Below are 69,371 nucleotides of genomic sequence, written 5' to 3'. Positions count from 1 at the left end.
CGCAGGGATATCCCCACACTGTGTTTTTAGGATGACACCAGGGTGTCTGGCTTTTTCTTGGGGAAACACTGGCTTGGGGGGCAGGCAGGAGGGGGGAGCATCGACACGGATCTCACCCCTCTCTCTCTCTCTCTCCTCGCAGGGAATCCCGATGCCCACCTTCGGCGGACTCTTCCCCTACCCCTACACCTACATGGCGGCAGCTGCGGCAGCCGCCTCGGCCATGCCGGCCACCAGCGCGGCGGCCGCTGGGCCGCTCTCCCGCAATCCGTTCCTGGGCAGCAGCCGTCCCCGCCTGCGCTTCAGCCCCTACCAGCTCCCGGTCACCATCCCTCCCAGCACCAACCTGCTGACCACCGGCCTGCCCGCCAGCCTCAACCCCGGCTCCGAGGGCTCCAAGGCCGGCAGCAGCCGGGAATCCAGCCCGCTCCCCGAGGTGCCCCTGCACAAGGGGGGCAGCCAGCGCCCCGCCGCCTCCCCCAAGGGCTCCCTGAAGGAGTCCCTCAACGAACTGCAGAACATCCAGAGACTGGTGAGCGGGCTGGAGAGCCAGCGGGAGCTGTCACCCGGCAGGGAGTCCCCCAAGTGACCGACGGGGCGGGCAGCGAGCCCTCCCGGCGGGGCGGAGAAGCACTGGTATTTTGTACAGCACAGGATAAATATTTATTGCGGAGCGAGGGGTGGGAGCGGGGGGCTGGAGCAGAGGGATGGAGCTCCGCCGACCGAGCGGACCCACCGCCCCAGAGCCAGGAGCGAGAGGTGGGAGCGCACGGCTCGCCCGCCCCCCCGGCTGTGGGGCTGGGAGCGGCTCCCCCCCGCTCCAGCGCGGCTGCGGAGCCCCCCGGACCCTCCGCTCCCCCGCTCCGGGCACTGGGCAGCTCGGGGAGGGGGGGGCAACGAGCCGGCGCGGAGGCACCCGACGGAGGGGGCGGCCCCGGTCCCGGCCCCGGCCCCGGGGAGGTGAGCGGGGCCGAAACCTCAGCTGTGCAAGGGGAGGGGGGAGGAAAAAATAATTAAAAAAAAAAAAAAGAACCGAAACATGGGAAACAAACCGCCTCGGCAGCCGCCGCCGCGCAGAGCTGGTACGGCGGGGGGAGCCCCGCGGGTACCCGGGCAGATATTTATGAAATAAATGGTAATTTGTGTAAATAAGCTATAAGGATCCCAGAATATGCAAATTGGTATTAATTTATTCAGAGTTGTACATTGGTGTGTACATAATATTTAGAGTTTAACTCATCGCATTTAAGTTTTTTTGGTTTTGTTTTTTTTTTTTTCCATTTTACATGAACATATATATTGTAAATGAAAACTATTTAGCTCTTTGTGATTGAAGGAGATATCGGTTTCTTTAACGGTGTTTTAAAATATTGTTTATCCCGCCTGTTCTCTAGGACAATCATGTGCCACCGGTAAAACAATTTTTGGAGTCACTGAAACGAAGAGTTCAATTCCTTAATGGACTTTTGCAAGGGAAAAAAAAAAAAAAAAAAGAATCCAAATCGTAACTAAAATATTGCTACAGTGCGGGGTATAGAGAATGCAGGAATAAACCTCAGGTTTTTATTTTTCGCTCCAGAACAAAAAAAAAAAAAAGTATAATAAATTTAAATATCACAGGACTGTGCTCTATATTTGTTTTAAAATAAAAAGATACATGATTTGCAACGTGCTGGTTACTCGGGTATCTGTCTGTTCAGTTTTGATGAATTCTCACATCTTTCAATAAAAAAACTACTCGGAGAAGTCCTGCCGGCTCCCGCCTGTTTCATTCCCGCCGCCTTCCCGGGGCCGCATCGCCCCGTCGGGGCCGCCGTTCCTCCGCAGGTGCGCAGCGCTGCGCGGGCGGCCCGGCCCACGCCAGGGCTCGGTTCTCCGCGGCGGCGGAAGGGACCGCGCATCCCCGGCGGCTTCCCCGGCCCCAGCGCGGGCTGCCGGGCCCCGGGTTTGATGGGGAAGGGTGAAAGTGCCCCGAGGTGCACGGCCACCCGCCCCGGCGCAGCGCTCCGCGGGGGCTCCCGGGGACGGGGAACCTCCGCCGGCTCTGCCCGTCGGGGGATTTCTGCCTTCAGGGCCTTTGCCCGCCCCACAAGCCGCCCCGCCGCCGGGGAGGTGTCGGCGCACCTGCGCAGGGTGGGGCGCGGAGGCGTCCGCGGGTGCGCTAGCGGGCCCACACGGGGATCTCCCGGGGGAGGATGCAGCGCCGGGACCCTCCGCGGGTGCGGGTCTGCCCGCAACGCCCTCGGGGCGCAGCGGGACGGCCCGGGGGTGTGCGCCGGTGCCGCCCGGGGAGGGCAGGGCCCGGGCACCCCGGTACCGCCTCGCCGTGCTGCGGGGGTGCGCACCGGTACCGGCGGGGACGGGAGGCGCTCAGGTACAGCGGTGCCGGCCGGGATTGGGGTGCGCCGGTCACACCGGCACCGACGGGGAAGGAATGAGCCGGGCAGAGCGGCACCGTCGGGGATGGGGAAGGGGTGACCCGGGGACGCCGGTACCGTCGGGGATGGGGCTGCCCCGGGGCGGGGGCTGTGGGTCCCCACGCCTCCCCCCGCGCTCGGAGCCGCTCGGGGCGTTGCGGGGCGCGGCCGAGGAGGACGCAAACAGCCCTTTTCCTCACCAATTACCCTTCTCCCGTTCCGGGGAAGATTTATGAACCCAATTGCGGGAGGGGCGGGGGGCGCGTCCCCCTCGGGCGCTGAGGCGCAGCGCCGGGCGCAGGGCGCCCTCTGCTGGTGTCGCCGCGCACCCGCCGCCGCCCGGCCCCGACGGGGCGGGTCGTGCGCGGCCGCGGCTCCTCCCCGGCCTCCCCCGACCCCCCGCCCCAGCGCTGCGGGGGCCTGCAGGCAGGGAAGGGGCTGCGGACCCCGCTCCCTCCCGCCCCGTCGCGGCAGCGTCTGAGGGGAGATGCTGGGGCTGGGTTCCCCGACGGCGGGAGAGGAGCCGCTGCGCCTCACCGAGAGGGGCGGGGCCGTTTCTGCCGGCGGGGGGGACCGGCAGGGTGGGAACCGCTTGAACAGGAGGAGGGAAGTGTAGTTACTAAAATTAGGCTTGCGGGATTATTTCTGAATAAACATCACTCAGGATGAGTAAAATTTTGATGGGCTCTGTTTTCAGTGAGGGGGAGTACAGCGTGTGCCTGTGCGGGGGCTCCCCCGGCCCTTTCCACCACCCGTCCAACAACGCTGTGTTTAGGCTAAGCTGGCTGGGGCAAGCATAGCGGGGAGATGGTGACGGTGCTGCTGAACACAGCCAGCGCCGGGGGAGCCTCATGCCGGGTTCCTGCTGTCCTGGTGGGTCGGGGACAGCCGCGTCGTCCGGCCTGGGCTGGGGGGCAGAGAAGGTTTAAGTGTCACGTCCTCCTCGGGGGCTGAGCGCTGGTGCTGGTGAGGCATCCCAACCTGTCCACTGAGCACGAAGCCGCTCTTCACTGCGGAGGGAAAAATGTTCCCTGCAAAGGGTGGGTTCATGACGGTGACCTCGAGGGACACTGCCCGAGGGCAGGGAGCAGGGCCTGGCCCTCCCAGCCAGGGGGTGTGGGCAGCAGCGTGTTTTGGCAGGAGCAGAGCTACTGCAGGCCCGCCATGGCCAAACCCAGGTTCCGAGAAACCCTATTCAAACAGCTCGACCAGCAGCTAGTCACGCACTGGGCTGGGATTATTTTCCTCAGCTATGAAAAAGGGCAAGGAGGTCCTGTGGTGGCACAGCCCCCCCCCCCCTCGCCACTCTGCACCCCACAATGCACCCAACAAAACCTGGCTCAGCTGCTCCATGTGCTGTGGTCACTGTGTGCTGTGGTCACTGTCGAGTCACAAAAATAAAGCGCTGGGTGCTCTGCGGGCCTCCGTCTGGCAGAAGGTGCTGGTGTTTAACTAGTGGGTAACGCTGGCACTGTCTCACCAAATGCGGCGAGATAACCAAACACGGAGGGTTTCACTAGGGCTTGTGGTGGCTGCTGAATTTCTTCAGCTAAATGCCCAAGGTGCTTGGCTAGACACTAAAAAGAGCATTCCTGCCCTGAGAGTTTCGTGGGCCCGGTGGACAAACCCCGGCTAACGTGGCCGCCGAGCCGCCGTGCAGCACGACAGCGCTGCCGGAATGGCTCCACGGGTGGGTTTGTGAACAGGACCACGGGCTCGCGCCACAGCATCTCGCAGTCCTGTGGAGGGGAACGCTGCCACAACTCCTGTCCCCACACAGGCCCAGCGGTGGCTTCGTAGGACAAGCCAGCCCTCACCCGAGCTGCGGGGCTGTGCTGCTGGCCCGCGTGTGCGCATTATCCCGGTGCCACCGCACGCTCCCTGAGCACGTCGGGTCACTGGTGCGTGGCAGAAGGGGCGAGGGAGGTGGTGGCACCTTGCTGGGTGCACTCAGGCCCTGACTGCTGGGGAGGGTGGGGAAATACTGCTTTTCGTCACGTCTGTGCGGGGTTTATAGGAGCTGAGCGCTGTACACCCCAGGGGAAACGCAGGCGGGGCCGCACCCCGAGAATGATGCCATGAAGCCGGGCACACCGCGGTGCCAGGGTCCTGCCCTGCACCGGGAGCTCCCCCAGCCCCGGGGGGCTCCCAGGGCCCGCCGGTGCCACATGCAGGTTCAAATCCCCGCTTTGAGCATCTCAACGAGCACCTGCCAGCCCCGGCTGGAGCACCCCGGGCGCGGCCGTCGGGGAAGGGCAGCCCCGGCCCGGCGGCAGCGGGGCGGGCAGCTCTTTGTGCCGCGCTGCCTCCGCGCCCCGGACAAAGCGGGGCGGGCCGAGCCCCCGGCTGCGGCTCCCAATTAGGGCCTCGCCGGCGCTGCCCCCCGCGGAGCGCGGAGAGGGGGGGGCGGGCGCGGTCACGGCCTCGGAGCCCCAATTATCCGCGGGGCCGCCGCTCTGTCTGCCGCCCCCGATCGCGGATCAATAGGCAAAGCGCAGCGCCGGGGGCCTCCGCGGAGCGCTGCCTCCCCCCACGGTTGGGCATCCGTGTAGCGCTGCGCACCCGCGGCCCCGGCCCCGGCCGCGCAGGGCACCTGCGCATCCCGCCGCACCTGCGTCCATCGGGGCGGGATGCGCAGCCGCGGTGGCAGCTCCGCACCTGTGGCCGACGTGATTTATGGGGTTGCGCGGGGCGCGTACTCACTTTGTGCTGCTGCCGCTGGTCCCGGCGAGGTCAGTGGGTCGTTGCGGGGCTGCTGTGCCCCCCCCCCACCCCTTCCCTCCCGCCCCGTTAGTGGGGTTGGGAACAGGGGGCTGAGCCCCGACGGGGCGCCCTCAGAGCCCTGGTGTGGAGTACAGTTTGTCTCTGCAGCAGCCTGCTCGGGTAAGCCCCCCCCCGCCTGCTCCAGGGCTTTTTCCCTCCGGGAAAGCCCCGGACCCTCTGCCCAGGTTTTTCCTCCGGGCACTGGTGTCCCAAAGGCCTCGTTGTGTCTCCCCAAGTCCCGCAAGTCGGTTCTGGCCCGTTAACCCCGTGGGGCACAGTCCTCGCCCCGGGCCGGGCACGGTCTGGGGGGAAGGAAGAACGAAGCAGCCGTCCAGGCTGTTCCCTGCCACAAGGTTCCCAGAGGCGCTTTGATCTGTGCGGGTGTCTGGGGGGGGGTTAAAAACATTTTCAGGAAAAAAGCAACTGTTTATTTTGATGCAAAGCTGGTTCTTAGCCGCAGGCACCGTTTGCCCCGTCTTTGCTCCAAGGCAGGGTGGGAAAGGGGAAAGGGGAGTCTCTCGGTTTATTCCTGTTGTTTACAGCGGCGGGTGACGGCGAGGGAGAGCCGGGCCCGTCGCCCCGCGGTGCCCGCCCGAGCCCTTTCCCAGGCCTTCCTCCGGGAAGGGAGGAGGCGCGGCCGCGCCCCGGCGGGCCTCTGCTCGGGACATCCGACGGGCCGGGCCGGAGACTCGCGGGAGGCACCCAACTGCCCCCTCCGCCGCTCTTTTCGGGGGCCAAACCGCTCCCAGCACCCTGCCGAAGGGGAGCGGCGCAGCAACGGCCCGCGCAGCACCGCTTTGCTCTGGGGCCGCAGGAAAAAAACCCGGGGTTTTTCCTTCCCCGGGGTGTGCTGCGGCTCCGAAACGTCCCGTCGGGTCCGTCCCAGCCGTGCCCGTCCCGTCCCGGCTGGGCCCGCCGCCGCCCCACGATCGGCCGCCAGGTGGCGCAGTCGCGCCGTGGGGGCGGCCCCGGGGGGGCGGCCGGTGGAGGGGCTCCTCGGGGGGATTCCCCGGGGGGGCGGCCCCGGGAGGGGGCGGCCGGTGGAGGGGCTGGTCAGGGGGGTTTTCTGGAGGGGCGGCTGCGCAGCAGCCCGTACCGGCTGCACCGGTGTGAGCTCCGGGGTTTGGGTTCTCACATCGCGCGGGGCTGGGGGGGTCTGCGGCAGTGACCCTCCCGCACCCCCGCGTTGTGCCCAGCCTCCAGTCCGTCTGTTCCCTGCTGTCCCAGCCTGGGCCCTGCCACCTGCACCGCCGTGGTGCACCTTGTGAGGGCCGTTGCATGGGTATATGTTCACTTTTTCTATATGTGTGTCCTGTGTGTGCAAACATATACGTGTGAGCAGCTGTCCCACGGATCGACAAGGGCCCGGCGCTGTTCCCCAGCTTTGTGGCTTCTGCCAAAAATGTACATGTTACATCTATAGACCCCCTCAGAAAGCAACACACGCTTGCTCCAAGGCACCTAAGCACGAAGAAGCAGCCAGAAGTGGTGATGGTCTGTCTTCTGCACGCTGGGTTTTATATTGCCTGAAGTATTAATGGACGAAATCGTGCGAGAAAGTCTGCTTCTTTCCCTTGTCAAGTTGGCATCGCTGTAACTGGTGACATAAGCACAGGTACATCTGTCCTTCGCCTCCCATTGATTTCTGTAAATGGTCCTTGCCTTCAGCCTTGGGCCTGGCATGCTCGGTAATTCTTTGGAAATAAGATCTAATTAAAATGAGACAGCGCTGTCGAGGGACTACCTAATTGTCTTTGCAAAATGACCTTGTGGAGATCTTGGCTTGGTTCCCAGCAGAAAGGTGTTGTCAGTGCAAAATCCTGTGCAGTTGGGGGGAATCGGTTAAAGACTTTTGGGAAATAATTCCCCAGGCTGGGAAATAATGAGCTGGTGGAGACACTGCGATGCTGTCGTCCCTGTGCTGCTCCAGCTCAAGAGCTGTCCTCCCCGCCTGGGCCATGTCAGGGCTGTGGGCACCCTCAAAATGGCTTTAAAAGAGACAAATCAGGGTTCAGCCAAGGTAAATACCAACAGGTATCTCCAGCGTTTCCCTCATCTACATCAGGCGCTAAAGATATGCGCTTTCTCCCCGTCACTGGGAAGGGAAGGTGCTTTGGCTGTTAAAGTATCAGAAGCGCCTGAGATCCCGGAGAGATGGGCATGGCTGCGCAGCCAGCCCCGAGCTCGCCCCATCCCACACCCGCTCTCCCCTGCTCACGCCGAAGGTCCCCACTGGTGCTCAGTGCCGTGGGCGGAGCGTGTCACCAGCTCCCACAGACCCCTCGTTCCTGCAGAGCCCCTCGTCCTTGGGATGGTTTTTGGAACAAGACCTTTCCCGCTCTCCCAGGCAGCGGGAGAGACTGCCTCCACGAGAGGGAGTGTTTGGGATTTTTATCCCAGCTGGACTGGTTTTTTTCCCAGTTGTTGTTTTCAAGTGGAGATGCATCCCTCAGCCTCGGCTGACAGACCGGGTGGCCGGAGCCCTTTGTCTGCCTGAAGCCCTGCATGAAATGCCCGTTTTCCTGGGATGGGGGGAGAACTGGGCAGAAATCTCAGCTTTTCTGAGAAAATTGTCATGCTGCCACGTGCTGTGCTTTGGTGACGTGAGGGGGAAATCCTGCTCTTCCCCGGGGTGGGTAGTGGGGTCCTGTCCCTGTGCCCCACCGTGGGAACAGGAGGATGTTTTCCTCCTTTTGGCCCATTTGTCAAAGTGGGGAAGAAGTCGCTCTTACTGGAGTGACTGGCGGGCGTTGTGACTGGTCTTGGCCAAGCGTGGGCTGGGGCACAAGGCTGCCCTGGCTGCGAGAGAGGGGCCGAGTGAGCCCCCCACCGTCGGCAGCAGCGATGGGGAGCGCTGGAAGGTGCTTCACTGCTGGTCCCCCAGGCGGGGATGGTCGGAGGGACCCTGACCCTGGGATACCCCAGCGTGGCTCCTTGTGGCGAAAGAAGTGGTTTTTGCAGCTCATGTACTTGCCCTGTGAGCCGGGGTGGTTTGCTGCGACCCTATTTCAGGACTGGGGGGGGGTCCCACTACTCCCCTCTGTGAGATCCAGCTGCTTTGCGACCCCACCGATGCCTGTGATGCCTCCAGAACGGGAGAGGGCTGATTACGATTTCCCAAGTGACTGCCACAAATCCAAAGCCAGAACTCCCACTCCTGGGGGTGCAGGATCAGGCCCTGGCTCGTTGGTGGCCGCGTGTGCTGTGGGTGGTTTGCAAGGAAGATGCACAAACAGCCCGAGCCCTCGGAGCGGACCTGGGTCCTGCCTCCCCCTGCCCTCCCCGCGCATCCCTGGAGCCTGCGAGCGCTCAGACTACCCTATCTGCAAATTGCAGAGCAGATTATCAGCGAGCGCGTCTGAGATTAGAGACCCATATTTATGTCTGCTTCCCCCAGAGCCGGGGAGGCCGGAGCTGAATTTGGTGCAGACTCTTTGGCACCACGGGGCTGATTACTGGGGTAACCTTTTCCTTTGCTGGGAGCGTCGCGAGGAGGGCTCAGACAATTTTCAATTAAGAAAAGAAAAAAAAAAAAAGAGAAAAGGAAACACACAACAACAACAACAGTTTCTTCCATCAGGGTAGTGGGAGGAAAAGTCAGGCACATCTGAGACGGGTGCAAGCTGTGACCCACAGGGTGGGGAGCGAGTTACTGGGGGGGTTTGACCTCAAGTGCTTCCTCAGCCGCCCGTTGGTGCTGTAAATTCTCGATCGAGAACCCAGTGAGAAGGCCAGAGATGGTGGGTTTGCAGCTGTGGGATGCAGAAAAGCCCCAGGGCTACTTCTGCTTTGCTGTCCCGGCTGCATGTGCCCTGCAGAGCATGCATGGGTTCAACGCTTGCTTTCGCTGGGACACAGAGCCCGGCACTGCACGAGGAGGGCATCCTCATCAAAGTGAGGTTTTTTTCGGAGGGCTCTGGTTAGGAGAAACAGGAACGATTTCTCTCTGCATGCTGTGTTCTAGGCACAATGCGTGCCCGGCTTCCCGGAGCAAACCTCAGGCTTTGGAGGGTGCACTGGCCGGCTTTGCCAGGCCAGCCCAATGCTGCGACCAGCGGGAGCGGATAGCCCTGGCCAGCCAGAATGGCTTAACAGGCTTAGTGTGGCGTTGTTCTTATAAAGAATCACGTGAATTAGTACAAATCTCATTAGATCCGTGCCTCTCCCGGCCTCCTGCGTTGCTAATGCCAGGAGCAGCCCCTCGCAGGGGTCCTGTGCGGTCTCTGGGTGAAGAAACTCTTTTCAACAAGCTGTAAGCTGCTGCGGCGGGTGCTCAGCCCTCGCGGCTGCGTCCCTGCGGAGCCGTGGCATTTTGGGTTTGCTTTCCTCAGAACCATTTCCGTTAAGCTTAATGGGAGGGAGAGCAGAAATCTAATAGGTAAAAAGCCATTCAAGGTCCTCGGCTATTTTAAACCTGATTTAAAGCTTTGGTCGCTCTGTTAGCGCAGTGATTCAGCTGATGTTGCCCAGGGGTGCTCCTCATGTCTCCCCTCGTTAAGCAGCGGGTGCGCAGCGATGTGCTCTGCTCCGGTTCAGCACCAGCCCCGTGGGGCCGCGGTGCTCGTCCCCGGCACCTCTGCTCTCCATCGGCTCTTGCTCTTGGCTGGCTGGCGGCCTGCCGCCGTGAGGAACGGGGCTGTCTTGGCAGGGTTTTATAGTGTGTTCAGTTAAGAGTTTAGCAGCAGAGGTGGTCAGTGCCCAGAAAACACGGGAACCGCAGGTTTAGCCTGGAGGGCTTTGGGGAAGGGAATGGTTTTTCTCCCATCAGTGCCGTGCCGTGCACGCCTGCTGAATGCTGCTAGCTCCCAGGCAGCAACAGGCCCCCGTGTCTCCCATTTCTCCTCCCGAATCGCTCTGAGAAGCGATGCAGGAGTCTCTCCTGTTCCAGAACCACAGCTGCTCATGGTGCAAAGCACCTCGGCTGGCGCTTCAGAGCCTGGTGTAGGCTCCTGGGAGCTGGGGCAGGAAACGCCGTGGGAGCTTTAATGACAAAAAATGGTTTTTTACATCTCTGCTGAAAGTCCGTTGTTGCTTCGCCTCTCGGCAGAGGAGGGATGCGAGCAGCAAAGGACCGGGGCAGGCAGCAGAGCTTGAGAAAGCTGCTCCCGGGGGACCTGGGCTCTGGCAGAGCAGCCCGGGATAAGCGAGCATGAGAAAAGCAGGCTTAGCCCTCCAGTCACCCGTTAGATGTGTTTCCGGCTGCTTTTCATCTCACTCCGAGTTTAAAAGCCATCTTATTCCAGCACCGACGCTGCCGCCAGCCCCGGCACGGCTTCAAAGCGGGGCTGTCTTGGGGCGGCCCGGAGGGAGAGGCGCAGGCAGGAGAGGGAAGGCTGTGGCCCAGCAGCACCTGCCAGCCCCGTGGGAGCCGCGTCGCCGGGCGCTGGGAGGGTCTGGCCTCCAACAAGCCCCCGTGCACCCGGAGTCTGCCCCCGCAACGGGTCTGTGGCTTCCCAGGAAAGCATGGTGGTACGGGGCTGCCCATGGGGACGTGCTTAAGGCATGTCACTTGTCCCACTGTCCTTAGCCCTGGAGAGTGGCTGCAGACGCTGCTGAGGATGCTCTTTCTCCAGACTCTTTTTGTCCCGCTAGCACAAAGCTCAGCCTTGCAGCGGGGAGCGGGGTCACCTCTAAGCCAGGGACTGGTGACCTCTCAGAATTTTGCATCCCCTTTTTACATTCCCACTTACCTAAATTTCTTCTTCTCCGCGGTAGCGCTCTGTGGTGTGGCCGGAGGCAAGCACCACGAGCGGTTGGTGACACCTGCTGTCATGTACCCAATTCTGGGGGGACATCGGGGATCCCACAGTGCTACAGAATGTCCTTGTGTGGCTAGACGTTTAGACCATCTGGAAATGAATGGATGGCGAGTGACTCGGTGCCCGTCAGAGCCGTGACGGTGTTGGCCGTCAGGGTGGTTGTTTTGCACGTCGCAGCTCAGGTCACGCTGGTGGATCCCCGCTCTCACAGAGGGACTGTGGCCCGAAGCTGGGGCTCTCCCGCAGCCCGAGCAAAGGCTGGGGACGGGGTCTGCTCCATCCCAGGTCATGCGCGACTGCTTTTACCCCAACAGTGCTGCTTTGGGTAGAAGTTTGAGGATCTGAACTTTGCGTTTTAGGCTGGAGGCAAGACCTGAATTCAGCTGATGGTGATTTCCGTGGATTTACTGGGAAGACTCTTGGAGTCAGCAGTCCTATTTGTACTTCCTTTTTGGCTCTTCCTCAAGCGAGAAATACCAGATATGCAGCACACTCTGGTACAGTGTCTGCCCTCTGGGAATAAGCTCCCCAAAAGCCAAACACCCTTCTGGGCATCATGGGGTGTCTTCGCCACCCCGAAAGGAGCAGCACGAGCAGTGCTGGGGGAGGCGTGGGGAAGTTGGGAACCCGGGCTGCCTAAGGATGGATGGACTATTTTTTTCCCCCAAGTGAAAAGGTAGAGGAACACTTAGAGGATGAGCAGCAAACCTCCCCGGATGGAAACGTGCTGCCCAGGATCTTCTCTTCTTGGCCTTTATTTGTTTGCCGAGCACCCGGGTGCAATTCTCCGGTTTTTCCAAGAGCTCTTGCTTCACAAATCCATCGGGAGAAGCGCACTTACTGCTCAGTGACAAAACACGTTCTTGAGATGGAAAAAGATCTTTTCAAGGAAAACATGACATTTCAATGGAAAAGTAACTTTGCGTGCTGTTTCTAATTTTAAAGCTCTGCCTTGGAATGCTCCCATGGACTTTGAAATCAGAGCTGGCTCTTATGCTTTCCAGGTTTTATCCACCTTTCCCATATAATTTCAACTTGCTCCCTCTGTTAACGAGACAGTATTAATTCTGCCTTGGTGGATTTTGCGTAGATCAGTTCCAAAGCGCAGTTTCCCTTATCCCATCCCTTTTTTCTGTCTTTTTTTTTTTCTCCAGCTCTAGGCTATAAATACCTTTAGGCCAGACTCCGGGAACTGCACAAAGCCCTGTACCTGGCTGATGCCTCCTGAATGGATGAATGAATGAATGCGCTTCCCGGTATCGCTCCATACTAAGATTAACTCTTACAGCCACATGCTTCAAATTAATGCATCTGCTCATTCGTAAAGCATTTCACCTCCATTAAACGTGCTAGCATTAATTTCCCCCTGTTAATCTGACCTCTGTCATGAGGGAGAAATGCTGATGGGTTTTTCCCTCTGTATTTTGCTTAGTCTCTGTTTGGCCTCACTCTGCTTAACTCTTTTATTAAAGCGGAGGAGCAAACCTGGGCTGAGTCAAGTGCTGCAGCTGGCCGGAGCCAGCAGAGGGGAGGCGAGAGCAGAGATTCTGCTTTTCCCCACTCCAATAAATTTCAGGAGCGGGGGAAAAATGGCTACTGGCTTATTTTTATTATCACTTCCCAAAATGAGAGCAATCTGGTCAAGCTGATACTAACAGTGGTGTCAATAGCGATCAATCCAACAGCAAGCCAGCAGTGTCCGGTGAAGCAGTGGGGCAGGCAGAGGCTGGAGGGTTTTCCCCATCCCTCATCCCCCTGATTCGGAGGTCAGGCACAGGGCTGCCCAGAGCTGCATTTCTCCTCCGACACCCAGTGTCATCCCGACTGCGGCCCCTGAACCCTTGCAGCCAACCGCTCTTGGTGGGTGAGCGGGGCAGATGTGGCATCAAACCATCGCACAGGCGGCCGAACCTTCCCGGCTTACGCGGGGCCCACGGCCGCATCCTTCCCATCCCCTGTGGGGACCGCTGACCCAGGCACCTCTCTCCTTGGCAGAGCTTCTGCCGGCGAGGTCCCGCGCTCCGGGAGAGCGGGGGAATATTTACACTGGAAGATGGTATCGTTGTGCTGCTCGAGCTGTCCTCTGAGGTGAAGCACAAACAGGTTCGTTTAAACAAGGTCACCCCTTTAACGGTTTTAAGTGGGTTTCACTGTAAAATGAATTTATTTCAACAAAACCTTTTTTGATAAATTAAACCAGCACCACTCTGTATATAATTTCTATAAACAATCTTCTCTAATGTTTACCTAACCTGGGCATGCAGAAACTCTCGCACATTAAATATTAGATGAAAAGAGGCTATGAAAGCTTTAAATTTTTTTTTAAAGCAAGAAAGCCGGCATGCCATGGGAAAATACTTTGCTGCTTTTGAGCTGGGGCTCTTCCAGCTCCAGTTGAAGGTGAAGGGATGGAGGCAGCCCCTCATGCTGCCACGGCTTCGTGTTGGGGTTTTTTATTTCCAGGGCTGTGGCCTTGGCAGGGCTGTAGCACAAGGCTCGGCAGGGTTTGCTGGGTGCATGGTGCTGGGTGCCGGCACCCATCCATGCGCACTTCTGTGTAGCTGGAGGTTGGTGATGTGATGGCTTATCTCCTCCTGTGTCAGGTACGCGGAGTCCCGCAAAGCCTGGGACTCTCATTAATTTGTGAATTAATGGTAGAGCGTTCATTAATTCATTAATTAAACAGCTGCAGCCCAGCCCCGCTCCAGGTGCTGGACTGGGAGAGCTGAGAACTGTTTGTGATTTGAAGTGCTGCGGCGTTTCGGGCTGTGCTGGGTCATTCGCCGAGTGATTTGGATGCTTTCCCTTGATCACCCTGATTGTAGAGCACCACTGGAAAAGATGGACATGACTTCAGGGAGGACAAACTGCCCAGCCTGTAAAAGGTAGCTGTGGTGAGTGAGAGATCTTCTGCCTGTAATGAGACTAAAATGTGCCTGAGAGGGGACATGTAGGTTTGAATGAGTTCAGTGAATTTGTGCTGTTTGCGTCCAGAAAGAAGGAAGGGGTGAGTGGGTCGGATCCGTTCCAGCAGAAAGCCCCAGCCTGGACAAAGCGTCTCCCTTCCAGCTTTGCTCCTCGAGGGCAGAACACTCCATTGCCTCAACTCCTTCTTGGGCTGGACTCTTGGACTTGTAGGAAAAGTCTTAATCTTAAGTGAAGTCCTTGCTGAAGCTGACTTCTCCCTAAGACATCACCGAACCAAGTCCCAGGTCCCACTGTTATGTGAAAATAAGGGGAGCATGCTTTGCAGTTAAGCATATAGCTTAACTGGTTTGGAGGGAGGACAACAGAAACATTTCTGCTGAATAATTCAGTATTTAGAGAGGCTCTCACAGCACATGTCCTGCTCAGCTGTTCAGATCCTTATCTGGAGCCTGCTAAGCAAATGATTTCATCATGAGTTAAATTATTCAGTAATATATAGACTAAATTTGGCCCCTTTAGGGTTGCCAGAGTATTAACCCAGTCAGCTGCACTATGGGGCTGTTTGCAGATCAATCAGCCGCTGCAGCCGCAGTGGCTCCTGTGGAGACCTGATGCCATCAGGGGAGCACAGACCCCGAAACCAGCCCCTCTGCTCCCCTGGCACCCGAGAGCCAGTGACCCCCCCAGCTGGGATGCCCACGGTTCCATAGTGTTTTCTATTGCCTGTCGGTAAAAGTTTCCAAAAAAGTTTTTTGGGGGCTATTGGGCTATTGCCCGCAGGAGAGAAGCGATATAAAATGACAGAGGAGATAGGAACGATATAAAGCAGGTCCCGGCCGCGGGACTTGTGAGCTGGGTGAGTCCCCACCTGCCGGGGACGGGGTGGGACCCCGCAGCCCCCAGCCAGCGCTGGGACTTGGACGGGCTCAGAGTGGCTTTTGTCACTGTCTTCAGTGCAAGCGCATAGAAATGCGTTCTCCAGCACGCAGGGAGAGCCCGCAATGAGCTTGTGTGATTCTTCAGGGCTTTGTGAGTACTGGGATTGCAGGATCTGTCTAAAACGTGTGTTAAAAATCAGCTTATCTTCCAAATAAACTCTCAGAAATTCCAGTATCTCCAAGATGTGCTTGGAAGCGATTTATTCTTTCTGCTTTTGGTGTTTCCCTGACACTTTTCAGCATTATTTTTAATGACACTGTGTTACCAGAGATCACTTTTGGTGGATAACACAATATTTATGGAGAAACCAACAGCTAAATCTGGTTATCATTCACGTTGCTTATAAAATATACATAGCAATCAGGATACTGACCATGGCAGTAAATTGAAAATATATTGAAAACATAAAGCATTTTTTCAATTTATTAGTAATACAAAAAATATTTGGGCGTTTTTTTCCCTCTTGTTAAAAAGAAAGCTATAGAAGCTGTTGTAAGGGAATCCGTGGTAGTGTTGGTCCAAATGCCGGCGTGGTGCGGAGGGCGAGCGGTGTGCTGGGTTTTGTGGGCTTTCAGATAGCAAACAGCCTGCTCCGGGCACGCTACGGCAGCGCCTGGGGCACGTTCCCATCTGCCGAAGGGCTCCTGGAGGGAGCCCAGCCTGACGCAGACGCTGACTCGGCGTTAATGCCGACCTCCCTGGCCCTAAAGGGTCCTGGGAGCAGGTTTAGGAGCTACTGGAGGGCTGGTGGCTTTGCAGTGGTGGCACTAAAATATGTGACTTTCCCCCGCTGGCTGCAGCCCCCGGTGCTGGGTCAGTCACCCCTCCTGCCCCTGCGGCACGGCATAATTTGGGCATGTTGTTGAAGGGTTAACCCCGGTAACTGCTGGGTAAGTGTAAAAATATTAATAAGGCTGCTGCGGGTCGCCCTAAAATGGGAATTTACGGTGGTAGTCAAAGCTAATGTTTTGGATCAATGCAACATCCCTTCTCAGAATGAAAAAATAAATTAAATAGACCGTCATACGGAGGGTATGTAACCAAATCAATCATATTTATTGCATTTAATCAAAACTTGATTCAGTTAAATTTATTCCATACGATAGCCATGCGCTTTGCGTGATGCGCACCTAGCTGAGGTGGCTGGTGCGGCTCAGCGAGCTCTGCACCACTGACCGGAGGGAGGGCTCAACCCCTGTGTCATTACACGTTAATAAGATTAGGGGTATTAATTTGCGTACGATGCTCTGAGCAGCGGATGGGGTGTGTGTATATATGTGCCCAGGGAAATAATCACAGGGGCTTTACTGTGGATAAATAATATGTATTTAGTAACCAATATAATTCCTGCTCCCTCGGCACTGCTGTGTTTGCTTGCTGCTGGCTGCATCTAGAGGGCGAGACATGCCGCTGCCGTACAGCGTGCCGGCCGCGCGCTGAGCAGCCGTCCGGCACGTGCCGGCACTGTCCAGCGTGGCCTTGCAGGTAGGTGCGATGGGGCAAAACCTGCTGAAAACCCCAGGCAGGGCCCGAGCGGGGCTGAGGGATGCGGCACAGGCACGCCGGTTTATGCTGTGCCGATACCCAGGCAATAGAAACGGCAGCACACGCTGCCGCCCTTCCCGTGCCAACGTGTGGCCGGTCCCGGCTGAGCCCCCTGCCCCGGCACAGCCTGGGCTGCTTTCAGCTCCACCACTAATTGAATCCACCCGTCCCTGGGCAGGGATGTCCGTGCCTTTGGGAAGGCTCTTGCCACTATCCCGGAGGAGCGGGTCTGCAGGAGCGAGGGGTGATCGCGCCTCCCCTTCCCACCCACACCCGCCGGGTGCTGCGTTCCCATCCTGGAAGGAGGATTCAATCACACAAACCTTCCTTCTCCTCCTGGAAGTTAAATATTAGAATTCTTCTTAGCTGCATATATAATTCACTACATTAATCTTCCCTTAAAACATGCTCCTTCCACAAAGCCCCTCTGTATTGATCCAACAAAGACAATTATATATTATGGGGGGAGGGGGAAACAGCTGAAATATTTGAGATTGGCCCTTCAGCGGGATTTATTACGTGTCTGAACTATAGTGTCTGCCTATTTTTTATTCTAAGCCTCTATGACAGGGGTCATGTCTTCCTCTATATACTGTACAGTGCTGTGCACTCCGATGGGGCTATATTAAATACTCAGGATGATTAATCACACTGTATAAATAACACACTTCTGTTGTGTTTGGAGGCATGCACGCGTGTGTACGTCAACGGTACCTCTACACCGCACAGCCAGAGCGCCGTCTCCAGCGACAGGTACTGCTGCCCCACGCACAAGGCAGTTGTAGGGCCCTGAGCATCGTGGTCTGACTCTGAAGTGATCCTCGGTGTGTGCGGAGGGTTGGTCTGGAGACCCCCAAGGTCCTTTCCAACCCAGATTTCTTCTGGTTCCCTGTTTTTTCCCAGCCCAGTCGGTCGCAGTGACCTTTCCGAGTGGGGGAATCTCCCACAGGCGATGCAAAGCATGAGCCCAGGGGCTTCTCTGGTACCCTGCCTCTGCGTGGGAGCCCATCGCCCTGCCTCGGGGCGCGGAGCCCCAGGTTGTGAGGGTGCAGGGTGGATGCCCTTTAGGAAAGGGCTTGTGTACTATCTCCATCCGTACCCCAAAATAAGGAGGCAAAGCAGACAAGCTGGGAGCATCTGCCAGCCTGACTGTGTAAGGAATGAGAAAATAATGAATTACCAGGATCGACTGTTTGTAAATGTGTGTGAGATTAATGAGCAAAGGCTTCTCCATAACACAGAAGGCATGAAATCAATCCCGCGCTCCGAGAATAATGAGGGAATCAATAGGATTACGAGGTTAAGGCCGGAGTAAACCTGAATGACAGCTGCAAAATAAATTTTATTTGGAGGACGTGGCTGGGGTTAAATGAAACGTAATAAATAATGTAAAGCATTTAAGGGGTGGGGAAATGGTCCAGAGATGTAAGGAAGAACAGAAGGCCCCACAGTCGCTAAATCTGTCCAGTTTATATCCACAGCGTGTTTTCGCAGGCGTGTGATGCGTGTGACATACACCATGCCTGCGGCTGGGCTAGTGCCGCTGCGAGGTTGTGCCCTCTCCCCTCGCTGTCCGGGACGGGGACAGGAGCGGGGCGGTGGCAGCGGTGCCGCTGGGACCTCAGGCCGCAGCTGCGGCACCAAGGCAGGACAGCAACATGCATGTGTGAGCGGTGTAACGCAGCCTGGGATGCGTTGACGGTGCGTCGCCTATGAGCTGCAGGTTTGTGCATCCTTTTCCCCATACCCCTGGTGCCCTCACTCTGGGAAACTGCTTTTCCACTGGTGTCCAGAAAAAGGTTATTTCACATTTAAAAAAGCCGGCATTACCATCATCCCATTTCCAACTGGTCACAGACCGGCATGGAGCTGCAGAGCCCACAGTTGCACTCGAGGCTCACATATACCCCTCCCATGCACCCGCCCTCCACGCTTGCGGGGACATGGACCCTCCCGGCCATGAGCACCTGAAAGCCGCTCTGCCTTTGCACCCGCAGTGGGCACGTCCCATTCTGCTCTGTGCTCCTCCAGGCATGGGGCTGCGGCTGGAGGGGTTTGGTGTCCTGCTGACCTGGGCTTTGGGGATAATAGCTGTGCAGGTGGGTGTAGGGCTGGGATTTCAGGGGCTTGGCACTTTCTCCCGTGCGGCTTTGGCGGGACAGTTGTGGAAGACCTCGGCATCGAGTCTGCTGCTCTCTGAGAGCTCAGCGACTTTCAAAGCCTTGGTGAAAATTGAGCTGCTCTGAAAAACTGGCCGCAGGGGTGGGTGCCAAACTGGTCTGAAGCCTGACGCTGTACTGGTTGCACTGATTTTTCTAACATGATTAACTCCTGGTCCCGCTCCTCCCTGCTAGGAGTTCTCAGGGAAGGAGATCGGGAGTTCCCGGGATGTGCTCGATGCTTTAGAGGCAGAGCCCAGCCCAGAGAGACGTCAGCCTCTTCTGCCCCTGAGAAAACACATTTCCCACTCCAGGACAAGCAGCTCTGGGTGGGGATGGGACAGGAGAGATTTTGTTCTTGAATCTCCATGTAAAAAAACCCGCCCGCTTCCTTCTGGAGCCAGTCCCAAGGGAGCCCATGGGGCACTGCTTGCCCCGGATGCTTTTCCATCAGGTTACCCTGTGCCGCGAGGGCTTGTCCTCCCGGAGCGGACCGTGCGTGTGCGGCTCAGCCCTGCTAATAACAGCTGCGTGTGTTTTTCCAGTCATTAAGCGTATGACTAATAGAGCTGTCCTGGCTGCATAATGCACGCTGACAACAAGGAGCCTCAGGGGAGGGGAACAGAAATAGAGAGATGTGAAGAAAATGGCTTAAATTTATCCCCCAGCCAGTAGATGTGTTTTCCCCGTAAGTGTTACATCCCTGCCGTGCTGGGGCGGGAGGCTGAGGAGCAGAGAGTTGCCTTGTGCCGCCCTTCCCGCTGGAGCTGCCTGGAGTCCTGTGAGTCCGTCTGTCTGTCCCAGGCCATTCAGTGCAGCACAGTGGCACTCTGTGCTGTGATCTGCCCCTGTGTGGGGAATGCCATGGGCTTGTCCCTGTGCGTGATGCCCCTGTGCATCCTGACCCCACCACGCGTTCGCTTCGGCTCCGGTGTCACCAGCACAGGCTGCTGATGGCAACGCTGGCTGTTGGTAGTTTATCCCACTGCCGCATGCTGAGTGTGTGCTGAGGAGGGGTTTGCAAAACTCTGCATGCACAGGCGGGTCCCTGCTGCCGGCCTCTGCCTGTGCATCGCTGCGTGCCCCTGCACACGCATGCCTGGTCCAGGGCAACACCTCCCACCAGGGTCCTGCAAACCCACCTGCCTCCCACATGAGACCTCTCTGCAACAGGATGCAGAAAAATGCCTTTAAGTTTCCTTTTAATAGCTCCTGTAAATCTTATTTTATGCTAAAGCTAAAGACACATTTATTATTGTCATAAAGGAGGAAGAACCGGTGAGACCCCGGCTGGCCCCAGACCTGGTGACTCGGGAAGAGCAGAGGCAGCACGTCGAGGGCCACGGTTACCCCTCGCCATTTGGCGCATTTGGGGACACATCAATGACATCAGGTGAAAACCTCCGGCTGCTCGTGGGGCGCAGTCCCCCATGCCCGGGATGGGCTCGAGGAGCTCCGGGTGCAGCACGTGGAGCTGTGGGTCAGGGCTCGGGGACCAGGCTGGGGATGCACGTGTCTAAGCGCCCAGGCGCTGGTTTTGCTCCAGCACCTTCCGTGCCATAAGAAGCCATGCAGGATGCATTTTTTTAAAATGTTTTTATTTAATATTTTTAAACCATTGCACAGGCAATCTGTATCCCAAATCCCAGCCCAGAGGTCAGTGGAGAACTGGCCCTGCACCTGCAACCTGAAACCAGCTCTGCCTGGCTGGCGAGCCTCACGCTGTGCCGCTAATTGAAGGGTTCGGGGGGTTGTTTTTCTATTCTGTTTTATTTTGAAACATTGTTTTGAAGAGTATGGCCAAGAATGGGAATTTCATACGGTAAACAGAAAAGCTGTTCTGAAGTTATTTATTGGTTCTGTTTTCCAGCACGTGGACTAGTATTGATTTATTTTGCAGTGTCTCTAGAGGCTTCTTCAAGGTTAAAATGTAGACATCGCATGTTAGGCTGGACTAAATACTGGCAGGAAAATGCATTTGGCTCTTCTAATTGGAAAAACATACTCCTTTTATCACCCTGAGGCCAAGACTCCACCACGGCAGCGCAGCACATAGAGAGCAGGGGAACGTATACAAGCGCGAGATGCTCTGTTTCACGCCTGCTCAGGGGATTTGGTGGGAGCACAGAGGCCCCCGCAGCCGGCTCTGGGGTCCTGCCGGGCCCCGAGAGCAATTCCCCGGGGGACAGTGGGGACAGCAGCTGTCCCAGGCGGGGAAACTGGGTGTGAGCATCCTGCTGAGCAAACCTGTGCTGGGTTTAGGACCTGTCATGGCCAAGCTTGTTGCCTGCTCTATTTTTGCCGCTGTATGCTCATTCTGGTTGCCTTTGAGGGGACCGGGCTCCCACAGCCCAGTGGGGATGGCTCGGTGCTGGTCCCCTGCAGTTGATGGCAGGGGCTCGTCCCAAGCAGAGATGCTGCACAGAGAGCAGGAGAGACCCACACATGCCCACCTCAGGCCCCCTTACCCCCCGTTTTCAGTCCAAACAGTTGCAACCATCATTCAGCTGGAGAAGCGCTTGACAGCACCTTATATCCTCAAAGTGTTTTCCAGCCGCTGTGCCACTCCTGTACTGCTTGTGCCCCTTTCTTTGGCAAGTTAAGGGACTCACCCCGGGCCATCGATGGAGGCAGTGTCAGAGACGGGATGGCTGCCGCTGCCGCGGGTCCCCCTTCTCCGTTGTTCCTGAGCCGGCGGTGAGTGCATGCAGCCAGGGCGGAGGTGGGGAGCTCTTCTGGGAAGGTACGGGCTGAGGTTTAGAAATCATGATGTGTGAATTGAAATGGGAAGCAATGGATCTCAGGAATCACCGCAACAGCTACAAGGTGTTCCTGAAGCTGTCAGCAAGCCATCTGCCTGCTCGCCCTAGGTAAACACCGTATCGTGCCCGCTGCGGCCAGCCCTCCTTGGAAAGCCGTGAAGCAGAGGGGTCCCGTGGGGTGAACCCCGCCAGGGCGGCAGCGTGGTCCTGGGTGGGAACAGGAGGAAAAGGGCTCTGGCGCGTGCATGCGGAGGGAGCTGCGCCGCCTTGCTTGTGTTGAGGCTCTGGAGCGAAGCCCTGGCTTCGCCGCTCGCTCCTCGTAACTCATCCCAGGGACACCCGCGGTGGGGAGGCAGCAGGCGACCGCGCGTGGACCGCCGGCCCCAACGCGCAATTTATGGCTCCGGGGAAAAAATAGCAGCCGGTTTGGGAGCAGAGCAGCGTGCAGGAGGAGCATGGCCGGTGTCAGGCTGCTGCCCGGTTTCTCTCACTCAGAGCTCGTTATTCAAGCGCTGACTCTGCCCATCTCTCCCCTGTGCACACCGCAGCCACCCCGGCTGCATGGGGGATGCAGCGGGGAAGGTGAGTAGCATGCGTGCAGCAGGGCATGGCTCAGGGCACCGGGGCGGAAAGCCTGCTGTGCTCCAGTCCCACTGCACATCACAGCTCCTGGCACAGTTTGGGCAGTGGGGATGTCACCCTCCCCGCCACGGGGACGTCTGGGTCACAGATGCCCTTTGGTGTCGGGCACCTGCATGCACCGCTGCTCATGGCGAGCAGGCTCGGAGGCCACGTGGAGCGGAGACATGGCCACGGGCTGGCCCTGTCCGCAGCCCCGATACGTCGAGGCAGGCAGGCAGCCCTGAAACGGCTGATTAAAAAAAGCTGGGCGACCCGGGATGACATGGGCGGCTGGTGAGTCAGTATGGCCCCAGAAACGCGCCTGATGGGTCGGGACTGCAGCATCACTGCCAGCCCCAAGGGCGGGAGCGGGAGGAAGGGCCCATGGCTGAGGCAGAACTGGCACGGGAGGGCCAGGGGGGCCACTCGCACTTCCCTGTGGGGTTGGGGTGCGGCCCTGGCCGGTGTGCCCAGCCTCGCACTCGCTGCTTGCTCAGAACTGTTAGTCACATCGTGCCTCAGTTTCCCCACTGTGCAGGGGACAGCGGTGCCCCTGTCCCCGGGTTCCCAGGGCGGCGCGCTGAGCTTTGGTGAGTTCTGGGAGTGAGTGAGCTGGAGAAAAGCAAAATTGGGAAAGAACAAGTGTTTTTTCAAAACTGGGCAAATGCGTGCCAAGGTCCATCTGCGCCTGGCGCAGCCGTGCGGGCAGGAGTGCGGAGGGTCGTGATTTTGGGGCTAAGCCCGCTGACCGAGGACGCCGGGGTCTGTGTTAGCTCGAGGCTCCCCGCAGTGCCAGCCAGTGCTCTCAGCCCTCCCATTCACTTACAATTCAAAATAAATACAGGGGGCGAACATGACCTTGGGTGTATAGTCTAAAGCTTTTAAAACTCTCCTCTAATTCTTTTAACTTCCCGCACATCTATCCTCTGCACCAGCCTCCTCATTTCTCTTTCTCTACAGTAAACTTATACCCTTTCTAAAGTGCCCAGAGAAGACGCCATAGATGAAATGTTGCTTTAGCTTAATTTCCTATTCCTAACATATGCTTTAATTAATGTCATTCGCTTTGATTTGCTGCCAGCATGCCAATGCGGCACTTCCTTCATTTCCCAACCTTTACCGTAACCTTGTGGGAATGAGTATCAGGTGTTCCTGGCCAATTTAATCTGTTTCAGGGCGTTTATCTTGAGCTCCATGGCTTTTCTGCACTGTGTCGGTGGCACCAGCACAGAGGCAAAACCGCAGCATCCTCCTTCGCTGGAAGTGCCGAGTATGTGTGGTACGCAGAGAAGGATGCTTGTACATAGAGCACCAACCAACATTTCTTATCCATGTTTTTTCCACTTTCTAGATTCAATCCAGAGCAATGAGGAACACGGCAAAGCAGGGGAGAGGAGGGATGGGACCCCCGGCTCCTGGTTTCTCTGCGTCAGGATCGGAGAGGTGTCCCTGCCGCCAGCCTGGGCGCATGCTCGTGGTGGTGGAGCGGTGGTTGGGGTCCGGGCCAGAGCCCCCTTCACCCGCTCCAGGAGCTGGCTCCCAGCTAAGTGTGGGGAATGGCAGGGGCAGAAGCCCCTGGTCTCCCTCCGTAGCAGTGGTTGTGCTGAAGCTCGGTGGTGCAAACCTTCTCTGTCCCACTGCACTGAGCAACAGGGCTCCATGGGCGAGAGCAGCGTCACCTGCTGTCCCCACTGCTCCTGCTTCTCCCCAGATTTCATCCTGTTGGTTTATGCCAGGTGCAGATTGGCCAAGAGGACCAAGAAGCTCCTTTGCCATCTCTCTCGCTGTTCCCACTGCATGGTGAGACGCGTGTGCCCACATCATTCAAAACGGCTGCGGACATGCAATGCCCTCCCTCTAGCTGGAGCTGCCTCGGCCTCGCTGCACCGCCAGGTCAGTGCCCCGAGCTGCTGCGTGAGAAGGAAAACTGCTCATTTGGGGGATCTTTTTCCTTCTGTTCTCCTGATGGAGCCAGCTTGCTCTCCTGTCCCAGGCAGAAAAGCACCATTAAGCTCCCCACAACTTTCTGTAACTGGTACGCTTGAGAGCAGCTCTCTGCACAGCGGAGCCCAGAGGAATATTTAGCAACTGTCTATTCTGGCCCCAAATCACTGGCACTTGCGTACAGCAGGCCTGAAATGGCCCCTTTCCCAGACAGCTCCTTAAGCAAGGTCTTCCTGTCTCTTTATTTAATGAATCTCAGCCATCCTTTCTCCCCTCACTGGAGCCAGGGGCAGATGCAGGAGAGGGAGCGCGCTCCGCTCCAGCACTTCATCTCTCCCCTCTCTCCAGTTTCCCTCCTTCTACCTGCAGCATTTGGGGTTCCACAGCAAGTCATGTCCCACAAGGAGGAAATTCCCAGTTTCTGGCCCCATCCCAGTTGGCTATTGTTTCCCTTCCCATTTGCTCCTGTTGAGAACCCCCCCGCCCCGGAATGGGAGTGTGATGTCTTTTTGCAGCTCTTTCCCCCCTTACTATGGGGGCAAAGCCACCCCAAAGGTTGAGCCCTGCTTTCGGAGCAACCCCACTCCCTGGGCGAGGAGGAAAATGCCCAAAATGGAGAACGGCATTTGTCCCAGGCCTCGCCCTGCCCCACTGCAGCCCGAGGAATGTGTTTCATCACAGCGTCCTGGGAGCGGGACGGAGGCGTGGGAGGGATGTGACTGGGCAGGGAGCAAGCCGCCACATCGAGGAGGCCGGCTGGCGATGCGGGGTGGTTTCCTGGTGAGTGGAGTTACTGGGAACCAAACCCGGCCCCAGGGTTTGCCTCTTTATGGGAGATGCTCAGGGGAAATCCCATCGCAGCGTGTCCTGACAGCAGAGGGATGTGGTGGTGAATTTTGATGGGCTTTGCCGACCTGCTTCCTAGGAAGGATCTTTATTCCTCCTTCCCTCCCTCCCCACTGCCAGCTCCCCAGCAGCTCTGCAGCCTCTCAGGGCTGGGGCTGGCCCCACAGCTGCTCCCCCTGCATCTGTGGGGCAGAAACCCGAGGCCATCGCACTGCCTTGCGAAGCAAAACCCCTCCCTGAGGTGGCCCCCTCCCACCGCAGCCTCCTGCTCCCCAGACCCCGGAGCAGCTCCCTTCCTCCCCGCTCTCATCTGCCTCTCACCTCGCCTTCCTCCATCCCGTCTGGCCGCCTCCTCGCCGGCAGCTCCACATCCGGACGCGTGTTTGTGCCTCTCCACTCCAGCCCGTGAGCCGCTATGCTCGGAGGCCGGCAGCTTGCACTGCGCATCGCTCCCCTCCGCCCTTTTAAATCACAGCTGCCTTCCTGCACCCCGAAAGCCTCACACCCCTTAAATCCGCCCTGGGTGATTTAGCAAGGACCTGGGACAGGACTGACCTCCAGGAGTATGATACACAGCTATCGTAGGCATCTGGCAAAGTGTTTAAACCCCCAGGGTCCCCGTTTGCTCCTGGCTTAGTGTTTCCCGTGAGCCTGAAAGAGGGGGTGCCCCCCTGCCTGTAGCTACAGTGCCAAGCCCTGCTTCGACCGCCGCCGTGCCGCCCGGTCTGGGCCCAGCCCAGGGAGAAGGAGGAGGTTTCCCTCGGGGCAGCACCATGGTGGAAAGGGACTGGCCAAGAAGAGCCGCGGGCTCTGGCGGGGAGTGAGGACTTGTGTGCGCCGGCCTGGGAGGTGGTGGCTTTGCCGATGGCTGGGATGATGCTTTTGCCTAAATAGCAACTGGGACACTAAGGTAAACAGCGGGAGCGTGGGCTGCAGCCTCCGTCCCAAAGCACGGCAGTGCTCACCAGGCACTACTGGCACGCGCTTGTGCGTTGCTGTGCTGCCTTGCTCGGGCTGTTCTTCGGTGGGGTCTGTCCCAGAGGCGAGGCTCCGCATTGGGGTGTAACGTTTAGGCATCAGGTTTGACCCAACCGGCCCTGGTTGCCGCTGCAGAGCGGCGTGCTGTGCCATGTCGGGGGCTTGGACTGGGTCTGCACCCAGATCCAGGGCAGAGACAGTACTGGTAGCTGGCTGCCTTCATCCCTCCCGCTGGGAATTTCTCACCCAGACCATCATTTTCCTCTTCACCCTGGAGAACAGTGATTTCCCATAGCAGTAACCTCCTCCTCATCCCCAGCACAAATTAAATAATCACTTTGGGCAGGACTCGCCCCGAGACCCTCATCCCCTGCTCAGCGACGGGTGGATGATGCCAAGTACACCGTACAGAGCCACGACGTGTTGCTCTGAGAGTGCGCTGGTCTGGTTTTGCAATACCTTAAGGCAGTTTCTTGCTCTGATGCAAGGCTTCTGAGACAAGCCTCTCCTCTTTTCTTTCCTGCCTGGTGAGAAGTGACTTGCAGTGTTGTCACTTGGTGGATTTATGTGCATCTCGTTCTTGCTCGTAGCCCATGTGCTCCAGAGCAGCTTACCCAAGAGGTTCCATGCGTCCTCCTCCCGCTCCACCAAGGTCCCCGCAGGACACTGAGCTGCCCGGGAGCTGCTCTCCCCTCTCCGTGCACACGTCAGGCTGCCACCCCGACCCACGCCGCTGCCCGAGTCCCTTCTCTCCCGGGTTGTCCTCCGGGCTTCGGCCAAGGTTACCCGGCGGTGCCGGTGACCGCGGCACATCTAACCGGGACCTTGTGCGACCAGAGGCGCTGACCCGCTGACCTGCCGTAAACGGGGGCTGCCGCGTGCGGAGCGGTGATGGCAGGGCCTGCTCGGACCCCGTCCCGGCAGCACCATTTTGCCTCGGTGCTGGAAGTAGAGTGGAGCTGCGGCCGCTGTGGCGCTTGCAGCCAGGCTGCATAAAAATCACAATGCGCCGAGCGCTGGGCATTGTTCTGCTTTTATTTTTTAAACCACTATTTCCATTTCGGCACGGCCCCCTTTGCCTGCTCCCATGTTCCAGCACGCTGTAGCTTTAGGGCTCCTTTCATTAAAAAACAAAAAAGTAATTGCAAAGCAGATGGAGCAATTTTTTTTGGTGTATATTTGAAGCTAAATCAGACCTTTGGCTAGAGTATCTCAGTCTGACGTTCAGCAGGACGGTGATCTCTGGACTATTCATTCTTACACAAAGCGTTGCCGAGCTTGCAGTGAAGTCTCTTCCGTACAAAATGTGCAATGGATTCTTGAAATGTTATTTTTCTAGATGCTACTTTAAAAAATAGTAAGACAGCATATTCAAAAATAAAAATCCAGAGCGTTTAGACAAAAATAGTGTTAGTTTTAAAAATTAAAACAATTCCACAATTGTTTGCTTTTAAGTGTAAAATACTTAAGCTTTTAAAAAAAGTGGAGATACAAGAATATTCGTTCGTAGTTTAATTATTACTGCTTGCACAGTGAACGTTGCCTGTTTGCATCCTACATAGCTTTGCTTGAAATTACGAGGGGTAAGTACACTTGGTACGCTGGGACAAAATTCTCAAATATCCCCCAAATATTTAAAACCAAACGGGAATATGGTTATTCGTTTGATTTACCCAGTTTCGGTGGAGCTTGGTGCAAGACTGAGTAACACGTTAGTTTACAACGTTTTAAAACATTCGTTAAAATATTTATTTAACGGTCTAAAACAAAGCCTTAGAGCCTACAAACGTGCCCAGGTCAGGCAAATACATGCGGGTAATTCGACTGAAGGATTTCGAAGCAGAGAATCGCTTGCATTTAAAACCGTGCGTATTTTCAATACCCCCTTAGTGCATCTATTTTAGGCAGATGCTTAAGATTAAAGGGCCGCGTGTCAGCCCGTATCTTACCCATGCTTCCTGTCATCGTTTCTTTGCGATTTAATTTTGTGTTTTCCTTTCAGCCTGGAAGTGTTTGGTACCAGTCTCTTGGCAAAAGAGCCTGAGGAATGGAAGGGTAAAGAAATATGACCCAGCTGCTATGCACAATGAGGTTTGTAAGTCCTTGTATGGTATAAATAAGCATATTACACAGTTATTAGAAATTTGGCACTGTCCCTGTTTAGAAGCCCGGGTCTGATGCTGTGTAATTCCTCCCGAGTACATGCATAATTCAGTATTAGCACTCCATTCTTCCAGCCTTATTACTGGCCAAATTCGGCAACTTTTTCTCAGTCCTCATCCATTCAAACCCTCCTCGGCCGTGTAAACCGGTGAGTTTCTGCTCAAGCCAATAAATCTGTGCCAGCCCGTGCAGCCGAGGCTCCGTCCCGACTTCACGGGAGCCGGGAGCGGGGCCGGGGCCGGACCCCGCGGCGTTTCCCCCCGCCGCCCTCCGCCTCGCACGGGCGCTCCGAGCCGCGGCCGCCGTCGGGGCCGCCGGGCCGCAGGGTACCGTCGGGTGCGGGCTCGGGGCTCGCTTCTCCCCTCGTCTCCGTGGCTGGCAGGTTTTCTCGGGGGGGAAGAGAAGCAGGTTTTCTCGGGGGGAAGAGGAGCGAGGCAAAGGCAGCGGCGCGGGCCGCCGCGGCTGGAAAAGCGGTGGAGCATCCCCGCAGGTAACGCGCAGATCTGAGCCCGCTCGGTTTTCCCCCGGCCCGCAGACTGAGTGTAATTATTGGAGAAAAGCGACAGTAAACTTTTATTAATCGCCGGTGTTTAGGGCCAAGGCATGAGCGAGCTCGGTGACAGTGATGAGTGGTTTGGAGCGCCGGTCCCTGAAAGCGGGGCTTATCCCCCCCCTGCCTGCTCCTTTGACTCGGCGATGATGAGCCGTGAATAGGAGCCACCCTGCCGTCGGGGATCCGGCCGTTTATCTGCCGGGTGATGACAGTCGGGCTGGTTTCGAGCCTCGCCGTGAATTGCCGGAGCCTCCGGGAAACGCAGGGCGCTGCCGCAGCCGGGGGGCTCCGTCCGGCGGGGACGCTTCGCCCCTCGGCGCCGGCCCCGTCCCCCCGGCCGGGGGCCGATGAAAGCGGCCGCAGCTTCTCCCAACCGCGGCCGAGCCCCACCGACCCGACCCCGCCGCCTCGGTGCGGGCGGCGGCTGGGGGAGCTCCGGGGCGCCCTGCGGGCAGGTGCCGCGGCTCCCCCGGGCTTACTGCGCGGCGGGGCCGGCCGGGTGCCGCCGAGCGCGGACAGCCTCCGAACGGGCCCGACACGGCCGCTCCAGCATCCCCGTCCGCGCAGACGGGGAGGGCCGGGCGCTGGCGGGAGGAGGGGGAGGCTTTGGCTTTGCTTTAGTTAAATCCTCCCCACCTGGGGATCGCCCCCTCCGCCCTTTTTTTGTTCAAGGGGGAAAAACCAGCATTTTGTAGGGAAGCGCGGGCAGCGTCCGTGATTCCCGCTGTCCCTGTCCGCGGCTGCGGGAGGAAGGGGTGGAGGGAGTCTCACCCAAACAAAGCCGAGCGACCGGCACCAGCCGCGGAGTCAATTCAAAAATCCCCTTTGCCGTGGAGCCCGGCCCTCGGCAGCCGCCCCGGGCCCCGCAGCCCCCGGGGAGAGCCCGGCCCGCAGGTGGGAACCGGCGGCGGGACAGAGCGGCCCAAGCGCGGGGCGGCTGCGGTGCCCGGCTGCGCGCACCCTCCGCAGCTCTGCGTGGGCTCTCCCCTCCCGTGGCGGTGTGGTTGGAGCACACGGGTCCGGCCCGTGGCTCGGAGGCAGCTACGATCCGCGGAAACCACCGCGGCCGCGCACAGCAGGTCAGCGGCGGGGAGGAGCGCTCCGCGTGCCCCCTCGGCCGAGCCGGCCCTCCCCGCTCCCACCGCGGCCCCACCGGGACGGCTCCTCACCCCCGGGCCGCCCTCAGCCCGTGCTCCGTCCGTGCGGGGGCAGGACGGGCGCCGGTCCCCCCCCTCGCCCCGGCCCCGGCAGGCGCACGTCGGGGCCCGCCGCCGGCCCCGTCTCACCTGCCGTCGGCCCCGGCCCCGCCGGCTCCTGCGGGAATTGCTCGCCGCTCTCTCGCTCGCATCCCCCGGCCTGCCCGGGCCTTTTTTTTTTTCTCTCTTTGTTTTTTTTTTTTTTTTTTCTTTTGGTAGGAGTGGGGAAAAGGTTCATTAAGAGGTTGACCCCAGTTTACTTTTTATTCTGCTCCTGTTCCCAATTTCGGCACCACGTGACGGTGGGAGTGAATTTGGGTTTAAATTCACTTTCAAGAAAACCCCGATAAAAATCCTGCCCCGTGAAGCCCCGCCGGCTCATGGCGGTGTCCCTGTGAGCCCGGGCTGCGGGAGGCGAGCGGCACCTCGGCGCCCGCCCGGCACCGGCCGGCTCGGGTAAGCGGCTCCCGCCCCGGGGGCGCGGAGCGGGGCCCGGCCCGGCGGAGTGGGTGCGCGGGGGGCGCGATGCAGAGCAGAGCCAGGCGGGGCTCTGTCGCGATATAGAGCGGGGCGCAGCAGTGGGGCTGTCGCGATAGGGGGTAGCGCGGAACCTGGGCGCGTTTCGGCCGCGGGTGGGAGCGAGGGGCCGCTCAGCACAGGGCGGGCAGCCCCGACAGCAGCGCTGCGGGGGGGGTGGTGGTGTGTGAGTCTTGGTAATCGCGACAGCAGAGCTGAAGTGGCCCGTTCAGTCGCGACAGCGCTCGGGGACTCTCCCGAGGGGGCTCTCCCCATGATTTGGGGGTTTGGCTTGGCCGTGGGGGCCCCGAGCAGGCGGTGCCCGTGGCCGGAGAGTGCGGGGGCTCCTGCGCGGGGCTGTGCGGGGCCGGGAGCTCCTCTGCCCCCCGCCGCGCTCACCTCGGGGCGGCCCCGGCGGCCCGGCCTCGCCGCCGCTCTGTCTGCGGCCGCCCAGCTTCTGCCCGCCCTGGGGCAAGGCTCGGGGCTCTCTCTCGCGACCCGGGGGAGCACCGGGAGCCCTGTCCCCCTCCCCGGGCTCTCGGAGAGACCCGCACGCGAAGACCGGCGGCCCCAGGCCGGCGGGTCACGGGCAGTTTGGCTGCCGGTGCAGCCGGGCCGGGGAGGCCGCCGGAGGCTGCGGACCCCTCCCGAAGCGTGACCCCCCCCCGGGCCCGGGCCTTCCCCATCGCCTCTCCCGGGCGGCCCCGGCTCCTGCCGCGGGGTCCCGCCGCCCTGCACCGTCCGGCCCGCCGGGCCAAGCGCCCTTCCAGCGCGGCCTGTGCTCGCCGCGGCCCTCCTGCCCCCGCTGCAGCCCCCGGCCCGGCCCGGCTCCCCGGCGCGCAGCGGGGAGCGCCGGGACCATCGGGGCTGGGAGGCGGCGGTGGGGCTGGGGGTGTCCCCCCGCCCCGGGCTCCCCCCCGAGCAGCGAGCGGCTCCGCTCGCCTCCAGGCCCGGCGCAGCGCCGAGGCAGGCCGGGCAGGCCGGGGAAGGCCGCGGCCGGGCCCGGTGCGCGGGGGCCGGGCGGTCGCTGCCCCCGGCCGGTACCCCCCGGTGCGGGCCGTCGGGCGGGCGTGGGGCCGGGGCGAGCGGGCCGGGCCGGGCGGAGCGGGCCAGAGCCGGTCTGTGGGGACGTGATTGACAGCGGCAACGTCAGCAACAGGAGGGGAAGGGAAAAGGGAGGGGGGAGACAAAGAGGGAGGGAGTCGAAAGGCCCCAAACTGGATCTTTATGGAACATTTTCCGCCAAGATCAAGGGAAAGTGAATCCGCGCAGCGGGGGATGCCCCGCACGCCGCTGCCATCGGGGGCCGCGGAGCCGCGCCCGGCCTGAGCGCCCCGCGCAGCCGCCGCGCTGCCCCGCGGATGCCCTTCATGCCGCAGCCGTCCCCAGGCGAAGCCCGGAGCCCCCCGCTGCGCCTCCTGCCCCCCGGCCGGCCGTGTGAGTTCCCGGGGTGCGGAGGGAGGGCGGGAGGGAGCGGGGGGTCCGCGGGTGCGGGGCGCCCCGCAGCCTGCCGAGCCCCCGGCCTGTGTCCGGGCGAACGCCGCCAGCCTGCCCCGCCGCTTCCCCGGCTGCGACCCGGCTCCGTCCCCGGGAGCACCGGGGGCCCTGTCCGCGGGCAGGAGCCGGGCCCTCGGGGGTCGCCGCCGCCGCCTCCCACCTGTGCTCCCCCGGGTCACCCGGCCCGGCCGTGCGGGTTGGTCGCCGGGAACAGCCGCGCCTCGCCCGGGCTGGGGCCGCCCCGTCCCGTCCCCCCGAGCGCGGCGGGGGAACCGGCGGTGCGCTCCGAGCCCCGGGCGAGCCGCTGCGGCCGGGGGCTGGGGGGCGCTCCCGGCCCGGGGGGCCGCGGGGCGCGTGTGCCCGCTCGCAGGGAGCCGGGCCGTCCGTCCGTCTGCATGGCTGGAGCGCTCGCTGGAGCTCTGCTGTGGCTGGAGCGGGGGGTCTCAGCCCCGCTCTCCACCTCCGCCGCCCCGGACGGCGGCTCAGCCTTGGCGGCGCGGGGCAGGGAGGGCGCCGGGCAGGGGCCGGGGGCCGCGGGCGGGGGGAGAGGAGCGCTCCGTCGGGGGCCGCGGGTCCGGGTGCCGTCAGCGTTTCCCCGCGGGGACCGCCGGTTTCGGTCCCCGGGGCCGGGACCCCGCAGCCTCCTCGGGGCCGCTCCACCTCCGCGCCGGCGCTGCCCGTCCGTCTGTCCGTCCGTCCGTCGAGCGGGGCGGGCGGCCGCGTCCCTCAGCGCTGTAAAAGTCGGGGTTGATGCGCGGCAGCCCCGGCGGAGCTGTCAGGCCTTATCTTTATTGGCTTTTCCCAGTCTCCGTCCAAGTTTAAGAGGGGTCCTTTTATCTCGGAGCCCAGCACTCCGCCTGTTTACGCCGCCCGGCTCCGCCGCAGCGCTTCGCCGCGGCCCCGAGCGCCGTCGCGGAGCCCCCGCAGCCCCGACGGGACGGGGCAGAGCGACCGGCCGGGCCGGGCTGCCATCCCCGAAGGGTACCGGCCCCGCACGGTGGCAAAAGGCTGGGGGGAGAGGAGAAAGGGTCGGGGCTGGGGGGGCTGCGGCCACATCTGAGATGAGCTGCTCGGGCCTCAAGCGGGAGCGCAGCCACGCGTGGGCGGCTCCCCCGTGGGGGCCCGGCCCGGCTCTCCCGGGCACAGCGGCTTTCCCCCGGGGCCGGGGGTGTCACGTCCCAGTCTCGCCGAGTGCCGCCGCCTGAGGAAGGACCGCGGGCCGGGCCGGGAGGGCCTGACCCCGCAGGTGGCCGTGCCCGGGTTGGGGGGGGCGGGCAGAGGCTGGACGTGGCCCCCGGTGCTGCGAGCTAACGGTGCGCCTCTCTCCCCCCAAGGAAATGCTCCAGGAGAAAAGCCTGTCTGAAACCGAGGAAGGGTTTCCAACAGCCCCCGCGCCCGGCCATGCGGACTCCTCCGCCGGCTCCCCCGTCCTCGGCGTAGCCGGGGGGAGCAGCACGCCGCTCAGCAGCCCGCAGCTCCCCGACCCCGAGCAGGTACGCACCCCCGGCCCCGCGTCCTGCCCGACGCCTTCGCCCCTCGCTCTCCCCGCCAGCCCCGCCGGAGCGCGGGTGGCGGTGCCGGAGCCAGGCCTCCCGCCACCGCGCATCTCCCTCGGCCACGACCGGGGAATTGCGAGGAAATCGCATTTTTCGTTTCTTTTCTTTTTTTTTTCTTTAATGGTATTTTTTCCCCGGGCACAGCCGGCCGCCCCGCGCCCGCCGTCGGGTGCAGCAGGTCGGTAAGGGCGAGCCCGAGCGCCGCAGAGCCGCGGCCATCGGGGCCCGTCGGGCGGCGGAGCCGCGGCCGCTCCTCCCGAGCAGGATCCGGCCCGGCGGTGGGTTTCGTTAGTTTTTTTTCCCCCCGCCCTAAATAAAACGCCGGGTCCGCCCGCGGCCTCTCTGCCTTCGCCCCCCGCGCCCCGCCGGCGCCTCCGCGTTGCCCCGGTGTCCCGCGGAAAGCGGATCCGGGTGTCCCCGCGGATGCTCGTGGCCCCGGTTTTTGGGAGCCCCAGGGCGACAGCGGGGCCCGTCTGCCCCATCGGGGCACGGAAACCCCTACGAAAAAAAAAAATAAAAAGGAAAAAAAAAAATCCATTTGGGCGCAGCGTCCCGCCTGGGTGGGAAAGTTTGCAATTAAACCCGGCCTGGGTTTGTTCCTCTTGTTTTCGGCGAGGGGCGGTGGGGGTTTGGGAGCCCATCCTGCTCCCGCACGGGCAGGGCCGAGGCCGGTGCGGCTTCGCCGGCGCCTGGGCTGCGGTGCTGGTCCCGGGTGCGCAGCCGCCCGGCCCCGCCGCCCTTCCCAGCCCCTCTCCCAGGTTTTCCCAGCCAGTTCTTGCTTTCTCATTATCTTTATTTTTCCAGACGATCGAAAACATCAAAGTCTATCTCCATGAGAAGGAGCTATGGAAGAAATTTCATGAAGCTGGCACCGAAATGATAATAACCAAAGCAGGCAGGTTAGTGAAAATTCCCCGCGAACACGCGTTGCTGCTGAGCCGTACGAAACGTCCCTGTTTGCCGAGGCTGGGTTGTGCAGAGCTACTGCAATCAGTGGCATTTTCAAAAATGATCATTGTGATTGTAGATTTCGGTAAGATCATTTTTTCGGTGTAAACTGTGCATGTGTTTGAGTGTGGCAACGAGATTGTGGATGCAAGAAAGAGTTGCGGAGTCATTTGCTGCATTTAGTCCCAATTCTCTTTGGTAATTCTTCATTTTATTATTCGGGATTGTTAAGATGTTAGCCTGATTGTGGCTCTACTTTTATTTTTTTTTTTTTCCCAAAGCAAACCCCACTCCCCTTTTCTGCGCCGTGCGCTCAGCCCCGTGCTGGGATCCTTTGTACCAAAGTTTTAGCAATACGAAGGCTTAGGCTGTGCTTTTAATCTCAAAACTGAAAGAGAGTCAGGTACCACTTTTAGCCTGTTCGGGTGGAAAAAAATCCTGCCTTCCCTTGGAAACAAACACTGATTTTTCCCAAATGAGAGCCCCCTCGGCGTGCGCAGCCAGGCCCGGGCGGGAGGGAGGCCGGCGGCTCGCAGGGCCTTCGCTTTCCCGGGGAGCCCGTCCCTGCGCCGGCTCCGGGCTCCCTTCCCACCCGGGCTGCTCAGGTGGGAGATGGCAGAATTCATGTCAGAAAAATTAAACCTCAGAATTAAACCTCAGACCACCAGCAGCCCGGGAGCCGGATGGTTCCCAACAAAACTAGCCAGCTCCCACTGCGGGCACCGAAATAGCTGTCCTTGGCTTCTGCGGCAGCGGGCTCGCGTCGCTGCTGCTGGAAAAGAAAAAGCGCCAGGCTTAGGTAGTAAAATCCATTTAATTCTAACACAGCTGTGCGGTTCTGCCATGCCCTGCGATTGCTGATTTTTACACCGTGCTAGAGGTGTGGAGGACAGGCAAATAATGGGGAGCAAGCAGAAAAAAAAAAAAAAATCCCACAATCAATGTCTATGCAGTCCTTTTTCCCTGTGGTCCCTCACCCTTCGTGCAGGGCTGTCGGGGGGGCTGGGGGGGGTCTTTTCTCCCCTGTTTGCGGCTCACACTGCCAGCCCCAGACCCCAACCCCCCCGGCTTTGGATCTGGGGGGTGAGGAGCGGTTTCCCTCTCCTTCCCCCGTTCCCGGCAGTGCTGCTCCGGTGTGCGGGAGCTTTCCTCTAATACCCGAGATATTGCCATTAGTCCCCCTGGAGAGGGGTGTACGTCCCGGGGAGCTTCAATTTGTTTGCTGTTTGGCCTATTTATGAAGTGATTGTGCAGGTAACTCTATCCTTATCACACTACGTTTTGGTGTATAAAATCTTAGCGCTTGTTCTGTAGCGTCTACTGAGGTGAAGAGCCGGATTCATTTTGATAGGTCTGCTACCTAAGTCAGCTAAGACCAGGGGATCAAGACCTCAAATATTTCACCCTTAATTTATAGTATCTGAGTGTGTCTGTGCGGGACGCGTAATATCTTTACCAAATTCTAGACCCTAAGCATCCCAAATGTGCATGTTATCTCTTTGTAAGTCTTAACGTGGATTGTTTAAACAAATCCATATGTATAGGGCTCAGGCCCACATTCTTTGTCCAGTGGAGCTGGCGGTGCACACCAGTCACCCTTCCTGAGCAGGGATGGGATGGAGGGGATGGGCAGACTGACCCCAAGACCTACAAAACTTTCTTTTTTAAGTTACCAAGCCAAATTCTCCATTCGTGAAAATCAGTGCCGCGCCAGCAAGCTAACAGCCGTTTTATTCTTTCCCTAACTAGTTTTTAATTGAAAAAGCAGTGGCCGCAACGCTGATGCCACCGAATTGTCACCTCCCTTCTTTCCTCCGCGTCCAGCTGCAAACGCTGGCAGACTCCAGGGCAGTAATTGTAGCCCCGTTAGCAGCCAGCCCAGGGGCGAGGCAGCCCCGCAGCCCGCGCCGCGGGGCCGCAGCCGGTCGCGCTGCCGGGCCGGGGCCGCGGGAGCCGCCGTCGGGGACCGGGGCTGCGTCGGTGCCGGCACCCCCGGCTCTGGCCCGGGCCGGGCTCGCCAGCAGCACCCAAAGCGAAGAGGCCCAAGTTAAGTAGCGTCAGGACGGCAGGAAAAGCGAGCGACTTAAATCCCGTCGCCGCTTGGGTGTCTCTCGGTCCCCCCGAGTGGAGCCACGCGTGTCCGCGCGGGGCAGCCCGACAGCGGGAATATGCCCTTAATCGTCATGCAAAGGACGAAACGAAAAGGATTACTTTATTTTACCCAAGCTATTTAAACAAAGAGGAGCAATAATAAACCTCCTCTTGACCCAATTAAAAAAATGACGGGTAATGGAGATTTGTTTGCACTTGCATTTAGCGTTGGGGGGGGGCGGGGGGGGGGGGGAAGAGGGAAACTGGCTAATTGCAGGCACTAATTAGGACTCTAATCCCCCTCCCAGCAGGCACAGAGATGCCCCTGAATGCAGTTAGTTGGAATCACTTAAATGTCGGTCTGTCTGACCTCAAGGGGCACAAACGAAAAGAAATTGAAGCCTGATTTTTAAATTTCAAACAACAAAAAGAAAAAAAAAAAGTGACTTTAATGACAAGTTCACTCAATGGAGAGGAAATGTAAAGCTCAGCGGAAGCGTTAATTCCATGGCAATGGTGTAAAATAGCCTTTTTCTATAAACAAGGCAAATATTGATAACTTAGTGGGGGGGAGAGGGGGAGTCATTTGTTTCATTCTTTGTAGAGCTCCACAGAACGAGCCAACTATAAATTATCGAGAATTTAGGGCTGAGAATTACTTTGGGGGATTATTACTCCCTCTTAGGACTGATCTGTAGGAGACATTAGGAGAACACAGCAAGCTCAGCATTGAAATAGAAATCATGTTGTTGCCAAGAAAGCTTGATTTATAAAGTGGAAACATCTTTAAAATGCGCTCGCTATCTTTTTAATGTTCGACTGCTTCATTGTGGGAGGGAAAAAAAAAAAGAGATTATTTTATATTAAAAGGATCATCAAAAGATAAAAAGTTTATGTTAGCGAAGTTCCCTGAACTTTGCATAAAACCGCTCGCCTCCTTCAGACATCAAATCCTGCCCATCGCAGCGCCCAGAGGGTGCGCCATAAATCAGGACCTTTTCTTGTTCCTCCGATTTGAGGTTTGTGCTAATTACGAATTTCTGCTCCAGAGGATTTTCTGTTGACGGTTTTTAAAGGCTGAATTATAAGTAGTGCGAGAAATTGCCCCGTCTTTGCCGTGGCCTGGAGCTGGAGTACCCGAGGGCTGCCCGAGCCGCAGGGAGGGAGAGGAAACGCGGCCACGCGCGGTGCCGGAGGCGCTGCCCCTCGCGAGGGGCCCTTTGCGGAGCGGCCTCTTCGGGGGGCAGCGGGGCTCGGGCGCTGCCGCCCCTTGGCCGGGGGGAGAGCCGCTCACCCCCCGAGCAGCCTCTCGCCGCCGAGCCCCGCCGCGGCCGCTGCACCCGCTCCCGGTCCCGCTCCCCGCTCCCGCTCCCCGCTCCCGCTCCCGGTCCCGCTCCCGCTCCCGGTCCCGGTCCCGCTCCCCGCTCCTGCTCCCGGTCCTACTCCCCGCTCCCGCTCCCCGCTCCTGCTCCCGGTCCTGCTCCCCGCTCCCCGCACCCGCTCCCCACTCTCCGCTCCCGCTCCCGCACTCTCTCCCTGCTCCCGCACCCCGCACCCCGCTCCCGCACTCTCTCCCTGCTCCCGCACTCTCTCCCTGCTCCCGCACCCCGCTCCCGCCCCCTGCTCCTGCTCCCACACCCCACTCCCATGCCCCGCTCCCCACTCCCAGCGTGGCCGGGTCACCATCCCGGGACGGGTGAATGAGCCCAGCACCCACATCGAGCTGTGCATATCTGTGTTTATCAATAAGGCTATAATTGTTCCCAAATCCTCCCGTTTATTAAAAAAAAAGCGCATTTTCCAGGCGGTGAAGTCCTGTTAAACCAAACTAATAAAATCCATTGAGATGGTGATAACGGGGACAGGGTGTATTGGAGGGTGGAGATGCAGATGCACATCTGAATTCCTTCCCACAGCCCTGCTGTGCGGTGCATCGCTCCGGGTGTGCCTGTCCAGCTGTCTGTCCGCAGCCGCGGCCTGTCCCACAAGGCAGACACACACACCTTTCCTGCCGGGCTTTAGGCATCCCGCAGCCATGAACTTGTATGCTAAAGCAGAAAGCAAACGAGAGACTTCGTTATAACTCTTGCCTTCCAATTTCATCTTCTTGCTCTTACGTGCTTTTATTTAACTGAACAATTGTGATTTTTTTTTTTAACCCCACTTTGTCTCTCATAATTCTTTGTGACATCTCATCTTCGAGACCTTGTTTCTGCAGGAAGTTAATCTTCGCTCACACCATCTTCCTGGCTCAGGATTTCTCCCTTTCTGTTAGCCTTTATTTGGCTCTAGCTGTTCACTAGTTTTTCCAGGGTGCCAGTCTTTGCAGCATTGCAGTGTCTATCCAGATATTGCCAGGAACAAACAATTCAATGAAGCTTACGGCTAATCAGTAAAAAAAAAACCCAGTTCACAGGATGTCTGGTCACTTTTTCATGAACAGTTATGGAAGAGAAAATAATGCGTCGTTCCTCTGTGGTAGCACAACCATCCCAGAGATGTGACCAGGAGGAGGCTTGAGATACTGAAATTGGGTTTTGGCCAGAATGCAGGATGTGCACAGGTACAAAGATAGCTTCAGTCTTGATGGTAGCAGGTTTTAAGAGGCGTATGTAGGAAAATACTGCACAGAAAAAAAAAAGATCAATAAAGTAGCTTGCATGTGTGGAAAAGATGCAAACCCCCTTTAGATGTTCACGTTTCATTTTAAAAGTGGCTTATTTCAGTTTAAAAAAATCTGTTCCTAATCAACTTTAGTAAACCAAAATAAAACTAGTTTTTAGGACATCAAGGTCTGAAGAAGTATAAATGCTTTGGCTAAGCTGGTGCAGCTTTCCTCTGTGAATAATCCTTTAAAAGTTAAATTTTCCATGGCTCTGTAGGGCATATGGATGCCCAGTTCTCATTACAATTAAAGGGAAATATTTGTCCAGAATCTTTTGAGGCAGTTACAAGAATCTCTGCGAAAGGTTTTTGATCCAAAAGCAAACCTTAATATCCGAGATCAGCGATGGAATGTGAGCCATCAATTTAAAACTTGGAAATAAAGTAGATATTTAAGGAATGTTTGATCTGCTTAGTCCTAAATTCGGGGTCCTGGAATTACCCTGTTAGGGCAAACTCCTGCTTTTCGAGAAAGGAGCAGGAGCAAACTCCAATGGCTCTTGGCTGTGCTGCTGAAGATGTCGACAGCTTGGGCAAGGAAGACAGAGCTCCTGCACGCTGAGCAGGGCAGGGATGGGATTTTAGTTTTTAATACGCTTCTCTCTTCAAACGGCAATCCTTGCTTTTAGTTTGTTGAGGACATGGGATGCTCGTGGTGAAAGGTGTTCCCAAAGCCTTCCCCGCTGGTCCTTAGGCTGGAGCGGCAGCAGCGCCGGCCAGGGTTGCAGGGGAGGGTTTGGTCAAGCCCAAACCAGCCGGGGAAGATCCCCACCATCTCTCGGGCTCTGCCTTTGCGTCGAAGGCTCATGGGCACAGGGGCTGCGGATCACCTGCTCTGCACCGATGAGCCGGCACGTGGCCTGGCACCGACACCAAGGCTGCCCACGGCTCCTCCGACAGCCCCCGCGGAGCCCGTGCAGCTGGAGGGGCTGCACCGCGGAGGGAGCCGGGCCGGAGAGGGAGCAAACCTGCCCTGAAATGCTGCAGCATCGGGTCGTTGGCCAGGCTCTTGCACAGCTTCTCTCTGAGGTACCTTTGTGCTGTGCTGCTGGTGCCGCCGGAGGCTGCCGGCACCGACCTCTCCCGTCCTCCGGCACGTTGGGACCTTTTCTGCTCAACTTCAGTTAGGGCAAAACGAAAGCACTGGAGAAGCATCCCATGGCAAGAAGCCTGCCCGTGTTTCAAGTTACCGTGGGGCAAAGAGAGGAAATGTTTCTAGACCATGAAAGCAGCCATCCAGCTAACCAAGTTCTCAAGTATGTGAGAAACAATGTTTTATTTAAAAATCAGATGCGCTAGCCAGAAGAAAAAAATACAACCTCGCCATTCCAAAATATAAAAATCCCTTAACCGTCTGACCTTCTCATCACTAGGTCATGGTCCTGCCACCAGATAAATCTCTCCTATCTGTCCATAGACTGAGAGTTCAATGTTGCTTGTGTTAGTGACAGTGAATTTGGGGCTGAAAAATGAACTACTGATGAGAACTCCTGTTGAACCTGTATTGTTTGTTATTCTGAGGCAAGGATCTGGCATGGGCTAATCCAGCACTTCAAAGTTAACTGCTCTTACTTTGTATACAGAGCGTCATAGCGGAGTGGCGTGGGTGATAAGAGAAATAAGGGACTGAGGGTTAGGATACACTGGGAAAATGGGACCCTGTTGAAAAACTCTTTGATCTCTTTAAAGTATTTTCTGAAAGCAAGAATCTATCAAAAAGGAAATGCCATTTAAAAGGCTAAAAGAAACAGCTGACATCCCCAAATTTGTTTTAATCTGTCCCGGAGAATATTGTTTTTAAAGATGCGTTAAGTCAATGGAAGAAATACTTGTCAAAAGAAGGGAAATTAGAAAAAAGAAGAAAGGTCATCAGAATGGAAACATGGTTCTTGAAGCCTCTGCACACCATTCCTTTCCCTCCTAACAATGAAGATGAGGAGACGCATCCTTAAGCAGCCATGGCCAATTCTCAAGAAGAATTTGGGTCCACATTCGTCATTATCAGGGATGTAGGCATCTCATCCGCCTTGGTGCTTTGAAATCATCGCTGGAGCCACCTCTACATGCACAGCAGCTTCTGAGGTGGTCTTTCAGCCATGATATGGCTTCTTAGCCAAGATGTTGAGTGATTTCTTGTTTTCCTGATCCTTTCACAACCTGATATGCCATAAGCACCACCTTTCCAGACAGCACCGTACAGGAGCTTCTGAAAATCCAGTTGTCGCTTTACTTGGCCACCCCAAAATCAAGGATTGTCTGTCTTTGGAAATCTTTGTCCTATCGAAACTCCTTTTGAAAATAGGACTTCAGCTGCTGAGCTGCTGAGGGGCTGGGGGACATTTCTACCCCCTGAAAGGACAGAAGGAAGCTCTTGGTAGTATCTGAAGCACCATCCACCCCACAGGGAGATGCAGTGAGCACCAGTCTGCACATTCCCATGGGCTTCAGAGACCACAGACAGCCTTTGGTGAGGACATGACTTGGGTTGCTCCAACAGGACTCAGGTGGCTTGTTCCATGCAGTTTTCTCTATGGAAATACCAGCTGAGTTCCCCATGGCTTCTCTGCTTACCGTGCGCTGGTCGGAAGGAAGGTCAGATCAAATCCTTGTGAGCAGGAGGGTGGTGAGACCCGAGGGGTTTGCAGAGACCATGCAGTACCGAGGCAGGAACCGGTGTCCCTGGGACACACAGGTCCTGGTGCGCAGCGTGGCGCGGGGCAGTCGGTGCTCAGATGAGTGCTTTGAGCTCTTTGATCAGCTCTGATGCTCTCGGCTTTTCTGGCTGCACAGGATTGCTGTCCCCTGCCCCAAAAATAAGACTTTACTGGGCCTGGGAACCTTGCAGTCACCCAGCTCTCCAGGACCCACCAGGCCTGCTCGCATGGGGGTTAAAACGCAAGATGCCCACGAAGTGGCCAAGCCTGGGGAGCCCGAAAGGCTGGGAACTGCTGCCCCAAACGAAAGCAAAGCTTTCCTCTTATCGCTCTCTTCCAAATCCAACCAACCAATTACACATTAATTAAACTTTGTTTGAATGTAATAGAAGCTTTGGCTCCATGTCAGTAACTGCTCCATGGTTAAGGGGATTGGATAGTAATAGAATAAATAAATAAACAAGAGATGCTTATTCTAACAGTTCATTTTAAAACAATTTGTGAATATCATGTAGAGATAAAATGTGCCTAGCATAAACTTAGCTAAGCAATGACTGCTTCATTATCAGAACAAATAATTCACTCGCACATCATCTTTGAAGCTTGGGAGGGCTACAGAATTGTGCTGCTTGTTTATTTTCCTGGCTTTTACTGTTTTTGCTACATTTCATCTGCACAGAGCTGCGGGGAAGGGTTTAGCCGGGGCTGTGGCAGTGCGGTGCCGAGCCCCAGCGACGCCGGTCCCGATCCTGCCGCCCGCGGTCCCCAGAGCCAGGCTCAGCCCCTCCGCCCTCCCCGGGGCATCACCCTGCACCTCGGCCCCCAGCGACTGGCTGCCAGACCGTGGTGTTTTAATGCCGTATCACAGGTCCCGCTTGTGCAGGAGTGAGGCACCGTAGCCTTTCTCCTGTGATCGCTTTCTTTGAGGGCAGCTTTCTTGTGTGAATGGAAAAACTGGTTTAACTCTTCCCCTCTGACGGGCAGTGAGAGCTGCCGCTGTCGCACAGCAGCACCGTGGCCCTGCCAGGGCAGGGAGGGAGGTCGAAACGTGCCTGTGAGAGCCACTAAATCCAGCAGAGAGCTTTGAGGGGCGTAGGAGACCATCAGGACAGTGCTGAGGAGTCTGGATGGTCCCTTCTTCACTGGGTTGAGCTGGAGGGAGGGAACAGCGGGTTTTTGAACGTGGCCAAAACTGGGGTCTACTGACTCGATGTTTTGCAGAAGGAGACACTGTCGGGGCTGATGCTTGGCTGCTTGTGCTGCACCCGCCTGTGCGTTGCCGGCTGGCACACAGGCACGCCGTGGGCTCGCGGCCGGGTCCTGTGGGGCTGGTGGTGGCCCCGTGGCTCCCGCTGTGGTGGTGGGGAGCAGCCATCGCACCTCGTGTGTGCTGGTGGGTTAGACACACACCTTGCGTGGCTTTCAAAAACATGAGCGTGAAGGGGAAGAAATTGGTTCAGTCCTGGACTTCCCCACCCCAGGGACGGTGGCAGTGTTCAGGGCGTTCGCTGCAGCCCTGGGGCACCGTGTCCAACCGGGCTTTGGGTCTGAACAAAAGATGATGAGTCCAGGAATTGCTGCTCTTAATCTCCCAATTACTGGTTGGTTGATCCTGTGCTGCACACGTGCCCAGCGCTTAACCTTGCTGAGCTTCCCCGTTTGCACAGCCGCAGCAGGGCTGCAGCTGCCTTCAATGCAGGAGGTGTCGCCGAGGGTCTGATGCCGCCTGCTCGGACACGCTCCCCAGGAAGCCCCAAATTCACAATTTTTGTAAGCGGTTTCCGCGCGGCGAAGCTCCCACCCGGTTTGGAGTTGTGCGTGGCGGCGGGAAGGAGGGTGGGTAAAACGCGGGTCTGCCTGGGTCTTGCTTCAGACCTCCCACCAAAGCCAGGCTGAGCTTTCCCAGAGCTTGGCAAGACGTTGGCAAGTTTTTATTGCTGCACTGGGTTATTCTTCTGCCGCTGCTGGTCCCCGAGCAATAGATGATGAAGCAAGCTATTGTCAGGGAAAGCTGGCCGAAGCGAAGCATCCTCTGCGGAGACGCCCATCCGCCCGAGAGCTCCTGCCTGCAGAGATTTGGCAGAGGGGCCGGTTATGCAAAGCTACTACTGAGTGTAGAGCCTATGGCTGTGAGTAGCTCCATTGACCTGGAGTAAATTTGGGGAAGCAGGCAGGTTTTTGGCCCCTTCCCAGGGCTGACGGGGAGCTGTATAGACCCACTGTAGGCACAGCCCCGCTCCCGGGCAGGGCTGGTGCAGCCCCGTGCCTTCGCCGTCATTTTCGGCTCCCCACTTTCAAATGGGACATTTAGTAAGGGCCAGGACATGATATTAGGTGCTCTCTCTTGCCTTTTTTTTTTTTTTTTATTGAAATTCTATGACTGCATTTTCTTGGACCCAGCTCTTCGGTTTGTCATGCCTTCCCACCAGAAACGCACTACCCATGTTTGTATCGTATTGCAAAGAGATATTTACTAAATGAGTCTCTGCCAAGGGGTTGAGAAATATGTTTTCATTAAGAAAATTAAACTGACAAGTCCCTGGACAGCATATTAGTCGCATTTTTTTTTTTAAGGCCAAAATGCAGCAGCTAATAATAATGATGAAATGTCCGTGCACAGCCAAATTACTAAAATCTACCCCGTGTTTTCCTGGAAAAGAATGCAGAGAGTTGGCAAACTTGGTTGTATCTGGGTCTGTCGACTGCCGAGTACAATGCTACCACTGCAAGATACCGAGCAGTTTGCAAGTTAAGCAACACCTTCAATCAGATGTGAGTCCCCATTTGTTATCCTTAAAGAATTTCAGCTGTATATATTATAGTAGTACTTTGGCTCTTTGTATTTATTTTAGAGGGCTATACTAAAGAACATTATAAACTCAGGCATGTCCATGCTATATGAACTCCATATGCTGAAGCTTAATTTTAAATGCCATTAAAAAAGCACTTAACATTTACAATATATCAGTCCGGCTACTTTAGCAGCTTGGATGTACTACAGTAAATGAAATGATTGAGAAAAAAAAGAAATTCAGAAGCTAGATGTTATAAAAATCCCCGATGCAGGGTGTTCGTCTGGTACGACACAGTAACTGTCAAATCGTGTAATTTCTGTTTTTTAATCAATTTCTCCTCTTTTTTGTTTCATTTTCAAATGTCATTTTAAGGCCTAATTTTAAAAAAAAATAATCTTGGCATTCAGGTTGGATTCCTTATGCAATTTTTTTTTCAACGTGTGAATTGGGCTGTGTATTCGCAAATTGAAATGTCCTACTGTATTTATCCAGGTGCTTACCTGTAGGAGGACAAGGTTAAGAGGGGTGCAGAGTTTATGAATGAAAATCAAATATGGACATTGGTAAACCACCCCTTTTTAGTCCTGGCTAATTACATGGTAAACATCTGGAATTTATGCAGGGTGGTTAAAAGAGTCAATTGAAATGATTTCGAACAGGGCCCATTTTGTTGCCTTCTCCCCAAGCAGCGACAAAATGGTGCTGCAGGTCTGGGCTAACTCAGCGGGGGCAACGCGCAGGGGAAGGAGGGATGAAGGCAGGGGGCAAAGTGACCGCGACGTCCGATGGAGAAACAACATCAGAATTTGGGCCCTTATTAGTTCGGGCAATTAGAATGACTCCAGGTTGTAGCAATTCTCATCCTCTGTCCCCTTATGCCGGTGGGAAGGAGAATTTTCTGTTCTGGCTGGTTGCTTGAAGGCTGCGGTGAACCAGTTTGCTCAATGGACTTGGATTTTACTGGATGAGGAGGAGGCTGGGAAGACGGAGCCAAGAAAATAGTTGCTCAGAGGATGTAAAGTGCCTGATCCTGCAAATCCCCGCTCCGGATGCAGACTTGAGGGCTCGGGAAGCCCATGGCGGTGCCCATACCCATCAGGGCCATTTCCTTTGGATCGCAAGACCAGACCGTGATTGTATACACTGGTTTCATGGCCATAGCTTTATAAAAAAATATTCTCTGATCTTGCAAATGTTCTTTAGATATGTAAGATATACATAAATGTTCTTTAATGGTACACTGGTTTATGTGACGTTCCCTGTTTGGCGTTGGTCGCTACATGTCCGCTGAAGTCAATGGTAAATCAGTGGGACGGGTGCATTTGCAGCGGGGAGCTCTGCGGTGCTCCTGGCTCAAACAAGGTTTAACAGCGTGCTGTGACTTTGGGAAATTTGGGAAGGCCAGAGGAGCGGTGGCTGCCTGCACCACTGCAGGGTTTAACCCTTAGTCTCCCCCCAGGCTTTGCCAATCCTCAGTTTTCAGTCTGTGGCAGGGAACACAGCTTCAGCTACTGTGTGAGGAGATGATGCGGTGGGACGTGGTGTCATGGACATTGGGAACGTGTTTCTTCTTTGTTTCTTCTGAAGTGTAGTTAGATGTCATGACTTTTCACGCACGTTCATGGCAACAAGAAATCTGCATTTCTGAGGCTGCCGTAAGCCACGTGGAGCCTCTTGGGGTAATGAGGGCTCCCTGTCCGAGCCTTCCGTAAGGAGGGATGTGTTGACCCCCCCATATCTCTCTCTGCACACACCTTTTCCAGGCACTGGCCCAGAACCCCTCTCTAGATACCCTCCTCTGTATTTGTGCTCCGTTTTGCGCTAGCCCTGTGCAACCCATGCTCTGGAAAGGGTGAGTTCAGGTGACGTATAAGCAACAATGATGTTTTGTAGCTCATTTGTCCGAGCGTGAATTCATCACATGGCGGATCTGACTTTTGGGGCGCTGCTCCAAGATTCCATCGGTTCCAGCGCTGCTCCAGGTCGCTCACTAACATGTTGACCCTTTGCTTTTCCTAAGGAGGATGTTTCCTAGTTACAAGGTTAAAGTGACCGGAATGAACCCCAAGACCAAGTACATCCTGTTGATTGACATCGTCCCAGCTGACGACCACCGGTATAAATTCTGTGACAATAAATGGTAAGAGAACATTTCTGTTTGCCTTCTTTTCCATAAGAAAATTGCAATTGGATCGACCGTTTACTGTGCAAACTCAGAAACCAATATAAATACCTTCCCACGGGAGGGATGCCAACATCCCAGAGCTCTTTCGTGGAGCAGCGATAGATACGAGAGCCAATGGCTGGAAGTTAAAACCAGACAAATATAGACCAAAATATTCTTAACAGGCTGGGCGATTAACTGCTAATGGAGGTGGTGGATTGTTCGTTTCCAAAGCGCTCAAGAGTGGATGTCTTTTCAGAGGAGATGATACTTTAGGCCAAGCGTAGGTTATCTGGCCACATGCAGGTGTAAGAGGGCAAAGCCACAGCCTGCATTATACCGGAGGCTGGAGTAGATGATCTAATGGCCCATTTTGGCCTTAAAAATTAGGTGTCTACATGAGTCAAGAAAAGTTTTAAATTCCTTTCTTCTACAGTAATATCTTGCTTTTAGGCGGTCAGCTCTAAAGCAGAACGTGGGGTGGTTTACTCAAAGCCCTGGTTCAGCCACGCTGATCCGGCAGACGAAGGGAGCAGCGATTCCCCCTGTTGCAGTCCAATGCCAGAGCCGGTTTAGAGTTTTTTTCTTTTCATTCCTTCTTCCTCTGGAGTTTCTTTCCCTTCTGTTATTCTTCCCTTCCCTGTGCTTTTGATAGCAAAGTTACTTACCCAAGAGGCAGCGACGATTTTTGCTTTCTGACGAAGGAAGCGTGTTGTTTTCTCTTTTGATTTTTACCCCAAATATGCCCAGCAGCCTCCCTCCCCGCGACTATTCGCTGTGCTTTTCCCAAACCCTTCCACTGACTGCTGCCCGGTGAAAAGACGAGCAATGGAAAACTTCATAGTCATCTTAATGGGAACGAGCCTGGTGACATCCTATAAAACTGTAATAATTTACTTGCACATTAGGGCTGCTCTAGTTTTTAAAAAAATCCCTTTTCCGCTCGCTTTTGTCCTGGACTGCCGCTGGGTAAGAGCAGTGGACTGAGGGCCTCCGCGGCGCGGCGGCCACTTTGTGTTTTAACCATTAAGCCCTAGATGATGGATAGTTGTTAACTCTGTTTAATTTAGCTTTTGCCAGCCCTAGAGCTGTTTCCCCTTTTCATTTTATTGCTGCTGGAAAGTCTCTGTTGTTTTTGGTAATATTGCTTTTATTGGTGTTTTATAAGAGGAGAACAATGCACAGTAACGGGGGAGTTGCCATTGATGTCATGGCTGGGGCTTGTGTCCGTGAGAGTCGGTGGCGGTGGTGGCGCGGGGGCAAGGGGAGCTGGCAGAAGGGTACTAGGAGCAGCGCCGTGTGCCAGCCCGCAGCTCCGCAGCGGAGAGCAGCCTCTTCCCACCGGAGCTGCTGCCCGGCTGGGGGCTGTGGGAGCCCTGCATGGCGGCGGAGGGTGCATCCATGCCGGTACCCGCTCCTGCTCACAGGTACCTCCTCCTGGGGAAGTGTGTGAGACCCTCTCCCCTTGCAGAATGGCCTTTGAAGGCTTCATCCTCTCCAAAAACCCAGACGAGATTTCCTCCTTGACCAATGCCAACACAATTACCATGTAGAGACACTGCCCCAAGGAAATACCAAGCGGGAGCAGAGACGGGGTTACTCTGCCAGCCCGCGATGCTGAAACGAGGAGCCTTGAACCCCCTATGAGCAGCAGGAGCCTCCCCGAGCCCCCGTGCCCCAGCGTGTCCCCCCCAGGGCTGGCGGGAGGGTTGCTGGCTTGAGTTCAAGGACAAAACGCTCTCCTGCATCCGGGCTAGTGACTGCTGCCGAGGTGATGCAATCTGTAACCGCTGTGTTTGCAGGATGGTAGCTGGGAAGGCAGAGCCGGCCATGCCGGGGCGGCTGTACGTGCACCCCGACTCACCGGCCACGGGAGCACACTGGATGCGGCAGCTGGTGTCCTTTCAGAAGCTAAAACTCACCAACAACCACCTGGACCCCTTTGGACATGTAAGAGAGACGTTCTGCAAGGGTTTTGGTCAGAGGTGGGCCCGCGATACCGAATTTGTGTCTGGACCGGGATGCTGGTTGGGATGTGGCAGTTAATTTAATAACGAGGAGCAGCGTTTATTTTGTGCTGCCAGTGCAGCTGGGTGGGGAGTGTTTAATGCTGAGGGAGGTGGGCTGCCATCGCCGCCTGCATGCTTCCCCTGCTCTTGGAAATGCAGCTGCTGACTTGCTCAGTCGTGTCCTGCCGGATGCCACCGACTTTTTATTTTCTGCCCAGGAACTTTCCAGGCAGCACTGTGGGATTTTCAGCCCGGCTGCTGCTGCACGCAGTACATACAGCTCGCAGAAACAGGTTGCATAAACTCATTATTTTCCAAGCTGGCTTTGGCAGCCCTACAAAAGATGAAGTATTTTATTTGGAAAATCTTAATTCATGTGTATTGCGAATGCAGAAGTGGGAAGCACACAGTTATCTATCACAGTGCATTTAATAACTTAGCACAAGGGCGCTTCCAACCTGCCAGGCAAACAAGTGCTTAGATAATGCATCTAAAAACACGGACCTGTCTGGTTGGCACTGTCCGAGCCGAAAGTCACATCAAAATAAACAACCCTTGCTGGCTGGAGGAAGGGAAGATAGAGTTTAAAATCCTTTTAGGTTTAGTGCCATCAGCTCCTCCTAGTAGCACAGGTAAGAGAATCTACTTTGTGTAATCAAATGTGGTTTTTAACCTGCCAGTCTGTCCAACAGCAGCAGTTTGGGGGGTGAGGGGGGCTGCGAAAACATCCTGAAGAAGGGTACAGAGAGAGAAGGGGTGTATTTGTCTTGCTTAAAATGATCATGCATCAAGCCTCTAAAGAGCAGGTTTTCACGTGGAGTCAATTATTCCGATGCCACCTAAAAGCTGTACAGAAAGTGCCATTCTGACCCAGCTAAATCAGACGGAGCTTTATGGGGTTGACTCTAGAGGCAGGGTGACCCTACCAGCTTAAAACGCTGTGAAAAATTCAGAATTCTTGCTGCGTTCGTAATTTCTCTGCAAATTTCGAACTTTAAAAAGCAAGTGTGTCCATCCCGCGCGTTGCTGCCGCGGCAGAGCCAGGCTCTGGCAGCGTGACACGGTGATAACCCAGCCCTGCGCCAAGCCGTCAGCAGCGCCGGGAACTGACCCTCTTCCCCAACCTGCTGACCCCGGGGAAACATGTGTGAACTTCAAAGGCTGATCAGGACCATTTAACGCCGACGTTATTAATCACAGGCAATCTCGCCCCTTCACTCTTCTTTAAGGGGGAAAGCACCACGGAAATGAAATGAAAACAAGTGCGTTAAGTGTTGCACAGTAAAAATTACATAAAGCCCACAAATGCCGACGTCTCGGTGTCAGCAGCCGTAGCGACCTGCTTGCTTTGCACGTGGCATTTTTTTACTCCTGTGTTTTTCTCTTGGTTAACTGTGTAGCTTAATATATGACTGTTTATGTTGTAAAATGTAAACCATAAAACATACAGGATGTTCGTTGTGGCCGTAAAACAAACAGGATGTGCAGGGTTGGTTTTGCAACTTTAAACGTTTGCTTTTCCTGACTTTGTCATTTTTAAACTGCGATTTAACACTGCATTTTAATAGGGAAGATTTTCCCCCCCTTCTAATAAACAGCCTGTTTGTCCTCCCACAAAGCTTCCCCAGTGACACAGAGGGGACCCTGGTTTGCGTTTCGGGGCGCTACCTGCAGCACGATGCAGTGGCCACGCTTCGAATGAGCCCTGCTCAGTCCCCCCGTGCCATGCGAGCTGTCCTGCCTCGCACACAGCCCGGCACGCTCTGCCTCACGCTGCTGGGAAAATGCCTGGAATAACCTGTTTCAAGTGCCCAGGTCGCTCTGCGAGTCAGGCACCGACAACCTGCCTGGCTCAGTGGGGTTTAGCCCCCTCTCAGACAGCTCCTCGTAGGGCTTCTAAATTAATTATCTGCTTTAGAGAGGCGGTACTCCACTTTTTGCTGTGCACACGGAGGAGACCTGGGCTCTGTACCAGGCGAGCGTGAGTTTTCCTACAGCCCATCCTGAAAACTGTTCTGCTGTCGCATGGGTGGCCGATGTCCCCGGGACAGGCAGTGCCTGCGAGGTGTCTGCCCGGCACGGCATTATGAATAATAACAGCTTCTCATTTCTAGGAATTTGTTCCCAGCGATTGCAAACGCTCTCTTAAAGCTCCCTAAGAAAAACAAGTCAGAAAACCCACAGGGTTTGTTTGCCTTCTCCTGCTCCAACGAAGCCTGCCTGCCATTTCCTTTTGTCTTTGATTTTCTCCAAACCTCAAAACCACGCCGAGCGATGATTTCTGCCGGCTGCCGCTGGTGCTTTTTTCGGTGTGCGGGCAGCTGCCCAGCCAGAGCCGCCTCGGCTCACCCTCCCCGGCACCCTCCGCCGCTGCGGGCGCCCGCAGGTGCCGCGGCACTGGGCTCCCTACCTGGTTCCCGCTGTCCTGGGCTCCAGCTCCTCCCGGTGTCCCAAAATCCCGCAGAGCCTGGCCCTGCCCACAGCTCTTTGCTGCGTGGGAGCGATCCCCTCCTGCCCCTGCCATGCTCCGATGCACAGGGCTCGGACAGAAACCGCTCGCTGCTTGGGGGCTGGAAGGGCGAGGAGGCGGGGGACAGGCACACGGCGAAATAGCTTTGTGCTAAATATCCCTTTTCTGGATTAACCATTTTTTTGGCAGAAATTTTCCCCTTATTTAGGGGAAAAAACAAACGGAGCTCTTCCAGTTGCCCTGTCTGTTCACCTGGGTTAACATCGAGCGTGGGGAGCTGATCCTGGGGTCAGGCCGGGGCGTGCGTGGGGTTATGGGGGTCTCGCAAGAAGGACGTGGTGGATTTTATGGGGCTCGTGGTCGCAGGCGCAGCTGGAGCACGACAGGCTGCTCCGTCCCCGTCCGCAGCCGCCCTGCGTGGCGTGGGGGGGACCAGGGTTTGAAGGGCAGACACGTCACGGTGTGGGGTGAAGCTCCTCTGAGCCTGGGCACCCGGGATCTCGCCTGAAACATAGACAGGCAGAAATTTCACATTATTTCAATGAATTCGTTGATAACTGAATCCGTGCCCTGACTCCGTGCGCTGTAATAGCTGCTTAACGTCAGGGACAAGCAGCCCCACAGAGTTTATAAAGAGAAGTGTAGGTACATTTGAGGCTTAAAATAAGTAAGTTAAACAGCTTAATTAATAAGCTGTGGAGCTGAAGCCCTTGCTGCAATCCGCGGAATTAGATTGAAGATTATTTACTGTGCTGGCAGGAGGGGATGCCTTACAGGCGGTGCTGGAAAACCTCGCTTTCTGACACCCAGCCCATAAAACCCAGCCACCACCGTTCCTCTTCAGTCCCCAAACCCTCATTCCTGCTTCTTCCGCTGGCCAGTTATCCATTGCGGTAAATTATTCGTTACAGTCAGAGGCATGGGAGGCATTTTTCAATGCGGACACATAAAAACGTGCAGATTTTGAATAAGAAGAAATTAAGTGCAGCGCTCTGTAATCTGCCTGCAAACCCCTCCGGCTGAGCAGGTTTTGCGGCAGGTAAGCCTGTGCCCAGCTCATGCACCGTGGCCTGAAAATGCGGGCTGTACATTTTCCTCTTGGGGGATTTTTCGACCATGAAAGGCTTCTTTCACACCAGGCTTAACAACTGAGAAATGCTCATGTTGAGGATGGATTAAGAAATCAGCAGCCGCTGTAACGTTTAGCTACGGCATGGTCTATCTGATCCTAAAGAAAGCATTGTAAGCCACCTATGCTTAGAGTAAAATCTTAATTTATGTATTTTCAAATCTTTACACACGGAGATAATCAGCCCGATAGAGCCTCTGATTTACGTGGGGCTGGTGAGTGACAGGGTTAGTGATTCTGGCAGAGCTGACGCTTCACACTCTAATGCCATGTGAATAATAGGCAGTTGCATATAGTCTGTCTGCAGAGAAAAAGGTATTTTCTTAAGCGTCGGCAAACTTCATGAGGGCGGCACATCCCTTACCCGTTCCCAGCGTATTCTGCCTGGGAAGCACCTAGCTGTGTTTGCCAGGTGAAAAATGGGAATGAACCAGGTTATATCATTGCGAGTGCTAAGAGATCGGTTGGCTAATAGCAGCTGTAGATGATGCACGAAAATAACCTCTCCATTGGAAAGGATAACGTAATACTTGTATTTCTTTCAGAAGGTTAGTTCAGGGCATACGGGGAAATGTTGAGCGAGTCCTGACGAGTATGTCCGTACTGATAAATGCTCATGAATGGAATTCCACTTTCTTCAGAGGTTTAAAATATGTAAACAGCAGGGTGGAGGGCGCCCGTGAGACGGTCCGTATGGCCGGTGAGCTGCAGGACAGCGCGGGCAGCTCCCGCTCCCGGCCCCAGCAGGTGAAGGATGCTCAGGGCGGGTGGGAAGCTGCCGAAGGGGCACGGGGGGATTTGCTGAGGGGCTTCGGCTCGGATCCGCGCTGAGGTTGTTCTCCTGTGCAACTAGTTTCAGTTGATCAGGCTTTTTTTGTTATTTTGCTGTTCGGGCTTTTCTTCATCTCCTGGCTCAAGGTATTGTTGAAGCTTCTGAGACTGGCAGCTCTTCGGAGCAAAAATCATCTCTTTTCTGCTTGTGGTGCTGAGCACAAGTGCCTGGGGCACGGTGATGGCGCAGATCGTCATAACCCCATGGCACACTCGGACCCTCAGCCCCGGCTCCCTGAAACCCCTGGAAGTGCTGCTTTGGCCTCGAGGCAGAGCCAGCGAGGGTGTCCGGAAGGGTCCTGCTCCCATGGGATTGCGTGGGGCAGGGGGGCTGCCTGCCCCGCAGTGCCCACAGCACCGGGCAGTGTGCCGTGCCTGGCAGCCAGCAGCCTCCCGGCACAGCCAGCCCTCCTGCTAATGGTACCTAATAACCTACATAAAGGTACTCAATGTACCTTAAGGGGCAGCGAGGACGAGGAGCAAGGGCTAGAAACCGCCCAGCAAGGGTTAAGTGCTGCAAAGAAGCAGAGGCTGTTAATCAGGGCAGACTCTAATTTGGTTTTACACTCTGTGCCGGGTAGACAGGGAGGGCATGAGGACGCCTTTCAGGCATCGGCGATAGGGCTGGCCACGAAGAGTGACAGCTTTTGGTACGGCACCGGGGAGGGCTGCGGGTTGGTGGCTCCTGAGCTGCCTCCAGAGACGTGTTGGCAGCGCAGGAGCCCGGCTTTGCTTGGGTTTTTCTCCTGGGGACCTTTTGAATGGGGTTTTCAGTATCCAGAGGAGTTAACGATGAGCTGGATGGCAGCTCCAAGGGAAGCCCGTCTCACCAGATGCGATATATCTGGAAGAAAACCCTATCTTACTCTCAGGCCCCCTCTTCCCCTGATTTTAGGCAGGCTGCGAACACACAGAGCCATGTAAGGCCAGCGCTCGTAGGCGTGGAGTAACGCTGGAAAACGGCAGAGGAGCAAGCACAGGGGGTTCTGCTTTTGTTGTTGTTGTTCATCGCCCCACTGAAATTAAACCCCTGCCAGAGGACTCAGCCTTTCTCATGGACTTCTGGGCAGCCCAGCTTGGGCAGGGCGATAGCATCACATCAGTACTTCTGGCAGGCTTCAGCTAGGACAGATCAATTGGAAATTATTTTCTTTTTCACAGAATATATAAAGATATTGCTGTGGAAAAAAAAAAAGGCAAGTAATAAATGAAGATTAGAAGTGGAGATTGTGACAAATAACAGTAGAGATTTAATTTATTCCCCCGCCCAGCACAGTATTGCTGAGCTGTACCTACCTCGTTCCTTGGCTGCTGATGGAGCATTTAATTGCCATAATGGACTTTATCTGCTTTTAAAGTGTGGGGTTATTTTGGTTCCTGAAATGTAACCTACTGAGGTTTAAAGCTACAGGGTATTATAGATGGTCTGTCACCTGTGATGACATTTTAAGTGATGTTCCTGATTTTCTTGCTTTACTGGCTTTACTCTTTAATGCTGATGAGTTTGTTATTTCTCTCTGGATTTATTATTTGCATACTTGGTTTTATTTGATTATCTCTGAAAGACTTAATTTTTCCCCCAGTCTTGGGGTTTCCCTCTCATTTTTCTATTAACTCCATTTTAGCATGTTTCTGCCTTTGCTCGTCAAGCACGCTCAGGCACTTTAATTAGGTTAATGTCCTAGTAATCTCATGAAACCCTACATTTTACTTCGAATTTTTTTTATTTGTTTGCTTTATGACTTGTGGCAAGCAGTTCCCTTGCCGCGTGCTGGTACGAGGTTTATGTGCCGCCTCGGCGGCAGCCTCCCCACAGCCCTGGATTGCCTGCAGCCAAAGGGATGGGGCCGCGGCAGCTCCCAGGCGAAGTCCTGGCTGGTGGGAAGAGACGCGGCCTCGCTGGCTGCACCCCGCTTGTCCTCACTTAGAGCAGTGCCGTAGTATCTCTGGAGCAAAAGAGCAGTTTCACATCCTTATTCTCTGCCACAAATTTCTTTTTTATATATATATAAAAGATTTCTTATATATATATATATGGTTTCTTGTATGTGTATATATATGGTTTCTTATAGATATATGATTTCTTTTATATATAGATAAGAAATATGTAAGAATTTCATATGCATACATGTCTCCCGTTACTAAACTAGGTTTTTTCTCAGTCCATTTAAAACTTGAAAAAAACCCTTTTGTCCAGCCCTAAATTTGAAGTCAATTTTTTTTTGGAGCATCACTAAGTCTTCTGCTGAAAGAATACCCATGAAAAGGTTATTTTCTTTTTTTTTTTTAACCGTCCGTTTTAGGAAATGTCTTACAGCTGATCTGAGAAATAGTGGTGCCCAAAGAAATTGTAAAGCCCAATGTGAAGTTTTACATTGTCTGCTTTGTTCCTGCGAAAAAAAAAAGGAGCGGAGCTGTGTGCCGCTGGGGATGGGATGTGTTTCGCAGGGATGAATAGATCCCAGTGTGCAATTTAAATAGTTGGGTAAGAACCGACCAGTGGAGTTCTTGGTTGAAAAGAAGATTTACATCTCTTGTGTTAGATCTTTTTGTTGTTGCATTACTGGTTTATATGAGTCAAATGCAGTGGATTTTAGTAAAAAGTTTAACTAGAATCAGATCCTGAAATCATCTTCCAGTCTTGGGTGGGGAGCTGGCCTGGAGAAGGGCGAGCGAAGATGTCACGGCTTGCCAAAGACCTTTTGCGTCCATGGGTGACGCGAGGCTGCGCAGCGGCGTGGGGAGGCGCAGGGGACGCTCCGCTCGCGCAGCAGTGGGTGTCCCGGGATCACTCACCCGGGGTCCGCCCCGGCCCGGCCATTCAGAAATAAATGCTCCTAAGCCGGTGTGGAGGTGGACTTCTCCTCCACACCAAAGCTGCATCGCAAGGCCAGGAATCACTACCACGAATTTCAGCTGACATTAGATGAAAAAAGACCGGGGGAAAAAAAAAAAATTAAAAAATAATTCCAGCTTTGGCCCTCTCGTAAGGAACAATTTGTCTGAGCTCATGTTGAATCTTTTCCCAGGATTTTCCAGCCTTTCTTTTTTTTCCCCATTGTGCGGATTGCCAGGACAAACGTGTGGGTTTGGGAGGCTCCTCCTCCGGCAGCCCGGCGGGGAGCAGCCCGGCCGGCTTCAGGGCTGGGGCCGGTTGGGAAGAGCCCGTTCCCCGTCGGTGGGGTGCTGCTGCACAGCCCTGCCCCGGGACGCTCTGCGGGGCCGCCCGGCTTTGGGCAAAGCACGGTGAAGAGCTGCCTGGAGATGACTGGAACGAAATAGGATGAGGTTTAGGTAATTTTAGAGGCAGCTTTTTAGCTGCTGTAGAGGTCGTCCGAATATAGTGTTTTATTTGGTTGAACTCGAGGATCTTGAGGGTATTTTCCAACCTAAATGATTCTGTGATTTTTAATTGCTTGCTTTGGGGCGGTGCATCTCTGCAAGCTCCCGAGGTGGGTGCAGCGAGGACAGCTGTCGCGGGGCGGTGGCACTGCGCTCCCGTCACCGGTCCCTGGGGACGTCTCGTTCACCCTGGGCAGCCCAGCTGGGGCGGCTCCTCTGCTGATGCCGTGCGGCATCTCTGGACCACGTACTCACACAGGGAAGTTAGGTTTGGGATGGCTTGTACCATCAAATGCTCTAAAGATTAATTGAGGTAAACTGCAGCAGTGGTTGTGATTCTGGAAGAGCCTCATTGATTAACGCGCTCTTTTTTCCGCGCGGGAGACTGAATCGTCAGGTTTTTGTTCCGGTCCCTCGCGTCCCAGCTCAACGTCCCGGTGCGGGACAGGGGCCAGCCTCAGCTCAAAGGCTTTTTCACTTTAAAAAGAATAGAAGGAAGGAAGAAAGAAGCAGAAAATATATTAAAATGGGAGATTTTATATTAGTTATGCGATCCCCTGGGAGCAACCATAAAATTATGTGGCTTTTTCGTAGCCATTTACTATTCAATATAAAAAGGGTAGTTGCCATAACAACCACTGCATCATATGACATCTGATACCTTGGCGAAACAGGGAGCGCTCTTAAATCAACTCCCCAAATTTCATATGAAAGTAAATACATTTTACTGGTGATTTCGAGGCAGGTTTGCACTGCGGCAAGCAATGCGGTACCATTACCCCGCTAAGCTTCTGGCCTCTGGGCCTGATCCTGCAAACTGGCAAATGTCTTCACGCCCTGAAGCCGACGTTACTCAGCAGTGTGCGAGATTAGATGCTAAAGGAGAGTGTTTTCCTAAGTAAAATTAAATGGAAGGAGCAAATGACACCATTTTTTGTGACATTTGTTGCTGACTGGGGAACGCCAAAAAAATAAAGGAGTTGAGCTGTGTTACGGTTTCAGTTCCAGCTGCCAATTCTGTGATCAGCACAAAGGAGGGAGATGGGGCGGGGGGGGGGAAGATGTTTGCATAAGCTCACATTTGACTTTGGAGTTCATCTCTCTCGCAATCTGGTCCGCACGTGCGACGTTGAGGGGGTAGGAGTGACATCACCCTCGAGATCCGCTTTGGCTCATCTCCGGCCAGCAATAACGGAGTTACGCGGTGGCGCAGGGGGGTGTGCGGGCAGGGGGAGGCGTCCCGGCGAGCTTCAGGCTCTGCATCATGGTGACCACCTTGGGAGGCGAGAGATGTAAAGTGTTTCTCAAATACTAGAGGAGCTGTTCGGGTCTCGCCCGGCGCAGCCCGAGGAGGGTCCCCGCCGTAGTGTCCCCGCGGCAGCGCAGGTTCATCACAGCCTTTTGGTGCCATCCACACCGATGCTCTTAAAGAAGGTTGCCATTGACCCACATGGGTATTTTTTAGCAGCCATTTTATTTCTTGAAAATGTGTATTTTCCAGGCAGAGAGAGCGCTTGGGTGGCGGTGGTGGGAGATGGCATCCCCACGGGGGCCGTGTCGGGTCGTTGAGCCAATATCCACTTCCTAAATTTGGGGTTGTCCATCTAATTTGAGGATTCTGGTTGGGATATCTGTTTGATTTACCTTTTTTTTCTTTTTTAAATACAGTAAAAAAATTGTATTTATTAGACTCCTAAATATGCGGCCATTTCATGTAAGCTGAGCTGTTTCTTTCGTAGGCAAATAGACAAGATCACCAAGTTGCAGAGCGAGGCTTTCATTTACTAAGCCAGTGTGCCTCAGTGCTGCTCAAGAAACGCTGTTCTCCAGCCTCCCTTACTGATTTTGTATCCTTGTCCTTTATCACGCTAAAATTCCCTTCTAACCAATACACCAGTAACTATTTTCAGTGGCAAGACAAGGCAAACCCTGTTTCTTTTTTGGTAGCTAACCTGCTTCAAACTACTTCTTACATTTGGTACCAAAAAAAAATTAAAAATGTGTGTGACAGTGTCTGACATGGACTTAATCTCCCCATGCCCTCACAATGAAAAAAGATAAGTGCAGGAAAATACAAAGTTATTGTTTTAGCATCCTCTTGGCAGCTGCGAGCTCCTACATCACCTTCTGTCCTGCTCGGTGCTGCTGCTGAAGCCCTGCCCGCCCAGCACCGCCCGGCAGCCGCCGCACTCTGTCCCCTCAATTCAAATACTTCTCATTTTTGACACAATTCTTTAAGTTAATCTTTCCACTGATGTTCGTCATCGGAGTGGAATTTACATTTTGTTTTGTGTATTTTTAGCCAGTGACCAGTTTTCCACAGCAGCCTTGAAAACTATTTAGCCTGAATTGTTGACATTTCACTTTGCGCAGGCGCAGCGTTTTGCAGCTAAGGGTTGGGAGGCTTTTTCTGAATCATTTGTAGGGGTTTGGAATGCACAAGGCTTACACCAAGCACAAGTAGGGAGGATGCGTGTGCAGACACCGCCTCCGTACACGAGTTCTCGTTTTCAAGCCTGTGAAACATTGGTCGGGAGCGCGGGGAGCGGTCGCTGCCCCCCGAAAGAGATGTGAGAACCCACCCGTGCAGCAGGCACAGGGGGGCCGTCCAAAACAGCACCACAACTTCCCATTTTCATCCCCAATCTGACGTGCTGACCGCTCTGCCAAATAACTGAAGGGCTTTTTCTTCGTCGTATGAGAATGGCGTATTTTTATTGGGGCTTTGCTTTGCTGGAAGCTGCTCCCCGTCCCCGGTCGTGGACAGTGACTCGATGAAGTTAACCTCGGGGCTCTGTGGTTCTCACATCTATTAATCACGTTTCGTGCTCAGCGGTGGCTGTTTGGCTTTGATCTGGCACATCTCGGGGGGGTTCTCCTTTCACGGTCCCCGCACTCAAAAGAAATTCAGCACTTTCCAATGGGTTCTTACACTGAGACACGTGGGCAAACATTCATTTCGGTGCAAGGGACAGAAATGCTCAACCTTGCAAATGCAGAGGGCTAAATTAAGCCATTTAGGGGATTTTGCCCACCCCAAACATCCCACAGATATCAAGCAGTTCACAATGAACCTCAGGCAGGTTTGCAGCCACAGCTGTAACCTTGAGCATCTGTCAAAAATCCGTTCCTGAATGTGTCTATCAGACTCCAAAAAAGTAATGTCTTCTTAATTTCGGAAATTCTTTGGACGCCTTGGGTTTAAAGAGGTTATTAAAAAAAAAAGGAAAAGATTTTTAAGGGGGTCATTATAGCCCAGGGGATACTACTTTGGAAGGGAAATACAGACTATTCATCCAGAGCGTATCGAAACTTGGGCTCCTAATTTTCCCTTTGGAAATCTCAGTTTAAGACTGTTTTCTTCGTCCTGCTGTTGACTTGCTCTGACTCTGGGGATAAGTCACTCGTCCTTGCTGGACCTGGGCAGGCAGGGACAGGCAGTGAGGAGAGCTTAGCATGCCCCAGCTTCTGCTCCAGACAACCATTATTTATCAGCGTGGCTCAACTCTTAATTAGCGAAAATTAAAATGCCCCTTCTCACGAAAGTCTCCTCTGGCATTATTCATCTTGGCTTTGTTTTACGAGTGGCTGATACATGAAAGCGGAGGAAAGGCTCCAAACCCAAACCTGAGCCGACCCTCTCAGATCTACACCCTGCACATCAACAGCCGCAAAGTGGTTAAGAGACTTGATGCAAAGCTGATAAAATGCCAAAAATTCCTCATTCTCTCTCTTGGGGAGCAGGGAGGGTTGTCTGGAAAATGTCAACAATAAAAATTGCATTTAAGTGGTATATAATGCAGCCAGCTACTGTGGGCAGAGTTACATGCAGCCAGACGAAGGGGTTTAAAGAGCACGAGCTCCCTACGCTACCTCCCGTCCCAGCCGGAGCACACAGAGCAGCGCTGCCGCTGCGAGCTCTCCTCAGCATGGATGGGCACGAAATAGAAAGGGTTCCTGAGCACAAACACTGATCACAGAGCAAATGTCTTCTGTTTCTTGATAATTCTCATTTAAAATCGGCTAAATCCACAATTAGTGTAAACTGATGCTGCTCTGCTGCGTTGTGTACATCCATCTGTCCATCCATCCATCACATCCATCCATCCACCCATCCATCTGTCTACCCGCTCATCTACCACCAGTTGAAGACACCACCCATTGCGGTCTTCCCTACTCGGCCCTTTGCCTGTGTCTCCGTCGGGGATGGACGTGTCCTTGCGAGCTGCTTTGGGGACCCCAGGAAGGGGAGGGCTGTCAGCCGGGCTGGAGACCCCTCGCCTCTCGGACCAGCCGGCTGCCGGGAAGACAGACTCAATTAGCCAATGTGGGAGAGGGACGAAGAGGTTGAAAAGGGCTATGCCAAGAAAACAAGAAGAAAGCAGTATTTCTTCTTTGTCCAGTAAAAGGAATAAAGGCTTTTCCTAAAACCATTCCGTTTCTTAAAAGAAATTCCGTTTCTTAAAACCATTTTCTTCTGTAGCATTTGGGCACATCCCTTCTTTGTGGAAGAACAATGCTGCGGGGCCAGGCTGGGACGGGCGGCACGGCTGGGACGGGCGGCACGGCCGGTGGTCAGGCCGGCCGCTCCCCGCTTGGGCAGCCCCCTGGGCCCCTAACGCTCCATCACCGCAGCCCTGAGCCCGGGCTCTGCTCTCCCCGCCCGACCTCAGCGCTTACTTGCCTCCCTGAGCCCCCGCCGTAGAAAAGCGCTTGGCTGGCTCCTGCCTTGCACTCGCAGAGGCTGGAGAAGAGGGCAGAAGCCGCGGGGTGGCTGTGAGAGGTGCCCGGAGCCAGGCACCCACGTGGAGCGGCTCCACAAACAGGAGGGGGAAAAAAAAAAATCTCCTCTTTTGTAGTTTTCTTTTACCAGCAGATAAAAGAAAAATAGCTTGCTGCTTTTTTTTTCCCCTGTGGTTTCTGTGATTTTTTTTTTTTTTTTTTGCCTCTGCTAAACTGTGTATTTTTCAGCTCAGTAAAGTATTTATTAGGAATCTTTATGGACCAGTCTGCTGGTGAATTATATATATTGTACAGCTTCAGCATAAGCTGGGAAAAAAAATTTATGACTTTTTTTCCACCCAGACTGACTCTATCCAATAGCAATAAGAAAATGAGAGTTTACCAGGAAAGCTTTAAGTTCAGTTCTGCTTGCCAGAGCAGCAGATACCTTTTCTGTCGTGGTTCATGTGCATTTATGTAATGTAATTTTCCCCTCTAATTCGAAAGCGATGCTAAAGCTGAGCACTGGTGAGCTTTTGTGTCCTGCTAGTAAAGGCTGTCACGTAGCTATGGCTTGTCTTTTTTTTTTTATTTTTTATATTGGATTTCTCACTTTTGCATCAATTCTTTTTCAGATCATTCTTAATTCAATGCACAAATACCAACCACGACTGCATATTGTGAAGGCAGATGAGAACAATGCTTTCGGGTCGAAGAACACAGCCTTCTGCACCCACGTTTTTCCGGAGACGTCCTTTATATCGGTGACCTCCTACCAGAATCACAAGGTAGGCTGCTTTTCTGGCTAAAGGTGCTTCTTTTCTGTTTGCGGGCTTTTGCAACTCACAGCCCTCTGCTGCCGCCGGCTGCGGAATGAGCTTCCGAATCGCAGCGGCAGAGCGATGTGGCCGCGGTGCTGTGCTGCGCAGAGCAGGATCTGTTTGCTGGGAGGGAGGGGGAGAGCTTATTATGCTGCTCTTGTGCAGCAGCAAATGCCTGCTTTAAAAGACGAGTTTCCATCCCAGCCCTGCAAGCATTAAGCAAGAGCGACAAGCCAGAGGATGCAGCTAAGGAGCAGCGAGAACATCGTTGGGTAACAGTATCTTGGCAAACCCTGCGCGTCCAGACACTAATGAATCGGCGTGCTCATAAACGCTAAGATGTCACTCAAAACAGCAAGCAAATCTGATAATGACCAGTAAAGCTTGCTCGTAAATCTACAGTGAAAAGTAATTATAGTATGTGTATTTAGTTGAGACATATGAGGAATGTAACGATACAGACCCAGCTAAGAGCCTGCTCTGTGGTTAGCACATGAAGGCAGGAGGGGGTTTGGGGGTTTGGGCTTGTTTCGGGGGGAATATAAAGACCAAAGGGCTTGGTTCTGCGCTTTGGGGGTGTGTCACAGACACCCATGTATTGCAGGGTTCCGCTTCTCCGGCGCTTTTTCGAGCGGGTTGGTAGTGGTGGCAGTGCGTAGCGTTCCGTCTGAGGAATTTACCAACCCAGGTTACTAGCAGGACGGGCAGCAATGTGACAGTTAATTGTCACCTCCCCGTGACAGCGGGTGCACTGTCACCGGGGCAGGGAGAGGAGAGGACACCAGGCAGGGGATGGCAAGGCTGTGTTTTCAAGCCTACTGATTCGCCTTTGTGCAAGCTCCTGCTCCCCGCAGATTTCCTAAGGACGAAGTCCGACTGCAGGGTTGAGTGAGGATCAGTTGGAGTTTTTGAAGCACGTCGGGATTCATACGTAAAGGTACAGAGTGAGGGAGCGCCGCCGGAGCCCTCCTGTCACCTCAAATGTGACATCTGCCATGTCTTACTGTACTAGCTCTTTTTCTACACATTCGTAAGAAACTACTGCAGGAACAGGAACATATGTGAAATTCTTCCTCCCCAATAATCTGACCAGACCTTTTCCTCCCAAGCAGGATGCCTGTATGCCCTTTGATGCTTGAAGCATAGAGTCCTTGCAAGACTTTGCAATTAGTGAGCCAGTTAAAAGGCTCAGAGCAGAAACATGGATGTGTGTGTTATGGTAAGACAGGGGGAAAAAAAAAATAAAGAAGTCCCTATTTGGACACTGCAGTGAATCCTGTTTGAAAAGTTGTAGCTGTTGGTGTAAAATGACCAGTTGCCCAAACATGGTTAACCAAAAAGGCTCGAAAGAGCTTATTTAATACCTACTTAAAATGTCTCGCATGTCAATAGTGCCTTTCATCCCTAAGGTTCCCAAAGTGCTTCATAAACTTAATACTTCCACTGTCATTGCCGTACAACCGCTGCTGGGGGTCGGCCGGCGGCCGGCTGGAGTGGACCTGACAGGTTTAGGGAAAATGCCCCAGCCGAGCCCCAGTTCTTTTGGGACGATCCGGCCGCCCCGGAGCTGCCCAGCTCTTGCTCTGTGCTCTGCAGGCCGGGGGGGCTGGATGCCGCCCGGCGGGGGGGAGCACGGCTGTCTGCAGCGGAGGAGCGGGAGGGAGAAGGTCTCGCCACAACCTCACTGTGAAAATCACAGCCTCAGAGAAATATCCGAGTGGTTCTACTTACTCTCTTAGGCATCAACAACTAAAAACCCGGTCTGGGCATTTTTTAGAAAAAACAAACCAGCGAATTAATTTTAGCTCAGAAAAACCCTGCTAGCAAGAAGTGTCCTGGTGAATAATCGTCTTTCTAACAAAAAAAAAAAGAGAGTCGTGGTTACAGAGCTGACTGGGGCGAGGGAAGGCTGATGATAGAGGCCACCCCTAAGTCCAGCTCGGTGAGGAAGGTGTAGGTGTTCACCCAAAGCTCCCTCCTGGGTTGGATGAAGCCAGGGGAAGGTGACAAGGGGGGACTGAGGCCCTAAGTTTGCTTATGTCAGAGGAAAACCACAGTCACTAAAGAAGAAAATTCAATTAAGATGTACAAACCTGATGCCGGGCTGCGGCTTAGGAAGGACCGGACGCTTCTTGCGGTTCATCAGCTGATTGGGAGCTGCCCTGGAGCCATTGTGGGCTGCGGGAGCAGAGAGGAAAAGCTCGAGCCCTCGAGGCTGGTTAAAGTCCATGTCAGCACCTTCCTTCTCCATCATCACAGCTACTGGCCAGCTGTTCTCTCAGGAGTTTTTTGGTAAGGGATGTTTTTCAACATTGCTAAAAGTGTAGTTGTTAGTTATAGCAACACTCTCGCAAAATCATCCAAGTGCAGAACTTGCTTGTTATCCTCGCCGCTCAAATCGGGTGCAGGCTGGTGTGAGCCCGTGGCTGGCTAGCAGAGGGGAGCAGGGCTGCGCTGCCTCGGACAGAGAGGGGACCCGAGGGCAGCGGGTCAGCAGGGAGATACGTGGCCTCCCCCCCCACCCGTGTCCTGCCACGCTGTCACCTCGCCTCCTCCTGGGAAAGGGCTTTTCAGCGACAAGCGGGTGCCCAGGGAGATGATCCTACCCACTGGTGCCCCTTAGTAGGGAAGGACATTAATAAGACCTGGTTCTGACCCGTTCTGTCTGTGGTATCGGTTAGACCTGTCTATAACCTTACGGTCAAAGAGCTTTGGGCATATGTTCGTGCACAGACGCACGTACATCTCTTTGGGAGGTGGACAGGGGATGTTTTTAGGGGCTCCTGTGTCCCTACAAATGTTCAGGTGCTGTTCTGGCATTTTCCAGCTCCTGAAACCTCAGATGATCTTCTTCGCTACCTGTTTGTCTTTACAAAATCCTTTGTTAAAGAGGTGGTTTAATTTTCATTTTTCACTGGACAACCGGGTACCTCTTCCCGGCATTCCTGACCGTTGTGTGGCTTTGGTTTGTACCTGCCTTACAAAGGGAAGGGATGGGGTGGCAGGATTGGCAAGGGACAACTATATTTACTGGGGCTGTGAGACAGACGAACTATTTTTAAAGGAAATTTCACACACAATTATTTTTAACAGAGTTTTCATGAAAGGGCAGAGCTTTCACAGTTCCCTTACAAAAGCTGAGCTCCTTCAAAATTAAGTCTAGTCTAAAAGTCAATCCTAAGGGATTTTGACCTTTTTAATACACTGTAGCTCTTGGGGGAAAAGGCAGTTCTTGCAAAAACGCAGCAGTTTTCTCTTGCTCGAAGATAAAGCATTATTTGAGTTATGATTCTTTTCACAGAGGAAAAATGACTGAATGATGGACGTAAAGATATATAAAATTGTTATGGAAATGAGGGAGAGCCCCACCTTAAGGAACAGAGCTCTCCAACATGGAAACATAGGAAACCTTCTTTTAAATCAGACAAATGTCTTCTCTCTAACAAGAGGCCAGAGTCAGAACACAGGACCCAGAATAAGACCCAGACTCAAGGAAATTCGCGTCCCTGTCCTCATTCATAACTGGCAATTTTGTCAGCTTTAAAAGCTGCTTCCGCAAGGTCTAGCACTGAACTTACTTCACAGCTCAGTTTCTCTCTCAGCGCAATGCAGAGACGCCGTCTCTGCCACCACGTCTTTAAATGGCTGAAACTCTCGTTGACTCTTCCTTCCACGGGGTGTCACGTAGGACAGGACACCCTGAGACCTACAGCCTCAGACCTGCTGCTGCACCTTTTGGTCTGATCTCTTTTCAAACGCTTTATGCTTGGTTTCGTTCTTTTAAAGATAACCCAGCTGAAGATTGAAAACAACCCCTTTGCCAAGGGATTCAGGGGGAGCGACGACAGCGACCTGCGCGTGGCACGACTGCAAAGGTACGGCCGAGCGGCACAAGGAGGGACGGCGGCGAGGAGGTGTTCGGCGGGGCGGCCTCCTGCCCGGCTCGTCGGGGTCGGGGAGCTGCTGCAGTGGGCACGCGTGTGCACGTGCGGGTGGATGGGGGCACTGAGCCCAGGCAGCGCCCGCGGGCAGGCGGTGTCCGGCACGCAGCCAGCCCGCCCACCCTTCAGACCCGTGCCCTGTGCAGAGATAAGCCTTACAGCTGGGCTTTAATCCTCATTCTGCTGCTGCTGTGCTGCACCTCTTTGGAGAAGAAGTTAAAAGGTGCCTACGTGGTGGGGGGGCATCACATTTTTCTTGTGCTTGAGGGCATTAGGGCTTTTAATGCCGTTTATACCCCTGAAAAGCTCTTCCTGTAATTCAGACACACTCTGTGTGTCGTCGTAACAGTTGCCCACGCCCGGCAGAGTGTGATGCGTGTGAGTTCATTTTATCTGGCAAAGGCTGTTGAAGTCAGTGGATGGAGATGCTCTAGGGAAGCCAAACTAATAGTTCATCCTTCTGTTAATGCTGATTGCTGTCTAACTGGTAATAATTTTTCTCACCTCCTTTAGCAAAGAATATCCAGTAATTTCCAAAAGCATCATGAGGCAGAGGTTGGTGTCCAGTCATGGCCAGCTTTCAACAAAGCCAGATGTTAACCCACTTCATGGGAATCACCAGACCCTTCAACATTATCAGTATGAGAACGGTGCTCACATGCAATTTGCAGCTTCAGATACTCAAGATCTGCCACTCAACACCTTCACAGCACAGAGAGATTCGGGGCTCTTCTATCATTGCCTAAAAAGAAGAGGTAACTCGAGTTTCCAGCTAGAAAAACATTACAGCAAATGAACCTGAGAGCATGCGCACCGAAAGACTTATCACTAGTTCCAGTTCGGTTTGGATCGGTCCCTTAGGCCTTGATCTTCAAAGATAATGATGTGATCAAAGCGTTTTGGAGGGTCAGGGCCCAAGAGCTGGGTTTTGGGGCAGTCGTTAGTGGTTTTGTCCCGTAGAAGGCAAGTTCAGACAAGTCAGAGCTGAAAAAAATAATCAGAACGCATGATTCAAATGGCATGAAGGTACGCTGGAAAATTATCCATTGTTAGCATCAGCTGAATTAAGAATTGTTTGGAGGAGGCCTTATCTATCCTGAGGTGTTCTGACACTGCCATCAGCATTCATGAAATGACACACATTCAGCACTTTTCCAGGATGAAGCCATTAGCAATTCTCTCGATGTCTGCAGATTAGTGGGACGGGGTAGTTGTGTGTAAGAATCCCTTTCTTCCTATCCGCTCGTTCTCAAGTTTAAGTGAGCTGTAACTACATTCTCTTCCTTTCAGTCCAGCATCAGATGAGATCATGGCATGTTTTAAGTTAAATGGAAAAATTTTGCACAGAAAAAACCCCTTCGATTTGCATGTCTCATTGGCCACTAATTTATTTAAGCTGTGAGAATCCTCTGATCATGGGCAAATGAAGGATCTAACAGCACCAGTAATGAGGACTGCAAGGCAAATGTGTAATTTTAGCAGATGTTTAATCTGCAGATGAATTCACTAATTCATCCAGAGAATATTCCTAACAGCTAACAGAAAGCTGCTGGCAAACACAGCCACGGTCCCCGTAATCTGTAGGAGAGGGGCTACAGCTTCTCAGCGCGAAGCTGAGGGGAAGGACCGGAGACTGGGAAAGGGCTCCTTTATCTGGAAATATTTCTGCAGCTTTTGACATGAATATCTGGGCAATGTATAGTCATTTTTGTAATGACAGGAAGGCAGGCTGCGATAAGGCCCTTTAAAAGACTTCTTGAATTTGTCAGGAGTAACACTGCAAGAGTGTCAGGGACCTCTGTTATCTGGATGAACGTGAAGTAATCTCTGATGTGAGAATAGTAGCCCAAGTCACTCACTTAACCTGATAAATGTCACCAGAATGCTTTGAGGCTGAGGGGATTAGCCTGACATTTGCAACACAACGTCTTTTTGATGTTGTACATTGTCTTTCCAAACTAAAATGGTTTAACTGGATTAATCTGAAAAAGAGCACCAGTTGTTTAGCAAAATAATCACAGATTGCATGCTCAGCTTCCAAGGGGACTCCATAAACCCCCCCCGCCTCTTAGCAGATCGCGGTTAAATGCCATCGCTCTGGGAGCTGCTCCTGACCACGCGTTTTTTCTGTTTGCAGAAAGTGCTCGGCACCTGGACCTGCCCTGCAAACGCTCCTACCTGGAAGCCTCCTCTTCTGTAGGAGACGATCACTATTTCCGTTCCCCGCCTCCGTACGATCAGCAGATGCTAAGCCCTTCCTATTGCAGCGAGGTGACTCCGAGGGAAGCGTGCATGTACTCTAGTTCTGGGGCTGAAATTGCTGGTGTCTCAGCGGTTGACGACTTGCCGCCTCCGCCTCCCCCCTTGAGCTGCAATATGTGGACTTCTGTCGCACCTTACACCAGCTACAGTGTTCAGACAATGGAAACTGTCCCTTACCAGCCTTTCCCTGCTCATTTTACTGCCACCACCATGATGCCGCGGCTCCCCTCCATCACGGGTCAAGGCTCGCAGCCACCAGGTAACAGCCACTTCAGTGTCTACAACCAGCTGTCCCAGTCTCAGGTTCGGGAGCGCGTTCCTTCTTCATCTTTCCCGAGGGAAAGGGTGCACCCGTCTGTGTGCGAGAGAAAACCCCCCTCTCCGCACCTAAACGCGGCGAACGAATTCCTGTACTCACAAAGCTTTTCCTTGTCGAGGGAGTCGTCGCTGCAGTATCATTCAGGGATGGGGACTGTGGAGAACTGGACTGACGGATGACTCTGACGGCCAAGCGATGCCACAGCCAACGTTACTGCTCCAGGACAGTGTTCAATCAGTGTTGATACCTGTGGGTAACTTGCACTTCGGTGAGACAAATGTGCATTTCCAGAGGGATTTGTGTGGGTGAAGAGCTTGTATCTTCAGACACACAGAGAATTACATCTCCTGTCTCGGTGGGCTGGATTCATCAGTCTCTTACTGACTCCCGAATAAATTAATTCTCGCGTCTTCATTACTGATCCTGTAGGAACCATCTTCATGACTAACAAGTGAAGTAGCTAGTCATTTTCTTTTGCTTGTAATATTAAACACCCATGAGCAAATTTGCGCTATTCGGGAAAAATATGAGCTTCACTTTTATGGTACTTGGCTCGTGAAGCCACAGCATCCCAAAACTCAAAGGAAAAAGCGATCTGTTTGGTTGCGTAGTTCAAGGACTGCTGTAGCAGCACTTCTTTAGCTCTTTTTATCTGTAGAAATTCCTTCTTCCTCTGGAAGTGACGGAGCCGTAGGAGCACAGGGGCCGGCGGGGAGGTTCAGCAGTGGGGTCAGGGAGCTGCGGTGCCGCTCCGGTAGCTCCCCGGCACAGCGCAGGGTTCGTGCCACGGCGCGGAGAGGAGAAGGCACCGATGCACAAGTGTCTCTTCTTCCCCCCCCAACACCATCATTCGTGGCTGTGGGAAACTAAGCGGTGAAGCGTTATGCCCGAGGCCAAACAGCAAATTACTTGCAGCGTTAGGAACAGACCCAGTGTCTTCAGACTCCCATCCGTTGATTGAATCACACTTGCTTATTGCAATATATTTATGAAGTTTAAGCTTAAAGTCGCTAATACTTTCCAGAAACGGTTTCTGTATTTGCTGGTCCTTGATTTCTTTCGTATTC

At 54.9% G+C, this 69,371-nt stretch overlaps 2 protein-coding genes across 2 annotated transcripts in view; both read left to right on the top strand.

Moving 5' to 3' along the window:
* The window catches only part of TBX2 (T-box transcription factor 2), an 8,893-nt gene extending 8,304 nt beyond the window's left edge, over positions 1-589 (top strand). Inside the window, exon 7 of the mRNA XM_059829343.1 lies at positions 143-589. Coding sequence (XP_059685326.1) covers positions 143-589 — 447 coding nt within the window. The remainder of the gene's footprint in view (positions 1-142) is intronic.
* A 32,282-nt stretch (positions 590-32,871) lies between these two features.
* Positions 32,872-68,483, top strand: TBX4 (T-box transcription factor 4). The gene is made up of 8 exons (XM_059829403.1): positions 32,872-33,079; positions 33,947-34,041; positions 46,315-46,434; positions 48,261-48,408; positions 61,597-61,749; positions 65,569-65,657; positions 66,237-66,478; positions 67,861-68,483. The coding sequence occupies exons 1-8, from the start codon at positions 32,924-32,926 to the stop codon at positions 68,481-68,483; spliced, it is 1,626 nt and encodes a 541-aa protein (XP_059685386.1). The 5' UTR covers positions 32,872-32,923.
* Positions 68,484-69,371: the final 888 nt, after the last annotated feature.

The sequence above is a fragment of the Gavia stellata genome, chromosome 25 (genome assembly GCF_030936135.1).
Source record: "Gavia stellata isolate bGavSte3 chromosome 25, bGavSte3.hap2, whole genome shotgun sequence".
NCBI lineage: Eukaryota > Metazoa > Chordata > Aves > Gaviiformes > Gaviidae > Gavia > Gavia stellata.
Note: the sequence above shows the minus strand (reverse complement) of the source record. Positions and strands in the feature narration are given on the sequence as shown.

What these genes read in the sequence shown, in the direction of transcription:
- TBX4 (XM_059829403.1), top strand. Translation starts at nt 32,924, where the DNA reads ATGCTCCAGGAGAAAAGCCTGTCTGAAACCGAGGAAGGGTTTCCAACA. An exon ending in AAATTCTGTGACAATAAATG is followed by an intron (nt 46,435 to 48,260) that starts GTAAGAGAACAT and finishes CTGTGTTTGCAG; the next exon opens with GATGGTAGCTGGGAAGGCAG. An exon ending in CCTCCTACCAGAATCACAAG is followed by an intron (nt 61,750 to 65,568) that starts GTAGGCTGCTTT and finishes GTTCTTTTAAAG; the next exon opens with ATAACCCAGCTGAAGATTGA.